The sequence below is a fragment of the Schistocerca piceifrons genome, chromosome 3, assembly GCF_021461385.2.
Source record: "Schistocerca piceifrons isolate TAMUIC-IGC-003096 chromosome 3, iqSchPice1.1, whole genome shotgun sequence".
Lineage (NCBI taxonomy): Eukaryota > Metazoa > Arthropoda > Insecta > Orthoptera > Acrididae > Schistocerca > Schistocerca piceifrons.
In genome coordinates, this window is record NC_060140.1 from 364,521,440 (window position 1) to 364,593,528 (window position 72,089).

Genomic DNA, 72,089 nt, shown 5'->3' on the forward strand with positions numbered 1-72,089 from the left:
GCGAGCTTGTGTCCGCTACGGCTATATCAACCCACGGGTAAGAATACAGTTTGGGACTGGGGTGATGTCACCCAGATCGAATAAGATGATCTAATAACAGCGTTGCTTAATGCACCCATATTATCGCATCCTGATCTATCTCTTGATTATTGCATTCCAATAGATAGTTCAAAATCTGGTGTCGGTGTATACTTGTTTCAAGAAATTGTAGAAAATAGAATTCTTATACGGAAATGTGTAGCTTTTGCCAGCCGAGTCTTAATCAAAGCCGAACAAAATTACCCACTTAACTCGAAACATTAGCCATACTTTCGGCATTTGTTGAATTTCGTTATTTTCTACCAAATAAACACACTAAGGTATATACCAACATCACCTCAGTTTCTTATGACAGATTAAGTAAATCACGACCGCTTAAGGCTTTGTTCCTTTAGGAATTCAGTTCCACTGTGATTTACGTTCCAGGTTCAGAAAACTTTGTTGCTGATGCACTTTCATATGCACCTGTTGGTTTAGTCCAGAGTAATGAGGAAGACTGCAAAGAAAATTATTTTAGTTTATGATATATGCAAAAAGTAGCCTTTTAAAACTGTATTTCACCTTAACTGTGCAATGTTGCTCACGAACAGGAGAAAGATCCACTCTGGAAAGACATAAAGGAGAAATCTGAAAAAAAAATCAAATACTACGATAAGACAGTTTTATCTTGTACGTAACAACATTTTCTTCAGACGTCCATGTCCTGACAGTCCTGTCTGGGTACTGTGCATCCCAGACAAACTCTTCAAAAAAAAGTCATTTGGTACACAAATCTCAGTTACGCACACTTTGGTGCTAAGAAATGTTTTCAGAAATTACGAGATACTGTTACTTCAACAATATGGAAAAGCGAATTCGTACTGTCTTCGTAAAATGCTAACTGTGCCAAAAGGCTAAACCAACTCCCGTTACGCACAGAACACCATTGTTTCCTATCATTCCTGTGAAACTAAGAGAATTACCCGTCGTAGACATTTTCAATCCAGTTACGAAGTTTTGTTTTTGTATCTTACCTCTGAGCTTTTGTCTCTCACGCCTTTACGGAAATATATTACAAAATCTATTTCTATAGTACTTGTAAAAAATTTTCCCAAAGGAGCATGGAAAATTAACAAAGTAATTCCTGATAATGGGCTACGGTTTCGTTCTAATACGTGACTGAAAACTTTGACACGTAGAAAAATTAAATCAATATTTATATCACGTTTTATGCCATCTTTTAAGCCATTCCCAGAGAGTTAGGTAAACTTTGCCGATTGTACTGTCATCGTCAACACAGAACCTGGGATTTACACCTATCGGAATTTCAGAATATCATTAACGAACTACCAAATGACTCTACAACTTCTCCAGCACTCCTTGTATTAAAAGAATAAACCACGACCAGAACGTATTAAACAGTTAGTAGCCTTCCCTTCATAACGACGTTTAAGACACAGTGAAATAATTTATTTAGCATTGGTAAATATTTGGAAAGCCGCAGAGAAAAGGAAGAAGCTCCAGAACCCGCGAGTCTACATCTTCATCTACATTTATACTTCGCAAGCCACCCAACGGTGTGTGGCGGAGGGCACTTTACGTGCCAGTCATTACCTCCTTTCCTGTTCCAGTCGCGTATGGTTCGCGGGAAGAACGACTGCGAAAAAGCCTCCGTGCGTCCTCGAATCTCTTTAATTTTACATTCGTGATCTCCTCGGGAGCTATAAGTAGGGGGAAGCAATATATTCGATACCTCATGCAGAAACGTACCCTCTCGAAACCTAGACGGCAAGCTACACCGCGATGCAGAGCGCCTCTCTTGCAGAGTCTGCCACTTGAGTGTGCTAAACATCTCCGTAACGCTATCACGGTTACCAAATAACCCTGTGACGAATCGCGCCGCTTTTCTTTGGATCTTCTTCATCTCCTCTGTCAACCTGACCTGGTACGGATCCGACACTGATGAGCAATACTCAAGTATAGGTCGTACGAGTGTTTTGTAAGCCACCTCCTTTGTTGATGGACTACATTTTCTAAGGACTCTCCCAATGAATCTCAACCTGGCACCCGCCTTACCAACAGTTAATTTGATATGATCATTCCACTTCAAACCGTTCCGTACACATAATCCCAGATATTTTACAGAAGTAACTGCTATCAGTGTTTGTTTTGCTATCATATAATCATACAGTAAAGGATCCTTCTTTCTACGTATTCGCAATACATTATATTTGTCTATGTTAAGGGTCAGTTGCCAGTCCCTGCACCAAGTGCCTATACGCTGCAGATCTTGAAAACTGGAACTACCTGTGCTCTTTTCCAATCATTTGGAACCTTCCGTTCATCTAGAGACTTGCGGTACACGGCTGTTAGAAGGGGGGCAAGTTCTTTCGCGTACTCTGTGTAGAATCGAACTGGTATCCCGTCAGGTCCAGTGGACTTGCCTCTGTTGAGTGATTCCAGTTGCTTTTCTATTCATTGGACACTTATTTCGATGTCAGCCATTTTTTCGTTCGTGCGAGAATTTAGGGAAGGAACTGCAGTGCGGTCTTCCTCTGTGAAACAGCTTTGGAAAAGGGTGTTTAGTATTTCAGTTTTACGCGTGTCATCCTCTGTTTCAATGCCATTATTATCTCAGAGTGTCTGGATATGATGTTTCATTCCACTTCATGATTTAACGTAAGACCAGAACTTCCTAGGATTTTCTGTCAAGTCGGTACATAGAATTTTGCTTTCGAATTCACTGAACGCTTCACGCATAGCCCCCCTTACACTAACTTTGACATCGTTTAGCTTCTGTTTGTCTGAGAGGTTTTGGCTGCGTTTAAACTTGCAGTGAAGCTCTCTTTGCTTTCGCAGTAGTTTCCTAACGTTGTTGTTGAACCACGGTGAGTTTTTCCCGTCCCTCACAGTTTTACTCGGCACGTACCTGTGTAAAACGCATTTTACGATTGCCTTGAACTTTTTCTATAGACACTCAACATTGTCAGTGTCGGAACAGAAATTTTCGTTTTGATCTGTTAGGTAGTCCGAAATCTGCCTCCTATTACTCTTCCTAAACAGATAAACATTCCTCCATTTTTTATATTCCTATTTACTTCCATATTATGGGATGCTGCAACGGCCTTATGATTACAGGTAGGTCAGAAAGTGTTGCTCAAATCGCATCGTTAATCTCATAAAAGAAAGTCTTTAAGCACCAATTTTTTGTTGGTGTATGAAGGGGGTTTACAGTTCTTTGGTAAATATATGTTGTGGCGATCAAAGGTGCCCAAGCTGTTGCAGTGCATTTTCTTACTTCAGCTTTGAGCACTGTTTCATACTCTTCATCTAATCTGTAGATCTGTAAATGTATCTCTTACTGTCAATCTACATAATAGGGAATTTTAATGAATAGTGATGATCTATGATTTGTGTTATGTGAAGAAAAGTACTTTGAATTTGCTAACCATAGTCTGACAAGTTGAGAATAGAGTGAAAACAGACAATTTTTTTGCATCTGTATTTGCACTATGACAGTATTAAATAGTAAGGCATCTGTGACGATTTGTATTCACCTGGTATTATTGTAAGTTTACTGGTGAAATATCTTATTGAAATGTAACACTTATCTTATCTCACGAGTTTGGAACTATTCTTTTGAGATCTTGGTATAGCAGAGTAGACTTGCTTTTCAGATTATAAGAAAATCATTTGTTTTCCTTTTAGGAAGATAATTTTAACATATTAAGAAGTTCCTTGTGTCTTATGGTAACTTGTGATGCGCATTTAGCCTTACCTTTATGAGTCAAATACTGTGTTATTTTTGAGAAAGTGCATGACATGACTTTTTCTGGAAGAACATATTGTGCACCTATAGAAAGCAGGTTATTAATTCTAGAGAGACACACAACTGCTGACTTTATTTTGAATAAGAGACTGTATATGAACGGTTCCATATTGAGAAAGACATTTCTAATGGGCACTAGTTTAGCTAGGGACATTCCTGACTGATGCTTGTTTGGCTATTTAGAACGTTTCCTGATGAGCGACAGTTTCAGAGTTGTATGCGTACACATGATGAATATAGGCGATACTGTGCTGTACAGAAATGGAATATGATGATGAATTTTGCTTTAAGCTTGCCATGCGAGGCTCATGATTGTATTAGGGAATAGCTATGGTACATAATGGTGTACTTACAGTATATTATGTGAAGTGGGTCATGATTCATAGGATATAATGCTGAAGGTTAATGAAATATATTGTTCTGAGGAGGACACCTGAGGCATTTTATACAACTTAAGGAGGAGGGATAAATTTTTTTCAGCTATTTATGGAACAAGGGAAGCTAAGGAATGTACACTCTTTAGGTATGGCAACCCACCGCAGTTAAAGATATATGAAGGTTCTGTTTGTGCACACATTGATCGAAGGTAGAGTCACAGCATTATTTCCAGAAGAGGTTTATTTTGTCATGAAAGAATTTCTCAGAGGGTAATATGGTTGAAGTTTTGTAACTACTGATGAGATTTATTATGACATATAAGAGCTATAGATGTTGGAAAGAACACGAATTACAGTTTGAGATACCAATCCTACATGCTATATACACTGAAAACTCCAGAAAATACGAAACTTTTACCTCTATGAAGCACCAGCGCTTGCTGATGACACATTTTATTTTCACCTATTTGGAGGTGAAAGTGTATATGTTAATATATCTGTCGAGTAATGAGCATGAATGGTTTTACAAAGAGTTTGTCTCTACTGCTGAGCTATGTGATATATATGTCAAATGAATTTTCTAGCTTTGTGGAGTTGTGAAATGAAACTCTTCCAGTGTATAATTTTGTTTCTCTACTTATTACTGTTTATACTTACTGTATTTTATTTTTTGCATGTGACATGATCGTAACTGAATTTGTCTCTATTGCAGAAGTAAGAAAAGGCACATAGAGCTGTGTGTATTTTTATGAACTAAATAGTACTTCCAGATTGGAGTGAAACGTAGGTAGCAAGTGAGTTACTTTCTAACAATGCGAATGTTGCAGTGGTCTATGTTCCAGAAGTACCCAGTCATGTTAAAGACATTGATCCATGACTTGTACATAAATAGGTTATGCATTTTGGTAACTTTTTCTTTTCAGCTTGTAGTACTTTGGCACCTTGTTGCAAGTTGATGTGTTACATTTATATACATGTTGTAAATAATTGCCAAAAATAAGTTACTTCAGTTCTTTACTGCCTTTCTATTTAAACAATTTTATTTCAAAATGTCTCTTATGGATCTGCTACAGCAATGTTGCAGTGCCTATTCTATCATGTTAAGTTAATGACTGTAAAATGATGATTCTTTTTTCCTGTCCTTAAGTAGTACTGAAGCTCAAGCGAAATTATGTGCTTTATTTTCGGTTACTAAACCATTTCTTTCAGCTACTACTGAACAGTTCGAGGATAAATATCTTTTTTGTTTCATCTCAGAGTAGGTGATGTCATTATTAGTTGCTTTATAGGATACGTTTTTTGAATGTTGTATTTACTTTGCTCTTTTGATTAACTGGGCATGGTCATACAATTCTGACTCCAAAAACAGACAAGTTGACATTTGAGGTAGGACAATTTTGACCATGTGATTCTACTTCCATTTTCCATTCGATGATCGTCATTTAGACATTACTATGACTCCAAAAATATGAAGTAATTATCTTGTAATAATAAGGAAGTACTTGAGATAATCACTGACCCAATACTTAATGACTGAATATGTTATAAATTATCAGAACCAAACTGACAATGCAATAATAAGAAATGACATTCTTTACAGATTTATGTTGACTGGAGATCAATTCAGTTATACTATATAAGAAAGAACTGCATGTATTCTCACATATATTTTTCTTAAATATCCAGCACAGTAATTGGATTATATGAACTTAATGTTATGATTGTTTACCTGTAATTTTACTGTGTAGATGAAAGCATCTGCGAGCAATGCTAATATTTGATTGTATGATAATTTATAACACATGTAACTACAATGTATACATCAGTCCTGAGATCTGCAAATAATTGTTACAGTTTTTAAATATGCCACCATTAACGTCTTTGGACAAATCTGTATGTCATTCAGTGATGTTACATGTCACACATTTTGCATATTCTGGATGAAAACATGTACTTTCTGGTACACCGTATACTACACCATCAGAAAATGAATTTGTCTAGAACATATTTGGTACGACTGGATTTAATACATACACTGCACTTCAAGAAACTTGCCACACCTATGTAATTGTCTGTGGCGATGCATACTCTGAGTTGATTACTGATCACTGAGCTTATGTGCCCATTCACATAAAGTACATCTTATTTTCAAGTGTGTATAACCTACTATTCTTCATTTATTCACTATAATTCGTTTCTGTTGTGGTGTCATGTATGAGACTTTTGATCTATATCAATTACAAGTACCTGTTTTCTCAAAGGCATGGAACTCTAACACTTTTATGATCTTCATGAATTCTGTGGTACTCAGCAAGGTATGCTTGTGCCTTACATGAGTGTGACAATAAAGTACTGAGACTGATTTTCTTTGCAAGATGTGGCAACCCTGCAGGCTTGTGTGGGCGCAGTAGCTTTGACCTTGGTCTATAAGCTGCTTCAAGTCCAAGCAGCACATCGATGCAACTGCACAGTCATGAGTTGTGTTATAATAAGTTAATATGTGTTTGTGTCTCTCGTCACGAAAATGGAACCGCATAATATTATGCAATGGTATGCCATTTCTTTTTGTGTTAAATTGGTTGAAAACGTGACGACAGTTGGTTTTTTCAGTATGATCCAGAGACAAAACGCCAAACTTCGCAATGGTGCTGAAAGGGATCACCCAGACCAAAACAAGCTCGCATGTCAAAGTGAAAAGTATAATGGATCCTTGTGTACTTCTTTGATTCCAAGGGAATTGTTCATAAAGAGTGGGTGCCTCCGGGACAAACAGTTAACCAATATTACTAAAAAGAAATTTGAAAAAGACTTTGTAAAAGAGTTCTTTATGACCGTGCCAATATTGCTGATGATTGGATTAGATGTCCAAAAAGCTGTGAATAGGGTCTTGGAGGATATTATAGAAGATGAGTTCCAGAAATGTTACCATCAATGGCAGAAGCGCTGGTTAAAGTGCGTGCAGTCAGAAGGAAACTACTTTGAAGGAGACAACACTAAAGTTGACTAAACTGGTAAGCAACATTTGTTTTCTCATAAGTCTCATGACTTTATTGTCGCAACTCTTACTATCAGTACTGATTCTCTACTATATCCTTATCTGAGTATGAAAAGGAGTGACACACTTAAACATTTTGTGTGATCATCAGCAGACATAATGAATGTAGCTAGGCACAGAGTCTGCTTAAATCTCAAACATGTACATCATCAGATGAATATATAAACATTTTGGTGTGGTTATCAGTGGACATAATGTATGTAATGAGTCCCTGAATCTGCTTTCATCTCAAACTTGCGTGTCTTCAAATGAATATATTAACATTTCGGTCTCATTGTCAGTGGACATGGTGTGAGTTGTCTCTGGTTCTGCTGAACCTAAAATATGTATTCTTTTACCTGGTTGTCTATTGCCAGATGAGTTTTACTCTCTTGAAGAATTGTAAATCATATTTTGATATATTTTCGATTGAACTACTGTCAGTGTCATCCGAATATGATTGTTAACCTGAACAATGATACTTGTATTTTCATTTCCTCACACTTTGCACTATTTTAAATTCTATGTAGCATTTTCATCTACACAACTGAAGGCTCCTTCTTTACACTCTTTGAGTTCTATAAATTACAATTTGTTATTCTCTCAAGTAAAGTACTATCAGTATCATGTGAATATGAATGATTACATGAAAAAACTGATGCCTGTATATTAATTTTCTGTGTACATTGTACAGCTTATTCATTTCCTGTTATGTACATAACTTAAGTAATATTATGTTTATGCTTATCTATTTTACTACTTTTGTAAGATATCTCATGCTACTCTTCTCAATTTTGTGACATAAGAATTTTGTGTTTTCTCCTTGCCAATATGTTAGGCAAGTATCACCCCTAAAATTCTTAAAAGTGAGGGTCGGGGTTATGAAAGTTGGATGTTATTATTTCTTAGGAAAGTTGCTCACTGATTGTGCTATGGTGTGCATTCACAAACTCTGAGTATGATACATTATTATTGCAAGTAGTAGTGCATAAACAGTTGTTGACAGGAGTTGAAAGTCATCAGATACAGCCAGCTGTGGAGAGACACCAGATAACATGAGAGGGTGCAGTCAATCGTGATCATGTTAGTAAAGCTGGAGGAGACTTTGGTATTAATTGATGATTTTTGGTGATTTGCCTTTTTGCTGAAGATAGTTATTGCTTGTTTGTGGGCTGGAGGGATTTGTCAGATTTGTGAATGCATATGTTGAGAGTAATATTCGTGTCTTTGTTGTGGTCAGAGATGTGATTATCGTTTATAGACATTGTGGAATAATTAAAGTTGTTGTTTCTCATACAGTCAAACAGAAAAATGTCTGTGTCAAGTTTGTCAGTGTTTAAATCATCAGTTTTGTTAATATAGCAAATTAAAGTCTTTAACAGTTTCATTTACTTTTACACCACTTAAAGCTTGTTACAAACTCCTTCTGATCAATTGATATACAAAAATATGGCGATAGGTGTGTAGACTGCAGTATTTCTGTTGAATTATTTTTCCATGTTGCTGGTCATGCAGTTGCAGTTGCAAAATGATATAATTTGTCTGTCACATACAGGAGCATTGCAGTATAGCTGTCAGGAGACTGGAATCATCAGATAGTAGAGAATTGAATTCTTATAATTTGTAGGAAGAGTAATTAATTTTTTGTTCTTTTTGTTCTAAATTAGAATACTGTTATTGTCAGAGATGAAATTTCATACATTCCCAACCTCTTTTTTTTAATTTACAAATTTCGTAGTGATTACACAATCACAGTGCATTATCAAACATCTTGCTGTTAACGATTATATATTGTGTTATTATAAGATAAAGTACTATGGATTTCTGCCTGTATTCTCCTGTACTTTCTTATTTGTTTATAGTTCAACTTAGGAGTGATTATACTTACTTAAACTTAACATATAGTATGTGTCTTTATTGGTGTGTTAACACTTTTATGCTACTTTGGTATAGACTCACTTAGCAAATATGAAATACATTTAAATCTTCCATTTTATATAAATAATTATTTATGTTGGTGTTTCTGCTAAGGGAAAATTAGTTTTTTGCTCCATATGGCAGAACTTGTCTTCCTATAGGCCTTGATGCATGGCATCAGTTAGTCTTCTACTGAGTCCATAAATCTCACTGCACCTGGAGTTACTTTAGAATAACATCATGGGACAAGCTTCATCTCAATGTCCACATATTTTAATTGTCTCAGTCTTACAGTGTGCATGACATTTTTATGTCGTTAAGGGCTGTAGTTTCAGCTTACATTTCTTAATTATGTATTAATGGTCTATTACTGTATGATTAAATGACGATGGCGTCATCTTGGGTAAAATATTCCCGAGGTAAAATAGTCCCCAATTCGGATCTCTGGATGGGGAGTACTCAAGAGGACGTCACTATCAGGAGAAAGAAAATTGGCGTTCTATGGATCGGATCGGAGTGTGGAATGTCAGATCCCTTAATCGGGCAGGTAGGTTAGAAAATTTAAAAAGGGAAATGGATAGGTTAAAGTTAGATATAGTGGGAATTAGTGAAGTTCGGTGGCAGAAGGAACAGGACTTTTGGTCAGGTGAATACAGGGCTATAAATACAAAATCAAATAGGGGTAATGCAGGAGTAGGTTTAATAATGAATAAAAAAATAGGAGTGCGGGTAAGCTACTACAAACAGCATAGTGAACGCGTTATTCTGGCCAAGATACACACGAAGCAAACGCCTACTACAGTAGTACAAGTTTATATGCCAACTAGCTCTGCAGATGATCAAGAAATTGATGTAATGTATGATGAGATAAAAGAAATTATTCAGATAGTGAATGGAGACGAAAATTTAATAGTCATGGGTGACTGGAATTCGACAGTCGGAAAAGGAAGAGAAGGAAACGTAGTAGGTGAATATGGATTGGGGCTAAGATATGAAAGAGGAAGCCGCCTGGTAGAATTTTACACAGAGCATAACTTAATCATAGCTAACACTTGGTTCAAGAATCATGAAAGAAGGTTGTATACATGGAAGAACCCTCGAGATTCTAAAAAGTTTCAGATAGATTATATAATGGTAAGGCAGAGATTTAGGAACCAGATTTTAAACTGTAAGACATTTCCAGGGGCAGATGTGGACTCTGACCACAATCTATTGCTTAATTACTGTAGATTAAAACTGAATCAACTGCAAAAAGGTGGGAATTTAATGAGATAGGACCTGGATAAACTGAAAAAAAACAGATGTTGTACAGAGTTTCAGGAAAAGCATAAGGGAACAATTACAGGAATGGGGGAATGAAATACAGCAGAAGATGAATGGGTAGCTTTGAGGAATGAAAGAGTGAAGGCAGCAGAGGATCAAGTAGGTAAAAAGACGAGGGCTAGTAGAAATCCTTGGGCAACAGAAGAGATACTGAATTTAATTGATGAAAGGAGAAAATACAAAAATACAGTAAGTGAAGCAGGCAAAAAGGAATACAAACGTCTCAAAAATGAGATCGACAGGAAGTGCAAAATGACTTCACAGGGATGGCTAGAGAACAAATGTAAGAATGTAGAGACTTATCTCACGAGGGGTAAGATGTATACTGCCTACAGGAAAATTAAAGAGACCTTTGGAGAAAAGAGAACCAACTTCATGAATATCAAGAGCTCAGATGGAAACCCAGTTCTAAGCAAAGAAGGGAAAGCAGAAAGGTGGAAGGAGTATGTAGAGGGTCTATACAGGGGCGATGTTCATAAGGACAGCGTTATGGAAATGGAAGAGGCGGTAGAGGAAGTTGAAATGGGAAATATGATACTGCGTGAAGAGTTTGACTGAGCGCTGAGAGACTTAAGTCGAAACAAGGCCCTGGGAGTAGACAACATTCCATTAGAACTACTGACAGCTTTGGGAGAGCCAGTCCTAACAGAACTCTACCATCTGGCGAGCAAGATGTGTGAGACAGGCGATTCCCTCAGACTTCAAGAAGAATATAGTAATTCCAATCCCAAAGAAAGCAGGTGCTGACAGATGTGAAAATTACCAAACTATCAGTTTAATAAGTCACAGCTGCAAAATACTAACGCGAATTCTTTACAGACGAATGGAAAACCTGGTAGAAGCTGACCACGGGGAAGATTAGCTTGGATTCCGTAGAAATGTTGGAACACGTGAGGCAATACTGACCCTACGACTTATCTTAGAAGAAAGATTAAGGAAAGGCAAACCTACGTTTCTAGCATCTGTAGACTTAGAGAAAGTTTTTGACAATGTTGACTGGAATACTATATTTTCAAATTCTGAAGGTGACAGGGGTAAAATACAGGGAGCGAAAGGCTATTTACAATTTGTACAGAAACCAGATGGCAGTTATAAGAGTCGAGGGGCATGAAAGGGAAGCAGTGGTTGGGAAGGGATTGAGACAAGGTTGTAGCCTCTCCCCGAACTTATTCAATCTGTATATTGAGCATGCAGAGAAGGAAACAAAAGTAAAATTCGGAGTACGTATTAAAATCCATGGAGAAGAATTAAAAACTTTGAGGTTCGCCGATGACATTGTAATTCTGTCAGAGACAAAAAAGGACTTGGAAGAGCAGTTGAACGGAATGGACAGTGTCATGAAAGGAGGGTATAAGATGAACATCAACAAAAGCATAACGAGGATAATGGAATATAGTCGAATTAAGTCGGGTGATGCTGAGGGAATTAGATTAGGAAATGAGACACTTAAAGTAGTAAAGGAGTTTTGCTATTTGGGGAGCAAAATAACTGATGATGGTCGAAGTAGAGAGGATATTAAATATAGACTGGCAATGGCAAGGAAAGCCTTTCTGAAGAAGAGAAATTTGTTAACATTGAGTATAGATTTATGTTTCAGGAAGTCATTTCTGAAAGTGTTAGTATGCAGCGTAGCCATGTATGGAAGTGAAATATGGACGATAACTGGTTTGGACAGGAAGAGAATAGAAGCTTTCGAAATGTGGTGCTACAGAATAATGCTGAAGAATAGACGGGTAGATCATATAAGTAATGAGGAGGTATTGAATGGGGTTGGGGAGAAGAGAAGTTTGTGACTAGAAGAAGGGATCGGTTGGTAGGACATGTTCTGAGGCATAAACGGATCACCATTTTGGTACTGGAGTGCAGCGTGGAGGGTAAAAATCGTAGAGGGAGACCAAGAGATGAATACACTAAGCAGATTCAGAAGGATGTAGGCTGCAGTAGGTACTAGGACATGAAGAAGCTTGCACAGGATAGAGTAGCATGGAGAGCTGCACCAAACCAGTCTCAGGACTGAAGACCACAACAACAACAAAACAACAATATTATTGTGACAATTTAAATATATTAATACAGTAATTTCAATCATTGTTCCATTGATTAACAAACAATCCTACTAACACAAGTTGTAATCATGTGTCCCATGATGTGGCAGTTGTGTACTAATAATTGCATTTTGTTGTGATGTGTATCGTTTTATAGAACTTTAGTATTAGTAATCTACACTGCTGTGACTATTAGATACAAATTTATGTGTTAGAGGTCTGAAGACAGCTTGAAGATAAGCTAAAACTAGTAATCAATAAAATTATATTTTTGATATCTTGACCACTGATGGTTTTCCTGAATTCAAAATCATATAAAAAAGAGACAAAATTCTTCTTGTAGTTTATGCAAGGAAGTTATTTTCCAGTTGTTGACCCTTTTTATATACTTGCAATTATTTATTTGTATCCAAATCTGTCATTACATACATCAGTACTGCTGTGTATCAAAAATGACTGTTTGAAATTTAATCATTTAGAATATTAGTGTGAGAAACGATGCTTTATTCAACCTATTGATCAGAAAACTTCAAAGTGTCTATAATTTAAGGAAAGAATACAGATCGTTTAACTATCCAGTTTGATTTAATATTCTTTTGTCAAAACATTCTGTTACAAAACTTACATATTATATCTTTTTAGATAAAATTTGTCTTTTGTTGCACCATTCTTTGTTGTTGTCATGGTACTCATCCGTTTATCTCCTTCCATCCTAGAAACAGAAAAAAGCATATTGAACTAATTATACTTTAAGGTGAAGTTACCACTTTCTTAACACAATTTTCAGACTGCATGATTACATTGGACAGAAACAACAGCAACTGAGTAGTGTAACATAAAGTGAGACAGCATTAGATTATCGACAATCATTAAAGCTTTTTGTATTAGTCACAGTCTTAAGTTTTCTACTGGGGAGTATTTATTGAACACCTTCCACAATGTTACACTACAGCGACATAATAAATTTAGCTATTGCAGAGAGAGAGATAATTTTCTTTTTGTATTGTCTGTTTGCATTCAGTGACTGCTCTTGGTATATTCAGACAACTTCTATATCCAAAGGGTTCAGTATCTACATATCATGGTTTATGTTAGGTTACAGCTGAACTAACTTTAAACATGATCTTTTAATGTGCTTAATTTTCTTTTTCATTTGTGCTTTGATTAGAAGATAAGTATTTCATAACATCTGTGTTTCTCCTAGGTTTTCTGCGCGGTAGGGATAAGCACTTGGTTTTACATCAGGTATACAAACATAAAATTCACTTTGTAATGGATTACATGAAGATAAAAAGACATACTTGACAGTTGCCCATAGTGGAACCTGTCAGTTGTCCCAGACATTTGCTCATACTGGATAACACTTCAAACAAAGTTTTCACTCTTTAATGACACTAAGGACAATATAATTTTTCCCTATGATGTATGGGAAGAGGATGCTGGGGAGTAAGCAGGAGTGATGTACTTTGAAGTTTATGCAGATTATAAATGTCAATTGGTGAAGGCAAACTACATTTTGTCTTTCATTTGATGGATTATTAAAGTATTGTTAATCATATAAGAACAGTTGTTTATTTACAAACATTTCAGGAAATAGCTTCATGCCATAGTCTTTTATATATGAGTAGCTTCAACAGGATGTTCATTTGTAAACTTCGTTCCTGTCTGTCACCACTGTTAACGCTAATACATGTGTTTCCTTCTGGTATAGACATGTTCCTCATGTGTAGAAAACTCTGAGAATTTGTCTAAATATCTCACTTATCACTCCCACATAAGCAACAGTGCAAATCTGTAGCAATGGAACTTATGAGAAAAAATATTGCATGCTTTCATATTTGAAGAGTGGTCAGTATGTTGCAGGACATCAGAATTAATGTCTTGCTGCTAGGGACTCTTTTCTATTCATCAGTAGATCCTCACTCCAGTTGCAAATCTTACATAAATGTATTTTAATTAATAGCTGTCAGTTATATGTGTAGTGCTGAAAGGTATTTTAAAAGAACATATAGAAACAAACACATTGCATCAATCTGCCTCACCCCTCTCTTAAACATACCTCCATCCTAAACTACACTCCTTCCCTTTCCCTGCCCCTCCCCCTTATTAAGCTACTCACCTTCCCATCACATCCCCTTTACTCATCAACACCTCTTTTCGATAAACAGGCCAGTCAGAGTTCTTCTAGCTAGCACACACATTTAGCCTTCCCAGTGTTAGCTCAGTATTTTACTGCCCAATCATTTTTCTCAAATCATTCCTTGGGCCCCACATATTTTCTTGGAAACAGGCAAATTGGAAAGCTTCTAAGCCAGCAGTGTTACACATATTGAGCTCTTCCAATAAAGCTTAGTATTTTTCTGCCATAAAACCAAAACCACGAATCCACTCCAAGTTTAAACGCAGCCAAAACCTCTCAGACAAACAGAAGCTAATTATGTCAAAGTTGGCGTAAGGAGGGCTATGCGTGAAGCGTTCATTGAATTCGAAAGTAAAATTCTATGTACCGACTTGACAGAAAATCCTAGGAAGTTCTGGTCTTACGTAAAATCAGTAAGTGGCTCGAAACAGCATATCCAGACACTACGGGATGATGATGGCATTGAAACAGAGGATGACGCACGTAAAGTTGAAATACTAAACACCTTTTTCCAAAGCTGTTTCACAGAGGAAGACCGCACTGCAGTTCTTTCTCTAAATCCTCGCACAAACGAAAAAATGGCTGACATCGAAATAAGTGGCCAAGGAATAGAAAAGCAACTGGAATCACTCAATAGAGGAAAGTCCACTGGACCTGACGGGATACCAATTCGATTCTACTCAGAGTACGCGAAAGAACTTGCCCCCCTTCTAACAGCCGTGTACCGCAAGTCTCTAGAGGAACGGAGGGTTCCAAATGATTGGAAAAGAGCACAGATAGTCCCAGTCTTCAAGAAGGGTCGTCGAGCAGATGCGCAAAACTATAGACCTATATCTCTTACGTCGATCTCTTGTAGAATTTTAGAACATGTTTTTTTGCTCGCGTATCATGTCATTTCTGGAAACCCAGAATCTACTATGTAGGAATCAACATGGATTCTGGAAACAGCGATCGTGTGAGACCCAACTCGCCTTATTTGTTCATGAGACCCAGAAAATATTAGATACAGGCTCCCAGGTAGATGCTATTTTTCTTGACTTCCGGAAGGCATTCGATACAGTTCCGCACTGTCGCCTGATAAACAAAGTAAGAGCCTACGGAATATCAGACCAGCTGTGTGGCTGGATTGAAGAGTTTTTAGCAAACAGAACACAGCATGTTGTTATCAATGGAGAGACGTCTACAGACGTTAAAGTAACCTCTGGCGTGCCACAGGGGAGTGTTATGGGACCATTGCTTTTCACAATATATATAAATGACTTAGTAGATAGGGTCGGAAGTTCCATGCGGCTTTTCGCGGATGATGCTGTAGTATACAGAGAAGTTGCAGCATTAGAAAATTGTAGCGAAATGCAGGAAGATCTGCAGCGGATAGGCACTTGGTGCAGGGAGTGGCAACTGACCCTTAACATAGACAAATGTAATGTATTGCGAATACATAGAAAGAAGGATCCTTTATTGTATGATTATATGATAGCGGAACAAACACTGGTAGCAGTTACTTCTGTAAAATATCTGGGGGTATGCGTGCGGAACGATTTGAAGTGGAATGATCATATAAAATTAATTGTTGGTAAGGCGGGTACCAGGTTGAGATTCATTGGGAGAGTGCTTAGAAAATGTAGTCCATCAACAAAGGAGGTGGCTTACAAAACACTCGTTCGACCTATACTTGAGTATTGCTCATCAGTGTGGGATCCGTACCAGATCGGTCTGACGGAGGAGATAGAGAAGATCCAAAGAAGAGCGGCGCGTTTCGTCACAGGGTTATTTGGTAACCATGATAGCGTTACGGAGATATTTAATAAACTCAAGTGGCAGACTCTGCAAGAGAGGCGCTCTGCATCGCGGTGTAGCTTGCTCGCCAGGTTTCGAGAGGGTGCGTTTCTGGATGAGGTATCGAATATATTGCTTCCCCCTACTTATACCTCCCGAGGAGATCACGAATGTAAAATTAGAGAGATTAGAGCGCGCACGGAGGCTTTCAGACAGTCGTTCTTCCCGCGAACCATACGCGACTGGAACAGGAAAGGGAGGTAATGACAGTGGCACGTAAAGTGCCCTCCGCCACACACCGTTGGGTGGCTTGCGGAGTATCAATGTAGATGTAGATGTAGAACTTCTCTTGCCTCTCCCCTCTCCTCGTCCTCTTACCAAACACATCCCTTGCCCTCCGCTCGCCTTTCCAAGCCATGCTCCTTCCATGGAAATGGAGCTATAAGAGAGCAGTCGATTCATCAACATCAGTTAAAACACAGTTTCAACAGTCATCACTCGCCTTTGCTGAAGAGTGTTTTACATCTTTCACACTATGCACTGCACCTTGTGATTCTGTTTACTGACTGTGGATTTATGATCTCAACCCTATGAATTCTGTAATAGCTTCCTCCATATCTCACTCTTGATTAAATCCAGTTTGTTTTGACTGACACATGGAATAATATGAATGCCATTAGCAAGCTAACATGAATTGTCAAATCACGTACAAATCACGTTTAGTGTCATACGTATTTGAGGTTAATGCATGATATATTAAGTCACTTGTTTCTGTGTAACACCTATCAATATTTTTCATCTCAAATTTCTTCAACATGTACTCAGAATGAAATGTACATGAAGCATCTTACAAATATCTGAAATAGACATTCTTACAACTATGGACTTTTCAAAAACAGTGTTATCTAGTATGAGTCAATAACCACTAAATTTTGCTTAATTGCAGCACTAGCAGAAATTCGCTATTGCAATTAGAGCAGCAGCTCCATATTTAGCTTCCCAACATTTTCCCATTACTCATTCATCGTATATTACGTATTCTGATGCAAAACCCTCTCTTATTCAGTCGTCGAAAATATCTTTTCAGAATCGTTTTTGCATCCATTCATTTCTCAGCATTTATTCGATATACAGTTTCTTCCATGGTCTGCGATCGAATCATAATCACATGAGTTTTGCTAACAATGCGGTAATGGTTCGGACACTGGTTTAAATTTCTGTAGCAAATGAAATAACTTTCTTAACATTTAATGCAGAAATCAGCTTCTTTAGAACCCCTGGCTTGGTGACACCTGGTAGTTTTACTGTTTCCTCTCTGTATAATAGAAGTTAGAGTGATGTTCATGTATATTTTCAGGATGATCAGGTCTACGTTTAGTATGTAACCTATGTCTGAATCAAAACTGTTCATAGGTAGCCATGCAGAACCGGAGAGGGATAGATACTGCATCACTACCCAGATGTAGGGACGAGAAATATAGTATAATGTATATTTTTGTTTCCACATTAGGTAGCCATGTACCTGTCAGTTGCAGCATCCTCGCTCTACAAATTGTGATTGCTCTCTGTCTATAGTAAGCCAAGTTTTATATCAGTGACTTTCAGAAACGCATCCCACACTAAACTAATGGGCTAGATCAGTTCTATATGTTTTGAGACAAGTGTGCAGAAATACATTGGCCTACAGTAAAGCAGATATGTTGTTTGAGTAATCACTTGATTTCTTTCACTGAAATACGCACCACACCTTGTAAACTCTTCCGTATCCTGATATTTTGATAGTTGTTTCACGAGTTCTCGAACTTTTGAATGCTTCAATTATTGGCCACTGTTCATCTATCAAAAATGAATCACCAGTTACCTACTCAAAAGGAAACACACTTCTCATATTAAACTGTTAACTGTTGGCGAAGTACATTCTTGTTATTTTCAGTTCTATATCAGGTTTTAAATGCGATACCCATTTTTATAGAGCACATGCCAGAAATCTGAAGGATGCAATGAATCGAATTTCTTCATCATTATATTATAGTCAATACCTCCCACTAGTTCTTCATAGACTCATTATTATAAAATGTACATCGTAATTTGTTATACTATGAAACACAGCACCATAAAATTAGGCCTATTACTTTAATTACAGATGGCATATATGTTGTTGTTGTTGTGGTCTTCAGTCCTGAGACTGGTTTGATGCAGCTCTCCATGCTACTCTATCCTGTGCAAGCTTCTTCATCTCCCAGTACTTACTGCAACCTACATCCTTCTGAATCTGCTTAGTGTATTCATCTCTTGGTCTCCCCCTATGATTTTTACCCTCCACGTTGCCCTCCAATACTAAATTGGTGATCCCTTGATGCCTCAGAACATGTCCTACCAACCGATCCCTTCTTCTGGTCAAGTTGTGCCACAAACTTCTCTTCTCCCCAATCCTATTCAATACTTCCTCATTAGTTATGTGATCTACCCATCTAACCTTCAGCATTCTTCTGTAGCACCACATTTCGAAAGCTTCTATTCTCTTCTTGTCCAAACTATTTACCGTCCATGTTTCACTTCCATACATGGCTACACTCCATACAAATACTTTCAGAAATAACTTCCTGACACTTAAATCTATACTCGATGTTAACAAATTTCTCTTCTTCAGAAACGCTTTCCTTGCCATTCCCAGTCTACATTTTATATCCTCTCTACTTCGTCCATCATCAGTTATTTTGCTCCCCAAATAGCAAAACTCCTTTACTACTTTAAGTGTCTCATTTCCTAATCTAATACCCTCAGCATCACCCGACTTAACTCGACTACATTCCATTATCCTCGTTTTGCTTTTGTTGATGTTCATCTTATATCCTCCCTTCAAGACACCATCCATTCCGTTCAACTGCTCTTCCAAGTCCTTTGCTGTCTCTGACAGAATTACAATGTCATCGGCGAACCTCAAAGTTTTTATTTCTTCTCCATGGATTTTAATACCTACTCCAAATTTTTCTTTTGTTTCCTTTACTGCTTGCTCAATATAGAGATTGAATAACATTGGGGAGAGGCTACAACCCTGTCTTACTCCATTCCCAACCACTGCTTCCCTTTCATGTCCCTCAACTCTTATAACTGCCATCTGGTTTCTGTACAAGTTGTAAATAGTCTTTCGCTCCCTGTATTTTACCCCTGCCACCTTTAGAATTTGAAAGAGAATATTCCAGTCAACATTGTCAAAAGCTTTCTCTAAGTGTAGAAATGCTAGAAACGTAGGTTTGCCTTTCCTTAATCCATTCTCCTAAGATAAGTCGTAAGGTCAGCATTGCCTCACGTGTTCCAGTATTTCTACGGAATCCAAACTGATCTTCCCCGAGGTCAGCTTCTACTAGTTTTTCCATTCGTTTGTAAAGAATTCGTGTTAGTACTTTGCAGCTGTGACTTATTTAACTGATTGTTCGGTAATTTTCACATCTGTCAACACCTGCTTTCTTTGGGATTGGAATTATTATATTCTTCTTGAAGTCTGATGGTATTTCGCCTGTTTCATACATCTTGCTTACCAGATGGTAGAGTTTTGTCAGGACTGGCTCTCCCAAGGCCGTCAGTAGTTCCAATGGAATGTTGTCTACTCCGGGGGCCTTGTTTCGACTCAGGTCCTTCAGTGCTCTGTCAAACTCTTCACGCAGTATCGTATCTCCCATTTCATCTTCATCTACATCCTCTTCCATTTCCATAATATTGCCCTCAAGTGCATCGCCCTTGTATAGACCCTCTGTATACTCCTTCCACCTTTCTGCTTTCCCTTCTTTGCTTAGAACTGGGTTTCCATCTGAGCTCTTGATGTTCATACATGTGGTTCTCTTATCTCCAAAGGTCTCTTTAATTTTCCTGTAGGCAGTATCTATCTTACCCCTAGTGAGATAAGCCTCTACATCCTTACATTTGTCCTCTAGCCATCCCTGCTTAGCCATTTTGCACTTCCTGTCGATATCATTTTTGAGACGTTTGTATTCCTTTTTGCCTGCTTCATTTACTGCATTTTTATATTTTCTCCTTTCATCAATTAAATTCAATATTTCTTCTGTTACCCAAGGATTTCTACTAACCCTCTTCTTTTTACCTACTTGATCGTCGGCTGCCTTCACTACTTCATCCCTCAGAGCTACCCATTCTTCTTCTACTGCATTTCTTTCCCCCATTCCTTTCAATTGTTCCCTTATGCTCTCCCTGAAACTCTGTACAACCTCTGGTTCTTTCAGTTTATCCAGGTCCCATCTCCTTAAATTCCCACCTTTTGCAGTTTCTTCAGTTTTAATCTACAGGTCATAACCAATAGATTGTGGTCAGAGTCCACATCTGCCCCTGGAAATGTCTTACAATTTAAAACCTGGTTCCTAAATCTCTGTCTTACCATTATATAATCTATCTGATACCTTTTAGTATCTCCAGGGTTCTTCCATGTATACAACCTTCTATCATGATTCTTAAACCAAGTGTTAGCTATGATTAAGTTGTGCTCTGTGCAAAATTCTATCAGGCGGCTTCCTCTTTCATTTCTTAGCCCCAATCAATATTCACCTACTACGTTTCCTTCTCTCCCTTTTCCTACACTCGAATTCCAGTCACCCATGACTATTAAATTTTCGTCTCCCTTCACAATCTGAATAATTTCTTTTATTTCATCATACATTTCTTCAATTTCTTCGTCATCTGCAGAGGTAGTTGGCATATAAACTTGTACTACTGTAGTAGGTGTGGGCTTCGTATCTATCTTGGCCACAATAATGCGTTCACTATGCTGTTTGTAGTAGCTTACCCGAATTCCTATTTTCCTATTCATTATTAAACCTACTCCTGCATTACCCCTATTTGACTTTGTGTTTATAACCCTATAGTCACCTGACCAGAAGTCTTGTTCCTCCTGCCACCGAACTTCACTAATTCCCACAATATCTAACTTTAACCTATCCATTTCCCTTTTTAAATTTTCTAACCTACCTGCCCGATTAAGGTATCTGACATTCCACGCTCCGATCCGTAGAACGCCAGTTTTCTTTCTCCTGATAACGACATCCTCTTGAGTAGTCCCCGCCCGGAGATCCGAATGGGGGACTATTTTACCTCCGGAATATTTTACCCAAGAGGACACCGTCATCATTTAATCATACAGTAAAGCTGCATGCCCTCGGGAAAATTTACAGCCGTAGTTTCCCCTTGCTTTCAGCCGTTCGCAGTACCAGCACAGCAAGGACGTTTTGGTTATTGTTACAAGGCCAGATCAGTCAATCATCCAGTCTGTTGCCCTTGCAACTACTGAAAAGGCTGCTGCCCCTCTTCAGGAACCACACGTTTGTCTGGCCTCTCAACAGATACCCCTCCGTTGTGGTTGTACCTACGGTACGGCTATCTGTATCGCTGAGGCACGCAAGCCTCCCCACCAACGGCAAGGTCCATGGTTCATGGGGGGGAGGGATGGCATATATAGATTCTCGAAATCTGTTTGCGAAATGATCTCTATGTTTTTCATAAGTTTGCTTTAATCTCTCATTATAGATATGGCAATTTCTACTGTTATAACCACATCTTCCTCTTTGTCCTTGTTCTGTAACAAGTAATTTCTTACGTGCTCATGAACGGAATACAGCTGTTTGCGAATCGAATCCATCCAGTCAGCTCCTCAGAACAGCTGAAACTGTAAATATTCATCACAGTAAGTACTGTGTATCGATTTCGTAATTGTTACACAGTTATAAAAATCTTTCGATAACTTTATATGTGACAAATATTAGATTTTGTTGCTTTCTGTTCTTCTTGAATTTTACGTGCTATATCTTTGTACTAGGTATGAGACTGATACCTGCTTTGAATTACAAACAAACAACTAATTGTGCAGCCAGTTTCACTTTAAATTGAAAATGCCACAAACAGTGCTGACATACCCCAATATCGTGATGACAGGGGTAATATGACTATTTGATAGATTCAAAAGGTTTGTTGTTGACCAAGAATGCTAAATTTACACGTTTTCCACTCGTATCATGTCCCTACTAATGTGTTATCACGATTATGATGTTTTGAAGCACACAGTGGAGCTATGTTAAACTGTTTTGTACTGTATTCTTTCTTCCCTTCTATACTCATCCTCTTGTTCTCAGAGTACTGAATACCACAACATTAACAGAAACACTCTTGTTGCTTTTCTCTAATATGTCGTCATTCTTCAGATTTCTGGGAAATTAAAATATTTTAAAAGTTTAAATCAACTGAATAACATCGATAATTAGATATTTAGCTCACATTGTCATTTTCTGGACACATATCAGATATATCTGAACAGTTTATACTACAAATACTGCTCTTTGATGTAATATTTATCACAGCATCCTAACATCTTTTCGGTATTTTGTGTGCTTTCTGGCACAAAGTTTCAAAATTTCTTTTCATGGTCAGTGGAACTGGCCATGAAGAGAAGCTTCCTATGTGGTTGTTAGGTACTGAATTCTCTAATGTCATTCGATAGCGAAAGAGAGAAATTCTTGCTGCTCATATGCATTTTCATAACCTCACCTGACTTGGGAGACAAGAATTTACAGACAAGCGAGACAATTTAACTGGATGATGCAACTCCTACACTCTGTGGATGAAATCTCGGAGACTTGCATCAAGAGAGTGCTTTGGATCCTTAACCATAGGGCGACTGGCTATTATGCTAGTGCATGCACTACTTTTAAAAGAAAAATCCGTGATAATTCATTCAGTAGCATCATCAGAGTCTTAAATGCGCTTTGAAGATGTTCCACCTGTTATTTATAATTGTATACCCCAAAGCTGTCTGTAGTAATTCTTCTAATTCTCTGATAACTTGAAGACGGAGATTTCACAGAATTCTAGAATTTTTGGCTGTGTTTGAAGCTCAAATACGTAGAAGATTCCTATAAGCTTTGTACACTACTCTAGCACAAAGATGGCACATATACATATGACAAATAACTGTGTCACCAACAGTATCAATGGCTTAGTACTACACTGACTCACGTTATTTTACAACCAACAGCATCAGTGGCTTACTACTATAGTGACTGACTTTATTTTAGAACCTATCTCCCTGCTTATTCAGCAAGCTGTTAGAAAGGTCGAACCTTGTTGACATCTGCACATACACATTCAAGGAATAGTTGATGTCATTTCCAAGCATGTCATATTTCACACTGTCGACTCAAATGCACATGCAGGAAATGTTCTCTCATTATCTGTGAGCCAAAGTTTCAGACATTCAAATCCAAAGTCCAATGATTTAGGTGTTTCGGTAGCTTCTGGATATTTTTCTATACTTTCCGATATTTTTCAGTACCATTTGATAATTTTCAATGCTCTACAAAATGTTCTATAGCAATAACAAGTGTCTTTATACAAATATCAACTGTATTTATTGCAAAAACTATTGATATTAGAAAATATCAGTAAGGGCTGTCTCAGAATAGCATCGTGGAGTTTGAATATGAATGTATGGAAGTTTTCGTAGATTCTTATGAGAGACCATAAATATTAGCATCATTCCCTGAGGCTACCTTGGCTTGGGGCTCTATATTAGACTGAGCCACTACAGCCTTCACAGATGTGAGTGCTGTCAGAAGCCGAGCTAGCAAGGCCATCAACAGATGCTCCCTCATTTAAGACGATTCAACTGAGGCGCGAAGACCTGCTCAAGAACGCTTCATCGAATCATCTTAGACATTATCCAGACATAGCAAGTTACACCTTTCACTGTGTAGAGAGATGAAGGGAGTGCATACACTTTGGTGTGACAAGCAATTTATAAAACCCTAGCACCTACTCTCAAATCTTCAACTACAGAAGGTGTGAATATATTTCACAGAAAGCATAGGCGTTATACCTCACATGCTTACATGCATTAAAATTCAAGATGTGTCTCGGTGAATATTTGTATTGGTTACATCCCATGAACTGCCTCCAGTACAAGATACCTTAGTCAACTAAGCTCCTCGGGATATAATTACATCAACATTTGGGAGCGTTTCGAGTGTCTTTGTCATCAGTTTTTATTCTGTTTACTGAAGATACTTACGTTGCAGGTTCTGAAACTTCAATTCATTTTTCTTAGTGAGTAGGGCCAATGGAAGCTGACAAATAAATAGCACTATCTAAGCATACATCTCCTTCTGAACGTCCATCTGTCTGCTTGGATAAAACTCCTGAGTTCCTCCACTGTAAGCAACATGGGGAAACGGAAAGGTTATGCATATTCACAACCTGCGAGCATTCACAGTTTCGTTGCCATTAGCATTAAGGTCACACTGTTAAATGAAAGATCTCGTAGTAGGGCTGTATTGTTTAACAGGAATATATCTCACTAAAGTTGGTGGATGTAAGGATATAATATCACCACCAGTAACTTGTGAGTCAAGTGTTGACTCTAGTACAACTCTTATGTCGAAGGTCAAATACCTTATTTCGCAATCTTTTTTAAATTTTCTTTTGCTCTAACTATTCTAAAGAAAGAGATTCAGACGTTTGATTTTGCAACAGAGCATTGAGCACTACTATGAGTATTTGTAAATAATGTATGTAATATTACACATGATAAGTGACATAAAGTAGTATCTGTTGTTGAAATTAATAAACTATGTTCACTGTATCATGTTACATTAAAATTAAATACTGGCTTGATTATTAACATACTTATAAGTTTCAATGAAAGTATTACTGATATTATTTATGTACTTGTTATGAACCCATCAGATTTTAGTATAGTATAATACACATTATGTGTTTGTGAAGTAAGAACAGAAACCCAGATTAATCAGAAGTTTGTGCTATCTTCAAATGCTGGTTGGTGAAGTAAAGCGTTAGTGAAGAATTTCTAAATATCTTCAGGTGAATAATATTCCATTTTTGTATCTACTGTTCCTGGATTATTATTTACAGTAAGAGATGCTCTCCTGCCCCCCAACCCAACAGCATACAACATAATCATAAAAGTTCAGAACATTTTGCATCGAATACAGAAAAACAGTAGTATATAGTAAGTTAACAAAATGCTCCCGAAAATGAACCATGGACCTTGCCATCGACAGGGTGGCTGTACCATAGGTGCAACCACAACAGGAGGATTCTGACAAAAGGCCCAACAAACCTCTGGATCCTGAAGATGGGCAGCAGCCTTTTAAGTAATTTTAGGGCAACAGACTGGATGTTTGACTGATCAGGTCTTGAAACATCAAACAAAACGGTCTTACTGGGCTGGTACTGTCAACGATTGAAAGCACAGGGAAACTACAGCCGTAACTTTCTCGAGGGCATGTAGCTCTAATGTATGGTTAAATGATGATGGCAGATTCTTGAGTGAAATATTCTGGAGGTAAAATAGTCCCCCTTTTGGCTCTCTGTTCAGGGACTACTCAGGAGGATGTCGTCATCAGGAGAAACAAAACTGGCATTCTGCGGATCAGAGGGTGGAATGTTAGATCCCTTAATTGGTCACGTACGTTAGAAAATTTAAAAAGTGGAATCAATTGGTTGAAGTTAGATATGGTGGGAATTAGTGCAGTCCAGTGGCTGGACGAACAGGGCTTCTGGTAAGGTGAACACAAGGTCATACATGCAAAGTCAAATAGGGGTAATACTGGAGTAGGTTTAGTAATTAATAAAATGATTGGAATGCGAGTGATCTGCTATGAGCACTTGGTAAACAAATTATCGTCGCCAAGGTAGACAAAAAGCCCACACCCACCACAGTAGTAGAAGTTCATATCCGACTAGCTCTGCAGATGATGAAGAGATTGAAGAAATCTATGATGAGATAAAGGGAATTGTTCAGATAGTTCAGGGAGACGACAATTTAATAGTGATAGGGGTCTGGAATTCGATAGTAGGAAAAGGAAGAAAAGGAAAAACAGTAGGTAAATGTGGACTTCGGGTAAGGAATGAAAGAGGAAACCACCTGGTAGAATTTTGCACTGGGCATAATTTAATCGTTGCTAACATATCGTTTAAGAATCATACAAGAAAGTTGTATACGTGGAAGAGACCTGGAGACACTGGAAGGTTTTGGATTGATTATATAATGGTAAGACAGAGCTTCCGAAACCAGACTTTTACTGGGAGAGACATGGGCTCTGACAACAATTAATATGTTATGAACTATAGATTAAAACTGAAGAAATTGGAAAACGGTTGGAATTTAATGAGATGAGACCTGGATAATTTGAAAGAACCAGACGTTGCTGAAAGTTTCAGATGGCGCATTAAGCAGCGGTTGACTAGAATAGAGTAATGGACTACAGCAGAAGATGAATGGATAGCTTTAAGAGATGAAATAGTGAAGGTAGCCGAGAATCAAAAAGGAAAAAAGACAAGGCCTAAGAGAAATCTTTGAATTACACAAGAGGTACTGAATTTAATTGACGAAAGGAGAAGGTATAAAAATGCAACAAGTGAAATAGGTGAAGGGGAATACAAACGTTTAAGAAATCAAACTGACAGGACGTGCAAGATGGCTAAGCAGGATTGCTTACAGGACAAATGTAAGGATTTATAAGGGTAATCGTATTTCACTACGGGGAAAGAAAGATACCGCGAACAGAAAAATTTGGGAGGTCTTTGAAAAAAAGAGAAGCAACTGTGTGAAAATCAAGAGCTCAGATGGGAAACCAGTTATAAGCAAAGAAGGTAAAGCTGTAAGGTGGTAAGAGTATAAAGACTGTTTATACAAGGGATATACACTTGAAAGCAAGATTATGCAACGAGAAATGGACCCAGATGAAGTTGGGTTGGAGATATGACACTGTTGAAGAATTTGACGGAGCTCTGAGGGATTAAAGTTACACATGGAACCGGAATGACGATATAACGTCAGAATAACTGATAGCCTTGGGATAGACAGCCATTACAAAACCATCTCATCTGGTGTGCAAGATTCATGAGACACGAGAAATGCCCTCAGTCGTCAATAAGAATGCAGTAATACCAATTCCAAAGCTAGCAGCTGCTGACATGTATGAAAATTACCGAGCTCTCTATTTAATAAGCCATGGTTGCAAATTACTTTACGAAATAATGTAAAAACTGGTAGAAGCCTACCTCCGGGAAGATCAGTTTGAATTCCGGAGAAATGTGGGATCACGAGAGGCAGTACTGAGACAACGACTTATCTTAGGAGGTAGGTTAAGGAAATTGATACCTACGTTTACAGAATTTGTAGACTTAGAGAAAGCTTTTGTCAATTTTGAGTGGAATCTCTCTCTAAAATTCTGAAGGTACCAGGAGTAAAATACAGGGAGCGACAGCTTATTTACAACTTGTACAGAAACCAGACAGCAGTTACAGGAGTTGAGGGGCGTGTAATGGAAGCAATGGTTGAGAAGGAACTGAGACAGGATTGTAGCTTTCCCCATATTATTCAATCTGTGCAATGAACAAGACACATAATGTGTATCCACAGGACATGTGGCCTGTAATTGAAGAAGTGTCATGATGATCTCTCCATTGGCAAAAGATTCCGGAAAAGTCCCCCATTCGGATCTCCGGGAGGGGACTGCCCCTTGGAGGTTATCATGAGAAAAAGATTGAATAATCAACGAAAGGATAACGTTCTACGAGTCGGGGCGTGGAATGTCAGAAGCTTGAACGTGATAGGGAAACTAGAAAATCTGAAAAGGGAAATGCAAAGGCTCAATCTAGATATAGTAGGGGTCAGTGAAGTGAAGTGGAGGGAAGACAAGGATTTCTGGTCAGATGAGTATCGGGTAATATCAACAGCAGCAGAAAATGGTATATCAGGTGTAGGATTCGTTATGAATAGGAAGGTAGGGCAGAGGGTGTGTTACTGTGAACAGTTCAGTGACCGAGTTGTTCTAATCAGAATCGACAGCAGACCAACACCGACAACGATAGTTCAGGTACACATGCTGACGTCGCAAGCTGAAGATGAACAGATAGAGAAAGTGTATGAGGATATTGGAAGGGTAATACAGTATGTAAAGGGGGACGAAAATCTAATAGTCATGGGCGACTGGAATGCAGTTGTAGGGGAGGAGTAGAAGAAAAGGTTACAGGTGAATATGGGCTTGGGACAAGGAATGAAAGAGGAGAAAGAATAATTGAGTTCTGTAACAAGTTTCAGCTAGTAATAGTAAATTCCCTGTTCAAGAATCACAGGAGGAGGAGGTATGCTTGGAAAAGGCCAGGAGATACGGGAAGATTTCAATTAGATTACATCATGGTCAGACAGAGATTCCGAAATCAGATACTGGATTTTAAGGCGTACCCAGGAGCTGATGTAGACTCAGATCACAATATAGCAGTGATGAAGAGTAAGGTGAAGTTCAAGACATTAGTCTGGAAGAATCAATACGCAAAGAAGTGGGATACGGAAGTACTAAGGAATGACGAGATACGTTTGAAGTTCTCTAACGCTATAGATACAGCAATAAGGAATAGCGCAGTAGGCAGTACAGTTGAAGAGGAATGGACATCTCTAAAAAGGGCCATCACAGAAGTTGGGAAGGAAAACATAGGTACAAAGAAGGTAGCTGCAAAGGAACTATGGTTAACAGAAGAAATACTTCAGTTGATTAATGAAAGGAGGAAGTACAAACATGTTCCGGGAAAATCAGGAATACAGAAATACAAGTCGCTGAGGAATGAAATAAATAGGAAGTGCAGGGAAGCTAAGACGAAATGGCTGCAGGTAAAATGTGAAGACATCGAAAAAGATATGATTGTCGGAAGGACAGACTCAGCATACAGGAAAGTCAAAACAACCTTTGGTGACATTAAAAGCAATGATGGTAACATTAAGAGTGCAAAGGGGATTCCACTGTTAAAAGCAGAGGAGAGAGCAGATAAGTGGAAAGAATACATTGAAAGCCTCTATGAGGGTGAAGATTTGTCTGATGTGATAGAAGAAGAAACAGGAGTCGATTTAGAAGAGATAGGGGATCCAGTATTAGAATCGGAATTTAAAAGAGCTCTGGAGGACTTACGGTCAAATAAGGCAGAAGGGATAGATAACATTCCATCAGAATTTCTAAAATCATTGGGGGAAGTGGCAACAAAACGACTATTCACGTTGGTGTGTAGAATATATGAGTCTGGCGACATACCATCCGACTTTCGGAAAGCATCATCCACACAATTCCGAAGACGGCAAGAGCTGACAAGTGGGAGAATTATCGCACAATCAGCTTAACAGCTCATGCATCGAAGCTGCTTACAAGAATAATATACAGAAGAATGGAAAAGAAAATTGAGAATGCGCTAGGTGACGATCAGTTTGGCTTTAGGAAAAGTAAAGGGACGAGAGAGGCAATTCTGACGTTACGGCTAATAATGGAAGCAAGGCTAGAGAAAAATTAAGACACTTTTATAGGATTTGTCGACCTGGAAAAAGCGTGCGACAATATAAAATGGTGCAAGCTGTTCGAGATTCTGAAAAAAGCAGGCGTAAGCCATAGGGAGAGACGGGTCATATACAATATGTACAACAACCAAGAGGGAATAATAAGAGTGGACGATCAAGAACGAAATGCTCGTATTGAGAAGGGTGTAAGACAAAATGGTTCAAATGGCTCTGAGCACTATGGCACTCAACTGCTGAGGTCATCAGTCCCCTAGAACTTAGAACTAGTTAAACCTAACTAACCTAAGGACATCACACACATACATGCCCGAGTCAGGATTCGAACCTGCGACCGTAGCGGTCTCGCGGTTCCAGACTGCAGCGCCAAAACCGCACGGCCACTTCGGCCGGCGGTGTAAGACAAGGCTGTAGCCTTTCGCCCCTACTCCTCAATCTGTACATCGAGGAAGCAATGAATGAAATAAAAGTAATGTTCAGGAGTGGAATTAAAATACAAGGTGAATGGATATCAATGATACGATTCGCTGATGACATTGCTATCCTGAGTGAAAGTGAAGAAGAATTAAATGATCTGCTGAACGGAATGAACAGTCTAATGAGTACACAGTATGGTTTGAGAGTAAATCGGAGAAAGACGAAGGTAATGAGAAGTAGTAGAAATGAGAACAGCGAGAAACTTAACATCAGGATTGATGGTCACGAAGTCAATGAAGTTAAGGAATTCTGCTACCTAGGCCGTAAAATAACCAATGACGGACGGAGCAAGGAGGACATCAAAAGCAGACTCGCTATGGCAAAAAAGGCATTTCTGGCGAAGAGAAGTCTGCTAATATCAAATACCGGTCTTAACTTGAGGAAGAAATTTCTGAGAATGTACGTCTGGAGTACAGCATTGTATGGTAGTGAAACATGGACTGTGGGAAAACAGGAACAGAAGAGAATCGAAGCATTTGAGATGTGGTGCTATAGATGAATGTTGAAAATTAGGTGGACTGATAAGGTAAGGAATGAGGAGGTTCTACGCAGGATCGGAGAGTAAAGGAATATGTGGAAAACACTGATAAGAAGAAGGGATAGGATGATAGGACATCTGCTAAGACATGAGGGAGTGACTTCCATGGTACTAGAGGGAGCTGTAGAGGGCAAAAACTGTAGAGGAAGAAAGAGATTGGAATACGTCAAGCAAATAATTGAGGACGTAGGTTGCTAGTGCTACTCTGAGATGATGAAGAGGTTAGCACAGGAATGGAATTCGTGGCGGGCCGCATCAAACATCAAACCAGTCAGTAGACTGATGACAAAAAAAAAAAAAAAAAAAAAAAAAAAAATGTACAAGCAATAAACGAAACGAAAGAAAAATTCAAGTAGAAATTAAAGTTCAAGGAAACGAAACAAAAACTTTGAGGTTTACCGATAACATTGTAATTCTTTCAGAGACAGCAAAGGACTTGGAAGAACAACTGAACAGTGTGGATCTTTTCTTGAAAGAAGGGATATAGGATGAACATCAACCAAAGAAGAACAAGGATAATAGAAAGTAGTCGAATTAAATCAGGCAATGCTAAGGGAATTAGATTAGAAAACGCGGCACTTAAGGAACTAGAAGAGTTTTGCTGTTTGGGCAGAAAAATAACTGACGATGGCCGAAGTAGAGAGGATTTAAAATGAAGACAAGGATTGGCAAGAAAAGCATTTCTGAAGTAGAGAAATTTATTACCATACAGATTTCTTCCTCCCAAAGTATTTGTCTGGAGTGTAAGGATGTATGGAAGTGAAACATGGACGATGAACAGTTTAGACAAGAAGAAAATAGAAGTTTTAGAAATGTGATGCTGCAGAAGAATGTTGAACACTAGTATCTAATGAAAAGATGACGAACAGTACTGAGAGGAAAGAAATTCTTGCCACAAATTGACGGAAAGGTGAGATCAGTTGACAGGACACATTCTGTGACATCAGGGGATCATCAGTTTAGTATTGGAAGAAATGTAGGTGGTAAAAATCACAGAGGGAGACCAAGAGATGAATACAGTAAGCAAATTCAGAATGATGTTGGTCGCAGTAGTTATCTGGAGCTGAAGAGGCTCACACAGGATAGAGTAGCATGGAGAGCTGCAACAAACCAGTCTTCGGAGTGAAGACCATAACTTCAACAACGAAACATTTAACATTTTGCTCATAAAAACTTTCAAATACAGCGAAATTAAAACATGTTATAGAGTTACCTGTGGAAATGGTTGCAACTTCATATTTTTTCTCGTAATTCTTTAAAATACGATGTGAATCCAACTAGAGAATTATACTGCCATCGGTGCGAGATGCCTACAAGCTCAACACACATATCTTTAGGCACATATTGGCTTCTGAAATATCCACAAGTAACTACTGTTGTTGTAAAAAAAGATGGCAGGAACTAAATCTGCATTGGAAAAAGCATTTAAACCTGTTTCTTCACTAATGAAAACATTGGTTTATAACAAAAGTGTGGATGATTGGTGATATACTGGTAGCTGTCGATGGAGGTACTTAAATGAGTCATATCATAAGATACACAGGAACTAGAAGATTGTACAATACATTGTTTAAAATTAAACCCAATATAAAAAACTTCACAGCACGAGAACTTCTAAATTATTTTAAAATCTTCAGGGATACCAATAATAATAGAGAAATGGTGGTAAGTCCCTATGGGACCAAACTGCTGAAGTCATCGGTCCCTAGGATTACACACTACTTGCTCTAACTTAAACTAACTTACGCTAAAGGCAACGCACACACCCATGCCCGAGGGAGGACTCGAACCTCCGACGGGGTGAGCTGCGCGGACCCTGGCAAAGCCCATGAGACCACGTGGCTACCCCGTGCGGCCGAATAGAGAGAACTATCTTTCCTGCAGACCAGCAAATTCCAACGGAGGCTTCAAGAATACCAACATCATTAAGCCTGCAATAGGGAAAGTGCTGCATCATCGGCTATGTCCACTGTAATAACCCAAATAAATTTGTACGAGGATTATAGTGCCTGTTAGCATCGAAAATGAAGGACATCAGTGTACCTGACAGTGAAGTAAAAATGAAGTAAAAACTATTGAAGGGTATCTTTGAAACCTGAGATTAATGCTTGAAGTTGAAGTTGCTGAGAACAGTAATTTTCTTCGTCTTTTCTCTTGCCCAACACTTCGCATTGACACGTCTGGGCTAATAAGCCCTCTTATCTGTGTTTTGGTAGCTGTACGATCTGCCACTGATGCCCTCCCAACACGACGATCCTGGCGGGATTCTGTGCTGTGTGGATGGCCAAAACCTCGTCTACAGGTGTGATAATGTTTACGTGACAACCGAAACAGCATCATTGCACAACTTACACATCATGTCAAACTTATGTGGCAACTTATGTGGAAAAGATCATCTCACCACTCGGAAGGCCATCGTTTGACGCCTTTACAAACTCTCTCAGTTAGCTGTAGGAATGACAGTGACTGCCGTGACATGGTTCCCTGCTATCACCACATGCTTGCACCACACTGAACCTTCTGGCTGTGAGCATTCCTATTAACTTTTAGACACAGATGGTGCTCTTGTAGCTATACTGTAACTCCCTTTGTTGGCGGACGACGTTGAAACCATTATCATTACATCTACTATCCCCATTTTTCATATGCCATCATCGCATCAGAATCGACAGCGGCTTTCCGAGAGTACAATTTTTTTTCCCGCCAGTAATGTATATTACGAACGAAATATCTCAGTGTTTGCTGTGGGTCCATGACTATAAAAGAAAAAGAAAAAAAAGTTCAAATGTGTGAAATCCTATGGGACTTAACTGCTAAGGCCATCAGGCCCTAAGCGTACACACTACTTAACCTAAATTATTCTAAGGACAAACACACACACCCACGCCCGAGTGAGGACTCGAAACTCCGCCACACAGTCCATGACTGCAGCAGCCCAGACCGCTCGGCTAATCCCGCGCGGCAATGACTATCAATCCGGTTTGAAGCTGCATGGAAGACAGACAAACAAAGTACCTGACAGGTACAACCAGCAAGGAGGACAATTAAGAAAATATCATCACCACCGGACGAGAATGATGTCATGCCCCATCGACAGTTCTTGCCACAGGAAAATCTCTGATTGTTCTATTTCCTAAAAGGATTGTGGGTAATAAGGAATTGAATAATATAAATGTGCAGGAAATCAATGATCTGCGATCTGGAGGTCTAAATATGTGTAAGATAATTGATTTAGAAGCTATCTGATTTGCCTAGGTTCAAGAAAAGAAGGCAGCTTAGGATGGAGCTGAGAAATGTGATTGGACAGTAAAGTACTGGGCCATTATTGAAAGAGCTAAATGTGTGTGCTTGGAATCTCCCTGGTCGGCCCAGTTCCAAAGGGTGCTTGGCTTGAGAAGCAGTTGAGAAATATCACTGGGCAGCAAAGTACTGAGCTGTTATTGAAAGAGCACAATTCCTTGGCATAGAAGCTCTTTGTTTGGGCTTCTTCCAAGAAAGTGGTGTTGTTTAATGAAAAGTTGACAAATTAGGTCGGACCGTAAAATACTTTTTTGTCATGTTGTTGTTGTTGTGGTCTTCAGTCCTGAGACTGGTTTGATGCAGCTCTCCATGCTACTCTATCCTGTGCAAGCTTTTTCATCTCCCAGTACCTACTGCAACCTACATCCTTCTGAATCTGCTTAGTGTATTCATCTCTTGGTCTCCCTCTACGATTTTTACCCTCCACGCTGCCCTCCAATACTAAATTGGTGATCCCTTGATGCCTCAGAACATGTCCTACCAACCGATCCCTTCTTCTGCTCAAGTTGTGCCACAAACTTCTCTTCTCCCCAATCCTATTCAAGACTTCCTCATTAGTTACGTGATCTACCCATCTAATCTTCAGCATTCTTCTGTAGCACCACATTTCGAAAGCTTCTATTCTCTTCTTGTCCAAACTATTTATCGTCCATGTTTCACTTCCATACATGGCTACACTCCATACGAATACTTTCAGAAATGACTTCCTGACACTTAAATCAATACTGGATGTTAACAAATTTCTCTTCTTCAGAAACGCTTTCCTTGCCATTGCCAGCCTACATTTTATATCCTCTCTACTTCGACCATCATCAGTTATTTTGCTCCCCAAATAGCAAAACTCCTTTACTACTTTAAGCGCCTCATTTCCTAATCTAATTCCCTCAGCATCACCCAACTTAATTAGACTACATTCCATTATCCTCGTTTTGCTTTTGTTGATGTTCATCTTATATCCTCCTTTCAAGACACTGTCCATTCCATTCAACTGCTCTTCCAAGTCCTTTGCTGTCTCTGACAGAATTACAATGTCATCGGCGAACCTCAAAGTTTTTATTTCTTCTCCATGAATTTTAATACCTACTCCGAATTTTTCTTTTGTTTCCTTTACTGCTTGCTCAATATACAGATTGAATAACATCGGGGAGAGGCTACAACCCTGTCTCACTCCTTTCCCAGCCACTGCTTCCCTTTCATGCCACTCGACTCTTATAACTGCCATCTGGTTTCTGTACAAATTGTAAATAGCCTTTCGCTCCCTGTATTTTACCCCTGCCACCTTCAGAACTTGAAAGAGAGTATTCTAGTCAACATTGTCAAAAGCTTTCTCTAAGTCTACAAATGCTAGAAACGTAGGTTTGCCTTTCCTTAATCTTTCTTCTAAGATAAGTCGTAAGGTCAGTATTGCCTCACGTGTTCCAGTGTTTCTACGGAATCCAAACTGATCTTCCCCGAGGTTGGCTTCTACTAGTTTTTCCATTCGTCTGTAAAGAATTCGTGTTAGTATTTTGCAGCTGTGACTTATTAAGCTGATAGTTCGGTAATTTTCACATCTGTCAACACCTGCTTTCTTTGGGATTGGAATTATTATATTCTTCTTGAAGTCTGAGGGTATTACGCCTGTTTCATACATCTTGCTCACCAGATGGTAGAGTTTTGTCAGGACTGGCTCTCCCACGGCCGTCAGTAGTTCCAATGGAATATTGTCTACTCCTGGGGCCTTGTTTCGACTCAGGTCTTTCAGTGCTCTGTCAAACTCTTCACGCAGTATCGTATCTCCCATTTCATCTTCATCTACATCCTCTTCCATTTCCATAATATTGTCCTCAAGTACATCGCCCTTGTATAGACCCTCTATATACTCCTTCCACCTTTCTGCTTTCCCTTCTTTGCTTAGAACTGGGTTTCCATCTGAGCTCTTGATATTCATACAAGTCGTTCTCTTCTCTCCAAAGGTCTCTTTAATTGTCCTGTAGGCGGTATCTATCTTACCGCTAGTGAGATAGGCCTCTACATCCTTACATTTGTCCTCTAGCCATCTCTGCTTAGCCATTTTGCACTTCCTGTCGATCTCATTTTTGAGACGTTTGTATTCCTTTTTGCCTGTTTTTTGTCATAGGCAGACCTAAATATGTGATTGGGCTTAAATACTCTCTGACTAGCCTATTTTTGAGAAAGGGATGTGGTTTAGGTAGGCGGAGGGAGTAGAGTGGACGGAATGGAACGTGAATTAGGAGTTATGGGGAAGGAGAGAAAGGGTAGGGTATGGGAATGCGGACTGGAAGGGAAATGTTTGAGGGGATGACAGTTCTACATTACATTTTATTCAGGGAGTACTTTGATCTCTTGCTGTCTTCCCTTGAAAGATTTGCGAGAGATTGTCACTGGAGTAACTGCTCAGTGTAAAAATATTCTCTTCCGATAAATTTCCGGTAGAAATTAGAGTCCTATAATATGTATCACCATTTATGTATCTTATCTCTTCCTATGCCGTGGAATTTAAAATTGATGACGTCAAATGGTATAAATTCCGACTCTACGATTAAGTGATTCGCCGTCTGAATGGTGACCAGTCAGGTTTCGCTTTTGTTACTTTCTAAGCATTTTCGTGAGAGATTCTGTGTAGTTCTTTTCGCTTATGTGATAAAATTAAACAGTGGTACGTAGAACTATACACTTCGGGGTGTCCTTTCCTTAATATTGCGCATTACACAATTATGCCACGAGATTTCCTCTAATATGTGTTTCAACATGTGCATTGCTTTCATATTTACTCAGTTGTTTTTTTTTCGTGTATGCAACAAAAGACAATATGTCAAAACTGTTGGCTCTCTGTCATTTTCTCATCCTCACCTTCTCTCTTTATTTTTATGTTTATCTTTCCCGATCTCTACACGTCTCCAACAATTTATTTATCGATATCTTAAACTTGGAAATTATAATTTAGAAAGTAAGCTGCAGGTAGATAAATACGATATCTGTGGTATGATACTGCGGGTTCTCACAGAGCAATGAGACAATTAAGTCGAAACAAGGCCGCAAGGATACATGACATTTCCTCAGAATTATTCAGCTTCTGGGAGAACAACCACGGCAAAATTAATGCACATTGTGTGTGTGATACATGAGACTGGTGAACTACCCTCAGACTTCGAAAGGAATATAATAATTCCTATTCCAAAGAAGGCAGTACTGACTCCACTGATTGTAGAAGACAGGTTGACGATAGGGAAACCTCCGTTAATAGAATTTATAGATACAGAGAAAGTTTTTGATAATGTTGACCAAATTATGCTCTTCGAAATTCTGATGGTCACAGTGATAAAATACAGACAGTAAAATGTTATCTAAGGCATATACAGAAACTAAACAACCGTTATAAGAGTCGAATGCATCAAATGGAAGCAGTAATTGAAAATGGAGCAAAGAGGATTGTAACCTACATCCAACGTTATTCAAACTGAATACTGAGCCAGCAGTAAATGGAATCAAGCAAGAAGCAGACAAAGAAGTGAGAACGAATTATAGCCCATCGTCGATGTCATTAAATCCATATTTTGAGCAATCTGTAAAGACACCTATGGAGATTTTTGAAACGGGAATTAATGATCAAGGAGCAGCGGTTACAACTCTGAACAGGATTGTAACCTACATCCAACGTTATTCAGACTGAATACTGAGCCAGCAGTAAATGGAATCAACCGACAAACAGAGAAAGAAGTGAGAACGAATTATAGCCCATCGTCGATGTCATTAAATCCAAAATTTGAGCAGTCTGTAAAGACACCTATGGAGATTTTTGAAACGGGAATTAAAGATCAAGGAGCAGCGTTTACAACTCTGAATTTGATTGACGACACTGAAATCCAGTTAGTGGAAGCAAAGAAGATTTACTACATAACATGGACATTGCCTTGATAATATGATATAAGATGAACATAAAAAAAATGAATTAGAGGCAATGGAATACAGTCGAATTAAAACAGGCGATTCTGAGAGAACTGCATTATGAAATGGCAGCAGAATATCCAATAATCGAAAAAGTAGAGGACGTATAAAGAGCAAACTGAAAATAACTAGAGAAGCATATCTGAAAAACGAAAATTTGTCAACATCGGATATGAATGTGGTATGAAGTTTTTCGCTGAAGGTATTTTTCTGGATTGTATGTGGGAGTAAAACATAAAAGACAAATATTTAGGATGAAATGTGAGCACAAGCTTTTGAAATGTGGATCTACAGAAGAACACTTAAGATTTGATGGGTAGATCAAGTACCTAATATGGAGGTACTGAATCAAACTGGAGTGAAAAAATTTATGGCACAGTATGACTGAGAGAGTGGTTCGGTTGGTTGTATGAGGTGGTTGCAATTAAAGTGCAGCTGCCCTAAAGTTCCAGTGTGGGCTGTAATTATCGTATTGCAGCAAAACGTTTTAGAAATTATAGTCCATAAATTAGTTCCGCATTATCACATTAGCGTACCTGCCAAGTTTGACTGCCATGAATGAATTACAGCACACATTGGACCTCCGTGACTAGCTGCACTTTAACTATAACCAACCGCTATCTATGCTGAAGCCTGAAGGACACTTCAGTTTTGCAATGCTGAAAAATGAAGCGCTTAAACAGTGTTGAGGGAGACCAACATCTCAATACAATAAGCAGCTTGGTTGCCATATTAATGCTGCGATGAAAATATGTGCGCAGGATGGACTACAGTGGAGAGCTGCATCAAACCAGTCTTCGGCCAGAAGACCACAGTACAGCTGCTTAACAGTTTAAAAAAGAAGAAATTCGGAAAAAGTAAGTATCGAAGATAGTATGACCTTACCTTCGTTAACTCGATTTTCTTCAAGCATTTTCCATTGACATCGGTATACCCGTCTGGACATCTAATGGGTGTGTCGACACTATGTTCAGGATAACCATGTTGGCTTATGGAATATTCCATGCTCTCCCCACCAGAAGATGGATCGATAAAAAGAGTAGTAGCACAGAGCAGAGCTAGCCACATCCTCATGCCGCGGTCTGCTGAACTGTAATGACGCAGCAGCTTGTCGTCGTGACAGCCCATGAGCTCAAGGACAACAGCTTTCTGCGAAGCGTGAGCTACAACCGGCCCTCCGTTTTTATAAGTACTTGTTTCAAAAACATCTCCACTATATGAGCTCATAGCTGTGGCCACATTCCACTATCACACGCTTACCCTGCCACGTTGTGGTTACGTAACACAGTAAATTATCATCTTAACGGCTAATACGTTCTCCTGAAGAGAATGACACAACACAATCTCATAGGCTGGACAGAGATTCGATGAGATCGCAAATTTTTGGCGTGGCTGCTCCTTAGGATGTGTTTGGAATATTCTTACAGACACACACAATTATCTTCCTACGATTTCATATTTAATTTACTTTTCCCTAAGCAGACGAAATGTAATTATGAAGGTTGTTCTTTAATTACTTTGTCGCTCTTGAACATGCAATTTGTGTATATGAGAAAAGTATCCCACATTTATCTTGACTGATTGAACAAGAGAAGTTCGTAAAAAAAAACATGAGGTACCCATACTAATTTCCCATTTGAGTTAATACAAAAAGGTACTCGCAGTTTCCAAGGTTAATCATCACTGTGCTACGAACGAAGGAGTTGTGTTACAAAGACGCATCCAGACAAACAAACAAAGCCAAATTTTCTGCATTTTTCTGTGAAATTGTCCCATATCACGGGATTAGTTAGAAAGTGAAAATATATTGCCTGTTTTCTCGAGGGAGACTGCAGGAACAAAAAAATGGTACAAATGGCTCTGAGCACTATGCGATTAAACTTCTGAGATCATCAGTCGCGTAGAACTGAGAACTACTTAAACCTAACTAACCTAAGGACATCACACACATCCATGCCCGAGGCAGGATTCGAATCTGCGACCGCAGCGGTCGCACGCTTACAGACTGTAGCGCCTAGAACCGCTCGGCCACTCTGGCCGGCCACATATCTAGTTAAAATCCCAGTTGGTAAAATGCACACAGCTGATAAAAGCCTCATACCATCCATGCATATTGGGGCAAACATGACTCTCCCACGCTTGCCGCACAGCACTACGCTGCCGGCAGCTACATTAAAAGAGGGTGAATGATACGTTGTTAAAGCAAATTATAGAGTCCAGAAGGGTAATAAGTGGAGAAGGGCGACTGACTACATAGGTTCGTAGTGATAGTAGGATTAGTGTTGTAGGATGCCCCATGAATCCCCACACTCTAATTTTTAGGCGATGGTTACGCACTGCTATCAAAGTGGAAAATCCTAAGATCGGGGCTGAACGAGAGTTGTCCTCACCGAGGCAGCTTCATGTTTCTTGACTGCTGCAGGTAGCAGAGAGTAAACCACGAAAAGGGACTCACGAGCGTGTAGTGCCAGTGCCATATTAGATCTCTGGTACACGCTAGATTAGTGCTAGTTTCCTTGCCATATTTGTGTGTATCTATTACAGCTGTAGATATATTACAAATGATCTCCTATAGAGGTAGTGAGTCTAAGGCTAATTAGGTGTGTCTACACTGAACTGTAAGGAGTTAACAACTTTCAGGTTCCACTCAGGGGGAATTCAGTGGGTTGAATTCTTCAAAGAGTAGAAGAGTGTAAAAGACACAGGTCTGGGTGTCATGCTACAAAGCAGGCTACTGCCGGCAATTCAACAAGTTTTAGCTGAACTTATCTCTGGTTTTAGCCAGCTTTCAGTGCCCGTAACGATTTGGGCATCAGTGCTTTCTGTTACCACTTGGAACTGAGGCACTTTCCCAACACAGCTACGACAATTTACAACTGTTGTACCAATGGTTCCTAGATGTACATTCTTCCTGTGTTCGACCTGCGCACTTTGAACCTGAAGCCCTTTTTGTGTTTGCTCCAGACCTGTCCAGTGTACGCCACAGAGCCCCCATTACCCACGTGGCAATATCCTACATGTAATGGACTCCTGACCTATTTGGCAGAACCCGAAACCCCACTGCACTATGGTGCAAATCGAGGAATCTGCAGCCTACACGGTCGCAGAACCGTCTGAGCCTCCAGAGGTATGCAGTCGGTCCGGTCGACAATGCTGCAAATAGTGAGCTTTGTTTTCATGTCGCAAGCAAGACTGGCAGCCTTTACAACTTATAATAGCCACTCAAAGGTTGAGAGTATCTCTTCCGATCCAAAGTAATACACATCACTGGCACCAACCTGGGCCACCACCTGCAGTTGGCATATCTAAGGCATCTGACTGTGTGAATCACAGTATTCTACTATATAAAATAGAGATACAAGGGACTGTTGCTGCAGTCAGGCAATGGATAATTTCATATCTAACCAAAAGAGTTCAGGAAGTTGTACTTACTAATTGCATTGCTGTGTATTTATTAAGTCTATTGCTGTACACTTACTAATTCTTTTATTCCCCATATATGTAAACGATCTTCCATGTAATACACAACAAGCAGAATTAATTTACTTTGCAGATGACACTAGTATTGTAATGAGTCCAAGCATACATACGCAAACAGAACAAATGATAAACGATGTTTTTAAAAGTATCACTGATTGGCTTTCTGCGATTACCCCACACTCAAATTGTAAAAACCACAACATATTCAGTTATGCACATCTATGCGTATTACACGAATGACAAGTGTAACTTTGTAACTACTAAAACAACTCAATCCAGCCAGTTAGAATTTCTGGAAATGTTTGGGAGAGGCAAGTCAGTAAGGTGGCATATTGAACATATTTTCACTGAATAATTTCATTTCGTGTAATGTTCTGGGGTAGTTCATCTTTAAGAAATAAAGTTTCTATTGCTCGAAAATGTGTTGTAAGAAAATATGTCATGCTCACATATGACCTTCTTATAGAAATCTGTTTAAGAAGTTGGGCATTCCGACTACTGTTTCATAGCATATTTCTCCCTCGTGAAGTTTGCTGAAGGTAATTCGCCGCAGTTCAAAAGGAACAAAACCAGAAGGAAAAACGACACTCATTACCCTACACCAAGGATGTCTTTAACACAAAAGAGAGAGCACAATGCTGCAAATAAATTTTTTTACCACTAACCCAGACAGCAGCCGCCGGCTGACAAACAGCAACAACAGGGAAGCAACCGATTTTGTGACATTTTAGATGTTCCTAACTAGTATCGATTTAAACAATTTCATCACTGTACTCTGGCAGAACAGTTTTAGAATTTATGCGTATCAATTCTATATTTAAAAGACAAAGTTCTCGCGTTTTCGTTTGTGTCGGAAAGTAGCGCGACTTTGTTACATATTGCAAGTTCCTAACCAGGAGCGAATTATTTAGTCTCACCTGTTGTTTTTGTAGTTTAGTTTTTGAATCTCTGCATGTTAATCTCCTTTAATAGACACACTGCTTGCGGTTTCGTCAGTGTCTACAGTAAAGTTTCGTAGCGTGTGTCGACAGTCGTTTGTTCGTTTGTTTTATAAGTTGGAGATCACTCGATGGCATTAGTCAGGCAGGCAGTCAGTGAGGCAGCAGCCATCGGCCAAGAGAAAGCACCAACAAGGAAGTAATCGAGTTGTGACATTTTACGAGTCCCTATCCACGAGGGAATTATATAGTTTCATCTAAGTTTAATATTTTATAGACACAGTTCTTCCTTGTCGTTTGTGTCTAAAAGTAAATAGATTTTGTGACATATTATGATTTCTTAATCAGGAGCGAATTATTTAGTCTCACCCGTTGTTTTGGCACTTCAGTTCTTGAATCTCTGCGTTTTAATCTAATGTATTACACATAATGCTTTCGTTTTGGTCAGTGTCTAGAGTAGAGTTTCGTAGTGCTTGTCGATATCGGTTGTCTGTGTAGTGTACTTTCCACAGACATTAGTATGGATAGAGACTGTGACTGCTGTGTGTTGATTTGAGCCTGGTTGGTGACACCACGCTCTCAGCTCCAGACTGTGTTGGCTTCATTTAAACAGCTTGAGGCTGCAGCGGATGGACATTACTGCTGTGGGCAGCTGTGAAGATCCAATGGACGTCCAGCACGACCCACGAGTCCGCCGATAGGTCCCCACTGGCGGCCAGCCCAGTTGCTGATCGCTTTGACGTTCACCCCTCACAGGTTGTCGAGTGTTAAGTCACCTTAGGAAGTGGCAGACTGCCTAAAACGTCCTGGGGGCCCAGCGTAAAGTGGCCCCAGTTAGTCTGTAAAACACTTTTCAGGCATGTTTGTGGCTGACACTGTCCCTCAGTAACATGCAGTCGCTTTTCCTGATTCAGTGGAAACCTCTCAGCCTCCAAGATCCGGATATTCACAGTGGGTCGGATTACTGGTATTTGGGAGCTCCAATGTTAGGCACGTTATGAGGCCCCTTAGATACATTGCTGCCAAGGAAGGTAGAAACCCATTGTGCATTCCATTTGCACACCGGCTGGAGTAATTACAGAGTTGAATTTGGGTCCTCCAGATGCCATGACAGAATTATAACTTTCTTAATTTCATAAAGAGAAGTTGGTGATGCATTGGCTAGGAGCTCTTATACCTTTCTATAAAGCTTGTACATGGTTGGAGCAAGAACTGTAGATTGAAACCTTCTTTTAGAAATACTAAACAGTCAATGACTTTTACATCGGAAAGTTTATTGAAACCACAGGAAGTTTTTCAGTTTGCAGCTGGTTGGTCGTTTACTTTTTCTACAAGAACAACCTTTCTAAAACACGGTTAGAAAAGAACGGGGCTACCACCAGGACACAGTGATCAGTGATGAGAGTTTCCTACTGATCAATTAAAAGAAAAGCACTTCTAGAGAGCAAGTCGATTATATCACAGAATCTAAAACACGGGAAAACATATAAAATATCTTCTGCCCTGTTATGTCATACTTCATAAGACTGAACCCTGTTCATAGCACGTCATCTCGTCTGTGTGGATGGATCTTACAGTTCGTCATGTTAAATGAGTCATCATCTCATTCAAGTACCACTGCGTACATGACAATGGACGGTGCCAATAAGTTTCAAAAAATAATGGAAATGTCGTGTGACGAGGGCCTCCCGTCGGGTAGACCCTTCGCCGGGTGCAAGTCTTCCGATTTAACGCCACTGCGGCGACTTGCGCATCGATGGGAATGAAATGATGATGTTTGTCCTAATCAGTCCGTGAGGGGAGAAAATCTCCGACTCAACCGGGAATCGAATCCGGGCCCTTAGGACTGACATTCTGTCGCGTTGACCACTCAGCTACCGGGGGCGTATCGTTCCAAAGAGCCGTGCGTGAAAAGGTGTCTTTTTTTTTTTTTTAGGGGGCTGTTTGTCGCGTTCTACAGAGTAGAGCGAGAAAGAGTCGTGTGTTTGGGATAGCCCATGGCCTAGCGACCATTTGTACACCTATCGGAAGAACGGGCATACTGTACTAAAGTAGAGGGTAAAAGGCGGCAAGTCTGCTTACGTGCATTTTCTTTTTCCATTTATATTTCTAAATAGAATATTAGAGGAAATCTGAAGCAAACTGTCTCACGTTGTCAACGTTCACAGTTACAAGGACTGGACGTCGTATTTTACAAAGCATGATTCGTTTTTCTCTCTGAACTGATGACGGCTAGCTTATTTTCGTAAGTCTTTGGAGTGTGTTGGAAAAATCAGAGCATGGTGGGATCGTGAAGGGGAGTGGTCAGCCAGTGGACTGTAGCTACGTAAGTGACAGTTCCGAGATCTCTGTCCGACCAGCGAATGGCTCTAGGTGACGTAAGTCTGTCACCGAATTGATGAGGAGTCACGCAGGGTGCTGATACTATGCCCTGCTCATATTTATAACGGCTGCTGAGAGCTGCATTCAGATAATTTTTTGTAGCGTCTTTGCAGATATCCGTAGCTGCACGGAGCGGAATAGCCCCATGGTTTGAGGCATCCTATCACGGACGGCGTGGCCCCTCCCACCGGAAGTTCGAGTCCTCCCTCGGGCATGGGTGTGTGTGTGTGTGTTTGTTCTTAGCATAGGTTAGTTTAAGTTAGTTTAAATGGTGTGTAAGTCTAGAGACCGACGACCTAAGCAGTTTGGTTCCTCAGTAATTCACATACATTTGAACATTTGAGCAAATATCCGTCAGCCGCTTCCGCAGAGAACAAGGTGGGCTAAAACAGTGACCCTGGCAGCATAACTCTGTTGGTATTAATTCTCATCACTTCTGCAACGAGGCCAGGGGAAAAAAATCAAGAAGACCGGTTTGTTAGAGGAATCAAGGAGGTCAAGGCAACGGTACTGAAAAATCCTGTTTTTTTAGAAGTGGGGGTGGACTCCGTATATCCATCGAAGAACTCGTCGTCCTGGTAGGGTCTTCGGTGACAGGGAGCTCAAAAAGAATTTGAGCGGCGATCTCCGCACTTTTTACAATTGGAGGACTAATGTGTATTGGCAGGAATCTGTAAGAGCCCTCGAATGTGGACGGTGAAGTGAGGATTCGGCGCCGGGCTTCGTGCAGTGAGGTCGAGCTTGGCCCTATGGAGTTAAGTTAGACTTCTCGGAGGTCCAGAGTCGGCTCCTTCACAAAAGTCCAGTGTTCGAGTTGCAACGGTGGCATCGTCTACTGACGCAGAGCCAGCAGAATGTTAGCAGCGCCGTTTCAGCAGATGGTGACTGTCATTCGCAGCACCAGCGCGTGGAGTCATCCATTAGGTGTTATGTCAAAGAAGAGTTTGTACCTCAAATCCACAGTAGCTCTGTTGAAGCATGTGGTTTTTCGATAACACAGACCAACGAATATTTTTTTTTTAAAAAAAAAACCTTTTTACTTTGATAGCTGATAGATTCTTATGAGCTGAGTCCAAATCTAGCCTTAGTTTTTTTATATCAGCCATAGTTTTTGAGCAGTATATTATATAGTATAAAAATCCTATGCTATACGGTAAACGGGGAAATTAATGAAACGCTTTGTTACAACATAAGCATAGTTTGTACTTAAGCTACTTAAAACAATGACATGTGTAAATAGAGGTTTCACTTGTCAGCTGGAATTGGTTTGTATTTTCTTCCTGATTTTTCTTTGAAGCTTCCTGTGTAGCTTTTTCTACGATCAGTCGCTTGCTGAACCCTCGCAGAAGTGACGAACAGTAGTCTCCCACTAAGTTGGTTTTCCAGCCTTGGTAGTGTTGGTTGGCCCTGGTAGTGTTTTTCCATCACTTTAATGTCCTGGTGAAAACGCTCTCCTTGCTCCGGGAGGTAATCAAGGTGACTGTTAAAAATATGGACTTTTGGGCTCATTAAACATCCTAAAGTTTTAAACTTCTATAACATTGTAGCTATAACAGAAACATATTCTGGGTCTTTTTCATGCCCTAAGAACTTTGTAACGACTACTTGAATGATACCCCTGCTTCTTTCTCGTTTAAGGTCATTATGGATTAAAAGTTAACATCAAACATCAATTTTCTAATGTCAGGTCCGACAAAGACGCCTTCTTTTAGTTTATGTTCTGAAAGGTGTGGAAACTTTTGACAGAGATACTTAAAACATGGTCCATCTTTAGGCAAAGCCTTTACAAACTGTTTCATTATGCCTAGCTTTATATGTAGAGATCGTAGGACTACGTTTTTTTGGATCTAAAAAGTTTTTGCGTAGAATGTACTTCTGACAATGTTTTAAAGGCCAGTTCTTCCTGCAACTTTTTTGCCAGCAAATGTTTTTCATCAGAGCTACCAATGTCATCTACATTCATTACACGTCCTTTTTAAATTATTTTAACTGTACAAAAGCTGTCAAATTCTTTAAAAAAATCATTTAAATTAATTAATTTAATTGTAAAATGCGAAGAAATGATGGGTGATACAGTTTTTTAAGCATCATATTTGGATTTCTCACCCCAAAAAACATGGGAATAAAGTATTTTCAGCGAAAAAGTTTTTCCATCGTTGGTCTGTGTAATTCGTCAGACGTGCAGTCACTGTATTTTGTTGTTATACTTCTTGCAGCTGAACTGAAGTGAACAGGGTTCGGAGTTATTGTGTTGCAAGGGCCTTGTTATTCGGCAGCGGTATAACCCGGTAAGCCAGTGGACACGCAGTCACTTTTCATTTGAACGTTATTTGCTCATCATAGATTTGATTTTTTGTTGTTGTTGTTGTTGTGGTCTTCAGTCCTGAGACTGGTTTGATGCAGCTCTCCATGCTACTCTATCCTGTGCAAGCTTTTTCATCTCCCAGTACCTACTGCAACCTACATCCTTCTGAATCTGCTTAGTGTATTCATCTCTTGGTCTCCCTCTACGATTTTTACCCTCCACGCTGCCCTCCAATACTAAATTGGTGATCCCTTGATGCCTCAGAACATGTCCTACCAACCGATCCCTTCTTCTGGTCAAGTTGTGCCACAAACTTCTCTTCTCCCCGATCCTATTCAATACTTCCTCATTAGTTATGTGATCTACCCATCTAATCTTCAGCATTCTTCTGTAGCACCACATTTCGAAAGCTTCTATTCTCTTCTTGTCCAAACTAGTTATCGTCCATGTTTCACTTCCATACATGGCTACACTCCATACGAATACTTTCAGAAATGACTTCCTGACACTTAAATCAATACTGGATGTTAACAAATTTCTCTTCTTCAGAAACGCTTTCCTTGCCATTGCCAGCCTACATTTTATATCCTCTCTACTTCGACCATCATCAGTTATTTTGCTCCCCAAATAGCAAAACTCCTTTACTACTTTAAGTGCCTCATTTCCTAATCTAATTCCCTCAGCATCACCCGACTTAATTAGACTACATTCCATTATCCTTGTTTTGCTTTTGTTGATGTTCATCTTATATCCTCCTTTCAAGACACTGTCCATTCCATTCAACTGCTCTTCCAAGTCCTTTGCTGTCTCTGACAGAATTACAATGTCATCGGCGAACCTCAAAGTTTTTATTTCTTCTCCATGAATTTTAATACCTACTCCAAATATTTCTTTTGTTTCCTTTACTGCTTGCTCAATATACAGATTGAACAACATCGGGGAGAGGCTACAACCCTGTCTTACTCCCTTCCCAACCACTGCTTCCCTTTCATGTCCCTCGACTCTTATAACTGCCATCTGGTTTCTGTACAAATTGTAAATAGCTTTTCGCTCCCTGTATTTTACCCCTGCCACCTTTAGAATTTGAAAGAGAGTATTCCAGTCAACATTGTCAAAAGCTTTCTCTAAGTCTACAAATGCTAGAAACGTAGGTTTGCCTTTCCTTAATCTTTCTTCTAAGATAAGTCTTAAGGTCAGTATTGCCTCACGTGTTCCAGTGTTTCTACGGAATCCAAACTGATCTTCCCCGAGGTTGGCTTCTACTAGTTTTTCCATTCGTCTGTAAAGAATTCGTGTTAGTATTTTGCAGCTGTGACTTATTAAGCTGATAGTTCGGTAATTTTCACATCTGTCAACACCTGCTTTCTTTGGGATTGGAATTATTATATTCTTCTTGAAGTCTGAGGGTATTTCGCCTGTTTCATACATCTTGCTCACCAGATGGTAGAGTTTTGTCAGGACTGGCTCTCCCACGGCCGTCAGTAGTTCCAATGGAATATTGTCTACTCCGGGGGCCTTGTTTCGACTCAGGTCTTTCAGTGCTCTGTCAAACTCTTCACGCAGTATCATATCTCCCATTTCATCTTCATCTACATCCTCTTCCATTTCCATAATATTGTCCTCCAGTACATCGCCCTTGTATAGACCCTCTATATACTCCTTCCACCTTTCTGCTTTCCCTTCTTTGCTTAGAACTGGGTTTCCATCTGAGCTCTTGATATTCATACAAGTCGTTCTCTTATCTCCAAAGGTCTCTTTAATTTTCCTGTAGGCGGTATCTATCTTACCCCTAGTGAGATAGGCCTCTACATCCTTACATTTGTCCTCTAGCCATCCCTGCTTAGCCATTTTGCACTTCCTGACGATCTCATTTTTGAGACGTTTGTCTTCCTTTTTGCCTGTTTCACTTACTGCATTTTTATATTTTCTCCTTTCATCAATTAAATTCAATATTTCTTCTGTTACCCAAGGATTTCTACTAGCCCTCGTCTTTTTACCTACTTGATCCTCTGCTGCCTTCACTACTTCATCCCTCAAAGCTACCCATTCTTCTTCTACTGTATTTATTTCCCCCATTCCTGTCAATTGCTCCCTTATGCTCTCCCTGAATCTCTGTACAACCTCTGGTTCTTTTAGTTTATCCAGGTCCCATCTCCTTAAATTCCCACGTTTTTGCAGTTTCTTCAGTTTTAATCTACAGGTCATAACCAATAGATTGTGGTCAGAGTCCACATCTGCCCCTGGAAATGTCTTACAATTTAAAACCTGGTTCCTAAATCTCTGTCTTACCATTATATAATCTATCTGATACCTTTTAGTATCTCCAGGGTTCTTCCATGTATACAACCTTCTTTCATGATTCTTAAACCAAGTGTTAGTTATGATTATGTTGTGCTCTGTGCAAAATTCGACCAGGCGGCTTCCTCTTTCATTTCTGTCCCCCAATCCATATTCACCTACTATGTTTCCTTCTCTCCCTTTTCCTACACTCGAATTCCAGTCACCCATGACTATTAAATTTTCGTCTCCCTTCACAATCTGAATAATTTCTTTTATTTCATCATACATTTCTTCAATTTCTTCGTCATCTGCAGACCTAGTTGGCATATAAACTTGTACTACTGTAGTAGGCGTGGGCTTCGTATCTATCTTGGCCACAATAATGCGTTCACTATGCTGTTTGTAGTAGCTTACCCGCATTCCTATTTTCCTATTCATTATTAAACCTACTCCTGCATTACCCCTATTTGATTTTGTGTTTATAACCCTGTAGTCACCTGACCAGAAGTCTTGTTCCTCCTGCCACCGAACTTCACTAATTCCCACTATATCTAACTTCAACCTATCCATTTCCCTTTTTAAATTTTCTAACCTACCTGCCCGATTAAGGGATCTGACATTCCACGCTCCGATCCGTAGAACGCCAGTTTTCTTTCTCCTGATAACGACATCCTCTTGAGTAGTCCCCGCCCGGAGATCCGAATGGGGGACTATTTTACCTCCGGAATATTTTACCCAAGAGGACGCCATCATCATGTAATCATACAGTAAAGCTGCATGAACTCGGGAAAAATTACGGCTGTAGTTTCCCCTTGCTTTCAGCCGTTCGCAGTACCAGCACAGCAAGGCCGTTTTGGTTATTGTTACAAGGCCAGATCAGTCAATCATCCAGACTGTTGCCCTTGCAACTACTGAAAAGGCTGCTGCCCCTCTTCAGGAACCACACGTTTGTCTGGCCTCTCAACAGATACCCCTCCGTTGTGGTTGCACCTACGGTACGGCTATCTGTATCGCTGAGGCACACAAGCCTCCCCACCAACGGCAAGGTCCATGGTTCATGGATTGTATGTATGTATTGTATGAATATCGACTTTGCGTATGAATAAATTAATGTGTAACAACTCTATGTTTGTATTTAGCACCTATCGCTGACATTACACTAGATTTTATGACATATTGCTTGTGAGACTGATAGCTTTGAGGGTCTTCAGGTAGCGTTAGTAATTTGAATTGGGTACATGAATTAGTGGAATCTGATTCAAAAATTGTGGGAGGCTACAAGGTAAATTTCTAAATCAGATAGTCACCCTCACACATACACAGTAATTGCCAACGGTAAAAATTTAAACACTAGACACTTCACGCAACCCAGGCAAATTGAATAAATTGGTTGATTCTTTCTCATTAAGTTTTGTGTATGGTTGACGTTAGGCGGCTTATAGGAATACCATTCGTTCGTGGGCAGCTACTGAGAAAACCCAAAAAATTGTGGTGATTGGGCACCAAAAGTGCCAGTTGCGAGTATGGCCAATTCTATAACTTACAGGTGCAGTCATGGATAATCGTCCAAATCTTTACCATATATTCTTACGATAATGCTCTGTGGGAACCCGGAAACTGTGTTTCACATCTGTTAACAGTATACAGATGTTGAAATTGCAGTAATTATCCACTTAAAATATGCCGGTAATATCCGGTATGAGGCGTTGATGCAGTTTTAACTGACACAGTGAACACATACCTAGGGATCTACGGTCATCACAAGGGTGCTGAGGTCATCAAACTATATTTAAGTCTACATCTGCATGAACATCATACTCCAAAAGCAACCTAACGGTGTTTAGCTGAGGGTACCTTTTGTACTATTAACTGAGCCCTCCAATGCTGTTCCATTCGCGAATAGCGCGTGGGGTGAACGATTCTCGGTAAGCCTATGTTCCGGCTCTAATTTCTCGAATTTCCTCCTCATGATCATTGCCCGAGACGTTTGTGGGCGAAAGTGATGTGTTGTCTGACTCTTCCACCAATAAAATGTTTGACGCGCCGTCTCTGTATAACAGAAACTTCACGGCTACGCAAGTGGTACTGCCCAAAGTGATACTGCAGGGACAAGAGAAAGGGGGCTAAAAATGCCCTTAACATGCCTGAAAAGAACTTAACATGACTGTTCAAAAATTAAGTAAAACTGGAAAGACTGAAAATTCAATTAAATATTTCTCATAACATTTTTCCTCTTTTAAGACGCACATCATAAGCCTCACGTTTTCGATAAATTCCAATCGACGAGCAAACCATCCAGAAAAAATGCTGAGCAAACGATTTTGTGTTAACCTTATATTGTGCACTCTTATGTGTCGTTCATAGGTGTCAATGTATATAAATGTGTCGAACGATGTAAATAAACTGTCAAAAGCTTGCTGACCTACAAAAATCGTGTGACGTAAGCAGAACACCCTTCTGCACCAGGGAAAAGAAGGGAACCAGCTGAAAGAGGCTCCTATCGGTGCACAAAAGTGTGAATGTATTCCCCTTTAAAAGACTGTCATAATACTGGGGTACCAGCTATCTCATACGCGATTATGTGTTCCTCATGAAAAAATTATCGTGGGAATATAATGGCCCTTTTTTGTTGCTTAAAAAGAGTAACAGAAAGACAGTGATGGTGGAAGAGAGAGTAAACAGTGCCAGCCGGAGAGAAAGAGAGAGCAGATAGAGATGGTGAAGGAGAGACAGTGTCAGGGAAAGAGAAGGGGAGAGGGATGATTGCAGTACCAATGGGAGACAAACAGAGAAGAGAGACTGATGGTCAATAAGAGACAGTAGCAGTAAAAGAGTAAGAGAACTAGATGGAGGGAGATGTCTAGGAAACAAAAGAGAAGAAACAGTGGAAACGAAAAATGCAGATGAGTGGAGGCCATACGTAAGCTAAAGGGGTGTCGGAACGGTATAAATTGACGAACTTTAACACGTAGGTATAGCGGAGGGCGCATTTTGGACCGAAATTTTAACACATCAACAGAGGGAGAAAACGTAAGTTGCATCCTCCAGAATTTTTGTGCCGTCGAGGTATGGTGGGAGACACACATATATACAGGGCGTTTCAAAATGACTGTACGAATTCTAAGGCTTTGTAGCATTTATTGCATTCAGCTTACGATTATAAATAATACATCAAGTGAAAGAGCAGCTCAAACAGGTTTTCTTACAAGTGTTCACTTAGGTGAAATGTCAAGTTATCACCGAAGACGACACGATCCAGAATATCTTCATCGTCATGCAGCAACGTTTCGTTTGAAAAGTTCACACATAAACCGTAAGCTGTAAGCTTTTTACAGCTTGTAACAACTGCAGACGATAAGGATGTAGTTGTAAGTGTCTCCTTAAAGGTGTCCACACAGACATAACTGGAAATGCTAAATCACAACTAGCCATTCGAACTGATTTCTGAATGAAAGGCTCTCACTCGTTCAGCAGGTTCTTCAGTTACTCTTGGCCGTTCCATTCTCTTCCCTTTGCGTATAGATAAAGAAACAAAACTGTTTGAGTTGCTACATGATTTGATGTATTATTTGTATCTGTAAAGTGAACGTAATAAATGCTACAAAGCCTTAAAACTCGTATATTCATTTTGAAACACCCTGTAGATAGCAATAATGCCAGGAAGATTCTGAATATGAGCCTTAAGTATAAACAGATATTGGAGAAAACGATTTAGAATGTTTCGTGTTAAAAAAAGCCCGAATACGTTCGCATACCAACAGTTTTTGTCTGGAGAGTGGAAATAGGATTACTTCCCCATTTTTCTATCACAGTCATATGTAGAGCCACATGTTCCACTTCTTTGTGCTTCGATGGGGCACTTTTTTCGCTAGTTGCTCTATAAGAAGTTGATAGCATGTAGAGGGACGACACACTGAACCAAGCGAATGTCAGAACGAGTCGTCCTGGACGCAGCTTCCGATAATTCGTGCCTTCATTTTCCTTGTGTCTTAGGACCCAGCAGAATGATCTTTGGCTCCCCAAACTTCGTAGGGAAAGTAGTTCGTCCTGAATATTGCAGATTAGTTCAGTTATTTCGTAGAATTGCTAATTATATTGAAAGGCACTTATATGGTCGACACAGATTGATTTCTCAGCAGAAACAACTCTCATTTGCCGCAGTTCTTTGAGGATGTTGAATAATTCTGTATCAAACATCATAAGATGGTAATGCACTTGTCTCCATAGAACATTAGTGTACTTATCCATAATGAAGAACATACTTATTCATTGCCTTAGACGCAAAACAGCCAGTAAAAGAGGTATGGTACCAAAGTATGCAACCTCTGACTTCATACGATATTGGTTAAAGCGAACAGCACAAACTTTAACATTTTATCAACCCATCAATAATCAGAGAACTTACGGAAGTCGAACGATCAACATCCAATCTTTACTTATTCCCAACCATTACATGACTTCGACAATCATTTTCACACTCTTCCCAACCACAATTATCTATGTTACTGTGTGCTAGGCCACTCATGTGTTCTCAGCAAGTTTTATGCCATAATGCTGTCAGTCTATGGGGCTGAAGGTAGGCATGTAGATATAGAGCTGCTTAAACCTTACTGTACTGCCATGTGAAATACACTCCTGGAAATGGAAAAAAGAACACATTGACACCGGTGTGTCAGACCAACCATACTTGCTCCGGACACTGCGAGAGGGCTGTACAAGCAATGATCACACGCACGGCACAGCGGACACACCAGGAACCGTGGTGCTGGCCGTCGAATGGCGCTAGATGCGCAGCATTTGTGCACCGCCGCCGTCAGTGTCAGCCAGTTTGCCGTGGCATACGGAGCTCCATCGCAGTCTTTAACACTGGTAGCATGCCGTGACAGCGTGGACGTGAACCGTATGTGCAGTTGACGGACTTTGAGCGAGGGCGTATAGTGGGCATGCGGGAGGCCGGGTGGACGTACCGCCGAATTGCTCAACACGTGGGGCGTGAGGTCTCCACAGTACATCGATGTTGTCGCCAGTGGTCGGCGGAAGGTGCACGTGCCCGTCGACCTGGGACCGGACCGCAGCGACGAACGGATGCACGCCAAGACCGTAGGATCCTACGCAGTGCCGTAGGGGACCGCACCGCCACTTCCCAGCAAATTAGGGGCACTGTTGCTCCTGGGGTATCGGCGAGGACCATTCGCAACCGTCTCCATGAAGCTGGGCTATGGTCCCGCACACCGTTAGGCCGTCTTCCGCTCACGCCCCAACATCGTGCAGCCCGCCTCCAGTGGTGTCGCGACAGGCGTGAATGGAGGGACGAATGGAGACGTGTCGTCTTCAGCGATGAGAGTCGCTTCTGCCTTGGTGCCAATGATGGTCGTATGCGTGTTTGGCGCCGTGCAGGTGAGCGCCACAATCAGGACTGCATACGACCGGGGCACACAGGGCCAACACTCGGCATCATGGTGTGGGGAGCGATCTCCTACACTGGCCGTACGCCACTGGTGATCGTCGAGGGGACACTGAATAGTGCACGGTACATCCAAACCGTCATCGAACCCATCGTTCTACCATTCCTAGACCGGCAAGGGAACTTGCTGTTCCAACAGGACAATGCACGTCCGCATGTATCCTGCCACCCAACGTACTCTAGAAGGTGTAAGTCAACTACCCTGGCCAGCAAAATCTCCGGATCTGTCCCCCATTGAGCATGTTTGGGACTGGATGAAGCGTCGTCTCACGCGGTCTGCACGTCCAGCACGAACGCTGGTCCAACTGAGGCGCCAGGTGGAAATGGCATGGCAAGCCGTTCCACAGGACTACATCCAGCATCTCTACGATCGTCTCCATGGGAGAATAGCAGCCTGCATTGCTGCGAAAGGTGGATATACACTGTACTAGTGCCGACATTGTGCATGCTCTGTTGCCTGTGTCTATGTGCCTGTGGTTCTGTCAGTGTGATCATGTGATTTATCTGACCCCAGGAATGTGTCAATAAAGTTTCCCCTTCCTGGGACAATGAATTCACGGTGTTCTTATTTCAATTTCCAGGAGTGTATAATTCCTTAAATTTGACTATAACTGTGTCAACATTTTTAGCCCAGACTGTAAACATAAAAATTGATATTGAGTTTACGAGCAATGTTAAATGACTTTGACTGCGTAATAAAAATGTGTGATTGAATAATTATTAGTTAAAGAAGCTAATAGCATAATAATGAATGATTATAGTAGTTATAACGACTGTAATATTTAGAAGTCATTTGGAAATTTGGTAAGAAGGGTGGTCATGCACTACGGGTTTTCAATCCGTTTTGCGTGGATGACCTTGTTGGTGAATGGAGTCGAAAGAAAGAGAAAATGGTGTTGGCAGGCAGGGTAGCCATGTCTGCACACATTGCTATGTCGTCTCTGACGATGTACATATTTTATATTTTTGTCAGTGCTAATTCAAGAGAAGGTTTGTTTGGTAGTGGGATTAGTCTTGCAAAGGCGTCTCCACAAATTGTGGGTTTTAGGAAGCCGAAGTGGCCGTGCGGTTAAAGGCGCTGCAGTCTGGAACCGCAAGGCCGCTACGGTCGCAGGTTCAAATCTTGCCTCGGGCGTGGATGTTTGTGATGTCCTTAGGTTAGTTAGGTTTAACTAGTTCGAAGTTCTAGGGGACTAATGACCTCAGCAGTTGAGTCCCATAGTGCTCAGAGCCATTTGAACCATAATATTCCGAGGATCTGCATCAAGAGCAATGGCCGTCGCAATAGCTTCATGCTCCTTAGATTACAAACATTATCGGTCAGCGCAGAACAATAAACGGCGCCATCTATAATGCCTTCCTGCGCACACTGTGTGACGTTAACTGGCGACGCGCCTATTTGAAAGTGCAGCAAACAAGATAGTGGCCTATACCGCACCAAAATGTGACAAAAAAGCCGCAAACGAAACTTAAATTTCTGATGGAGTCATGTGACGGGTTCTGCTAATAACACAGATAAGGTGTAAATTTCTTTGTACAGCCCTTGGCCTTACGACCATTTGTATACCTAGTAGGAGAATGGGCATGCTGTATCTGCCCTGCAGTACAGGGTCAAAATTTAAACATTACACACTTCCTCCAACATAGGAAAATTGAGGAAATCGGTTGGTTCTTTGGGATTAGGTATGTTACAGGGTGCGCTTATAAAAGCACCATTTATTAATGAGTAGTTCCCCAGAAAACCCAGAAAAACCGTGATATTTGGCTAGCAAAAATGTCAGTTGTGGGAAGAGCACTTCTGAAACTCTATTCGTGATAAATCATCGAAATTTTGATATATGTTCTTAAGATTGTGTTCTCAGGGAACCCTGAAACTTCTCTTAACGTCATTATCCCTTACCAAGATTAGGAGTTTCTAAGTTATCGTACTTATGCAATAAAATTTGCAGGTAATTTCCGGTCAGATGCGTAAATGTAATTTTAACTGATATAGTGACCAGATGACGAGGATTCCGGTATCATTGAAAGGATTCTGAGGCCATCAAAATATGTTTTACTTTCCATTTTTTCGCCAATAAGCTTCGTGACTCGCTTCCTCTTGTATAACAGACACTTCACGCCAATACAGACTCACTTGACCTGTAAATCGTTCGATGATGCCACCTATGGGTGTAAGAACCATACAAAATATTATTTAGTCGTACGAAATTCTTTGCACTTGCAAATCAAACAGCGCTTTTTTGGTATACTGTACGTTTAGCTTAAAAGTGTCGTGCACTTTTATGTAAAGTATTTTAGTTTAAAATGAACTCAAGTTAGTAGGATACGGTTTTGCATTAATCTCATATTATGTGTAACTACACGTTGTTTACACTGTCAAAGCATGCAAAGATGCTCAAGCATATCAAGAAAGTGTACTTTACTAACCTGCTGCGGCAGGGAAACAGGGAACTAGCTGGAAGGTCCTCCGGCCAGAGCAAAACAAATGGGATACTGCCGTTTAAAAGACTCTGGCAAAATGATGGAGAACCATATGCCTCAATCCTCATACGCCTTCCTCACCTAAAACATTAGTAGGTGAACATAATTGCACTTCTTTTGCTCAAAGAGAATACCAGAGAGACTGTGACTATGAAAGACAGAGGCGACATTATCAGTGAGAGAGAAAGAGAGAGAAGACAGCGATGGTGGGAGAGACATAGTGGCAATGAAAGAGAAAGAAACATGGATAAAGATGAGAGTAGTGGGAGCGAAAAAGAATGTACATATGCGGAGAGTGACTGCCAATAAAAGAAATTGAGTGATAGATGGAGGAAGTGGAAGTATGTGCAAAAGAGCGAGAAGGCAGTGGAAATGAAAAATGCAGATGAGCAGAGATCATACATCGGCCCAGGGGAGTGTGGAATCCACCAAATCGGCGACCTGTAATTTAACCACTGTCCCCCGTCCCGCATACCTAAGTTTTCCTGCTCTAAGTGTCCATACTCCAAGCAAACCATCCCCAGACACGTGTCGGGAGAGGAGACAATGATGGTTGAAGAGAGCCATGGGAACCTACAAACGAGATAGAAAAACCCGGTAGGAATGGGAGAAAAAGAATGAGGCAAAGACAACGGCAGCGTGACAGAGAGGAAGTGATAATGCAGAGGAGGAGACAGTGATAAGGAAGAGCGAGAGAAGAGGATGAAGACAGTGACAGTGTGAGAATTAGACAGGAGAAACTGACAGTGTGAAGAAAGAAGACAGAGGAGAAAGACATATACAGACAGTGACAGTGAGCGAGAGATGCTGAATATGAAGGCTTCACTACAACAAGAGACCAGTGGAAAAGACTCAGAATCTTGTATGTGGAAAGAGCGGGAATATGCGAAAATATTTGGTGAGGAAGGCAGAATGAAGATTGAGACAGCTGTTGTCCCACTTTTCTGTCCGAGTCTTTTAAGCCTTTTTGTGCTCTGGCAGTGCCATTTTCTGCTAGACCTATTTTCTTTACACTGTCTTGCAACAATTTTGCGTACAGATAAACTGTCAGAAGATCATATTAGTTTTCAAATATGATGACAATGGAAGACTGTTGTAATTTCAACTAGTGTTAATTTTACTGGGGAAGATGGCTTAAAATATATTTACATTTCTGTGAAATGTACTAGTCGCATGGCCAATTAAGTTGCCGGTGTTGGTTCTGAGATTAATTTCCAATTTTTCCAGTTCTTTATATTTTCATTAACTCATTGTCATTGAGTTATGCAGTAATCCCACACCTTGAGTCCATATTGATACCATGTAGAACATCCAAGATAATTACAACAAATAAACTGCAATTTAGTAACAGTAAAACTGATTCTGAAGTATTTAATATAAATTGCCTCTCCACTGCTGACGACCGAAAATCTATGTATAATGCTACCTTTTACAGAGGGAATGCCATAGAGTAATATTATACCAGTCTATAATCTATTCACTACTATGGTGAGGATAAAACTGCCAGGGAGGCAGTTAAGTGATCACTCAGTGAAATATCCTCTGTTGTGTGCCAAAATTATTGCAAGTCGAGCCCTGATATCCCCATCGCGCTTTGGAGAGAGATCCATGAAAAAATTAACTGCCTAATAATAACAATATACTCCGACAGGTCACATGTAGACAACTAGTTAATTAAACGTCTTTAGAGGGACCGAAGTGCAGTTTAAATGTCAATCTCTATTAACCGACAAATTGTGTCAATTTCTCGGAAAGGAGGTCCAATGTCATAATAGGCTACGCAACGCAGCTGCGGGGTCGCGCGCTAATTTTCTGTGTAAACGGACGGTACAGCGGGCTGTTTCTACGTAGGACGCAGCCGTCCAAACTTCGGCTCTCCAGTAAATAAAAATCGTACTCTGTAGCAAATTTAATATCTTTGAAAGAAATTACTGCTAGTACATGAGCTAATAAGTGCTATTTTTGTAGTTAAAACAAGTTCTTTCCCTATTAGGAAAACGTTAAAAAATCGAATAAACTCGATTTTTTACAGATGCTCAAAGGTATTCGAACGATCCGATTGCGTTCTGCATGATTTATGTGCAGCTCTCTTAACCTAAGTTCCTTGTAGTTCCTCTAATCTCTCTTCCGTGTAATCGTTCGACATCACAAAGCGGTAACCGTAAGGGATCAGTAGTGCACACAGCTCTGTATAGCATTCAGTCCTCATGGAAATTAATACCACGATACCGCGAATATCACGAAACATGTTATTAAAGATGACGCTGTCTTTAATGTTTGTGACCTCAACTTTATTACAATAAGTGACATTTCAAAAGCCGAGTCTCAACTTCAATTTTCACTACAACAATTTTCTTACTTGAGTTTTACCCGGGAGTACTATCCTGCAATTATTGTCCCTGTTAAGAAACCACGAAATGTATTACGTCTGGTGCCATTCAAGATAAGGAATTGTAGACTTGTGAGACCTGTGTTTCACCCGGGGTATACCATTTTCAAATAGTTTACAGGAATGCAGCCGACTGACACCTGCCAACCGCCGATATTTCGGCAGGTGCACATCCTATCATTTTCAGGGCAAAAGTGCAGCAAGTAAACGTTGTGCGAGGGAATTTTATACCTCTGTTTGCAAAGCAATTCCGGAAATATAGCACACACACACGCACACACACACACACACACACACACACACACACACACACACACACACACACACATCACACTGTGAACTGTGAACAAGTTAAACTTGAAATAACATGGCACAAAGTTTAATGTCAAATGGAAATTCGAACCCAGTAACTAATCCACTGGTTAACAAAACACAATCAAATCTTAGATATCGGTTTTTTCACCTACAGCCAAGATGAATTTTACTGCAATAACGAGGTGAAAAAATTTGCCGTATCTCTTTTCAAACACGGAACCCATCGTAGTTGTTTTCTAGCCACGAAACTACGCCAAAAATGAGTTAATTTCACCATTAGTGACATGTGCGCGTGTTTGAACAAGAAATAACGCGACGGATAGTTCAAACGTTTCAAATGGCTGTAAACACTATGGGACTTAACATCTGAGGTCATCAGTCTCCTAGACTTAGAACTAATTAAACCTAACTAATCTAAGGACATCACACACATCCATGCCCAAGGCAGGATTTGAACCTGCGACCGTAGCAGTTAGGCGGTTCAAGACTGAAGCGCCTAGAACCGCTCGGCTACCACGGCCGGCGATCCTCCTGCGTGAATAATTTCTTAAATGCGAAATTTTAAACTTCACCTTTCCTTTTGCTATCTTCTATTGCCAGGCCAGATTGATCGACTGGGTAAAAGTCTGCTACCCTCTCAGCGATTTTACGTAGGAAGAGAATTTTCTCGGGTTCTAGCTGTGTCTTTAGCTACGATTTGATGGTGGAATTTGTTGTTTGCGTTGCTCACCGACCTTCTTACAGACGCACGAATTTCTACCGCTTTATGCCTATCGAAATGTTTTCGTTCTATTTTGAGCCGACAGTGCAACGATCTCTACTTCGTCAGCATTTTCCGAATTTTTTTATTAAACCGTGGTGCGTCTTTTGCGTTCTTAATCCACTTCCTCGTCACATATTTCTCCAGAGCTTGATTTAAACTTTGCCAAAAATTCCTCTACGTCCATCATACTGCAACTAAATGGTGTCCATTCATTGCCTAAGTGGGATGCTACCAACTGCATGTCTGATCTTTCTATTATAAATACTCTTCTGCGCTTTTTGATGAACATATCAACTTTAGTAACCATCTTCGTTATGATGACACCTTGATCATTGATCCCTGTCTCTATAGTGAATCTATATATTAGGTCCAGCCTGTTTCTAGCTGCAACATTGTAAGGTGGTACTTCACAATGATTCAATTTCCATCCCTTGCTGCATGATTAATCTGAAAGTAGGAAACATTTGACAGGTTCTCTACCGTTATGAGACCATATGAATGTGACTAACGTCGTAAGGTGCAGTTCTCCGTTAATTGTTAATATTCATTGAATGAGGGATTGGTTTCATTAGCAAAGTCTGTGAGCTCAGTGGAAAAAGAGATAGAAATGGGACATAGGTCTCACGGTGTGTGTGAGGGCGGCCTTCGCCAACCCTGAAGTGACAAGTACTGTGGGGATGTGGCGACACAGTTTTCAAAGGCGGTTTCTCAGTCCGGCTTACTGCAGGAGGTCCCACAGGGACGAGCAGGCTGGCTGGGGGTTCTTTCATGTTAGAGCGTTCGGTTACCTCACAGGCTGGATCAGGAGAGCGCAAACGCGATTTACACCCGAGCTCAGTCGCTTCTGGAAATTTTGTTGAATAATACAGAGGAAGTCTGGAATGTCCTCAGGCACACAGCGGAGCCTGCAGCCATTAGCGTGGCTGTCACATTCGCCGGGCTGCTTCTCCTGAATTTTCCACCATTTGGTCTTCGGTTGGTGAAATTTTGTTCAGATGGCACATTAGGGATAAATTCTGGAACTTTAGGTGCCAAAAGCCAAACTAAAGTCGGCTGCTGCGCGACTGTCAGGAAACTGAGCAGAGAGGGTGATGTATAGGGAATTCAGTGATTATGATTCGCTGCCCGCACTTAGGGCAGAGGACATCAGAGGTTTGCTGGAGAACCAGCAGTGTTCAGGTTAGGACAGTTAATAATTTCAAAAATATCAGGAATCCGATATATCGATATTTAAAAACAGCTTTCGGCCCTTACCGTTAAAAGTATCTATATATCGACGGAAAAAATATCGCCGTACCGGCCTATAAAAATATCGGCTGCACATTGTACATGTACTGCCGGTTTTTGGAGCTACACATTTAAGTATCCATTTATTATTAGATATTCCGTACATTAACAAGCAAGCAGCCTGATTACCCCCCTTAGAGCAAGAATTAAAAGGAAAACCATGAATGTTCACGCTTGGCAATGACCACTTTGCTAACAGTGGTTACTGCGTGTAAGTGGCAGCATAAAAGGTGGCCGATGGGTCAATCGCTTGGTTTCGTCACGTATCGAATTTGGCCGGACAATTCATGTCGACTCTCCTGTTTTTTCATTTCTGCAAAAGCGTCAGCGAACTGGCAAATGCAGCGTCAAAATTGCATGATGAAGTTAAAAATTGCAGCTCCAAAAAAATGGTTCAAATGGCTCTGAGCACCATGGGACTTAACATCTATGGTCATCAGTCCCATAGAACTTAGAACTACTTAAACCTAACTAACCTAAAGACATCACACAACACCCAGCCATCACGAGGCAGAGAAAATCCCTGACCCCGCCGGGAATCGAACCCGGGAACCCGGGCGTGGGAAGCGAGAAATTGCAGCTTCTTTTGGTAGAAAAGAGTACTGAATACGTCAGTATTTCCTCTCACATACCTCCGTCAGCGGCAAAGGTCAATCTTGTCATTTGGATTTCTATTCATCATTTTCAGTACCTGTATTTCATAAACTCAGATTTGAAGAAATAGAACACGACTTGCGTTAAAAATTGTTTTTTAACATAACTGTTGTGCTGTTTCTTTACATCGGAAATCTTGTTATTCCATTCACACCACAACCCACCTGTGCAATCGGACTTCTTTCCGCCATCTATACTTGCTTCACACCTCAATGAGAAAGACAAGACGTGATGAAAGCTCAAAAAAGAGTAACAGACCTTCACACAGTGAAAGTAAAATTATGTTCCCTCTCAATTTCAAAGGAACAATTCCAAATATTAACCGAAAAAAAATTTCTAAATTTGTGGTAAGATCTTATGGAACCAAACTGCTGAGGTCATCGGTCCCTAAGCTCACACACTACTTAAGCTACCTTAATCTAACTTACGCTGAGATCAACACACACACCCAAGCCCGAGGACACGAACCTTCGGCTGGGAAGTCGTGCGGACCGTAACAAGGCGCCCTAGACTGCGCGGCTACCCCACGCGGCTATTTACCGAAAATTGCGAAAAAACTATAAAATAAAAATATCGGCACTTGATATTGTCATTTCTATATCGATATATCGGTGGAAAAGGTATCGCCCATATATGACCGGGCAAGGTAGCGCAGTGGTGAGCACAGTGGAGTCGCATTTGGAAGGAAGACGGTTGAATCCCGCGTCCGGCCATTCTGATTCAGGTTTTCCGTGATTTCCCTAAATCGCTCGCGGCAAATTCCGTGATGGATCCTTTAAAAGGGCACGGCCGACTTCTTTCCCCGTCCTTCCCTAATCCGATAAGACCGATGACCTCGCTGTTTGGTCTCTTCCCCCTAACAACCCAACCCAACCTCATCAACTAAGGTGCGACCAAGGTCCATATATGTCGACATTTCCTGGAAAAAATATGATATATCGATGTATCGATATGCTGTTAACAGCACTAGTTCAGAGAGGGTCTTCCATCCAGACGCCCATGAGGAACCGATGTTTTGCACTTTTCAGCCCTTCTTGATAACGGATGGACTTGCTCTCTTTTGCTCTTAAGCGGCTGTGGTTTAGCGAGTAATTAGTCCATTGTACTTGTAAACTACGACGATTTCGAAGAGATCTACTTTATTAGCCAACATATGTCGACATATAGAGCACTTCTCTTGTTATACTCTCAACTTGAGACTTCCCTGAATTTCAACGTTCTGACTAGGAGTTCACGTCTCTCACCGGTTGCGTCGAGAGAAGCTGCAAAACAGTATTCAGATTCAGTAGCTTGTGGACCGCAGTCTGCTGCCCGTGCTCTTCATTTCTTCGTGAATCGTCACTTCGTTTCACCGCCACGTTGTCTTCTTGATGATATCGCTACTCGCTCTGCCATTGTGGTGCTGTAAAAGCAAATTGTGTTCATCTCCACAATCAAATCAATTGTTTAGGAGTAGCTTCTTCTACAGTTCGGTACTGAGGTGATGTCGGTCATTTCACATTTATCTCACAGATAGCACATCGAAAACTAGAGCAGAACTAGGCAGATGATTACTAGTATTAGTTTAGTGTGACTTATGCTTTACACGTCCGTTGGACGATTGCGCCACTGTTTCATCTTGATTTAAATGGGTAATGACTCAAAATAAATTTATATAGTGTAGAATTACATTTATTCTTTTGGAAGAGATAATTTTTCTTTGACTTTTATTGTTTTGTGTTGTTTTTTATTAATAATGTTCAGAGTAGTTAGTGTGGAAGAGCTTAGGGACAAAAATATATTCTCTGCCTCGTGATGACTGGGTGTTGAGTGATGTCCTTAGATTAGTTAGGTTTAAGTAGCTCTAAGTTCTAGGGGACTGATGACCATAGATGTTAAAACCCATAGTGCTCAGAGCCATTTGAACCATTTGAACAAAAATATAGTGTGAATATCCTAGAAAATCACTGAACAAACCTTGGTACATGCTTTGTTTGTGTGATATTCACTGTGACGTAACTGTTTTTTGTTGTTGGTTAGGTATTGTTTCTAAACACTACATCCCAATGGTATTTATAAGTGACAGAGTCACTCTTCATATCTTGTTAATTAAATCCGTTTTGCAACTTTACACGCTTATAGATACGCTTGGTTTGTCTGATTCCGTACTCCGAGAGTTAGGAAGGTCTAAAATATTTTTATTGGGTATGGGTTATCTAAAAAGCTGTTCCACACAGTTTTGGGAAAGCACGTTCAAAAATATTCCACAGAACCGTTTCTGTGACACTTGCAGTGAATACATAGATGTCCAAATCTGTATTAATGTCGCCACCAGCTAACACTCGATGGTCTGGGTACTTCTGTGCTACTGACCGTACACTTCCTTTGAATGATTCTACAATCGTTACAACGGGATTGCGTGGCCACGAAAGACATCCGATGGTTAATTTTAATTCTCGTAGGCGTGCTATTCGCGTCCTGGTAACTTCACAGTGAGACTGAATGTCGACCTCGACTGACACAATCTTTATGCTGACAGCAATGAACACACCCATCCTATGGCGTCCAGTCTGTCCTTTCATTAAACGTTCCATACCTCACTAAATATTTCAGATTCTTCTACTTAGTTTTTCAGCCAGCTCTCGATTCCGACATACACTCCTGGAAATTGAAATAAGAACACCGTGAATTCATTGTCCCAGGAAGGGGAAACTTTATTGACACATTCCTGGGGTCAGATACATCACATGATCACACTGACAGAACCACAGGCACATAGACACAGGCAACAGAGCATGCACAATGTCGGCACTAGTACAGTGTATATCCACCTTTCGCAGCAATGCAGGCTGCTATTCTCCCATGGAGACGATCGTAGAGATGCTGGATGTAGTCCTGTGGAACGGCTTGCCATGCCATTTCCACCTGGCGCCTCAGTTGGACCAGCGTTCGTGCTGGACGTGCATACCGCGTGAGACGACGCTTCATCCAGTCCCAAACATGCTCAATGGGGGACAGATCCGGAGATCTTGCTGGCCAGGGTAGTTGACTTACACCTTCTAGAGCATGTTGGGTGGCACGGGATACATGCGGACGTGCATTGTCCTGTTGGAACAGCAAGTTCCCTTGCCGGTCTAGGAATGGTAGAACGATGGGTTCGATGACGGTTTGGATGTACCGTGCACTATTCAGTGTCCCCTCGACGATCACCAGTGGTGTACGGCCAGTGTAGGAGATCGCTCCCCACACCATGATGCCGGGTGTTGGCCCTGTATGCCTCGGTCGTATGCAGTCCTGATTGTGGCGCTCACCTGCACGGCGCCAAACACGCATACGACCATCATTGGCACCAAGGCAGAAGCGACTATCATCGCTGAAGACGACACGTCTCCATTCGTCCCTCCATCCACGCCTGTCGCGACACCACTGGAGGCGGGCTGCACGATGTTGGGGCGTGAGCGGAAGACGGCCTAAAGGTGTGCGGGACCGTAGCCCAGCTTCATGGAGACGGTTGCGAATGGTCCTCGCCGATACCCCAGGAGCAACAGTGTCCCTAATTTGCTGGGAAGTGGCGGTGCGGTCCCCTACGGCACTGCGTAGGGATCCTACGGTCTTGGCGTGCATCCGTGCGTCGCTGCGGTCCGGTCCCAGGTCGACGGGCACGTGCACCTTCCGCCGACCACTGGCGACAACATCGATGTACTGTGGAGAGCTCACGCCCCACGTGTTGAGCAATTCGGCGGTACGTCCACCCGGCCTCCCGCATGCCCACTATACGCCCTCGCTCAAAGTCCGTCAACTGCACATACGGTTCACGTCCACGCTGTCGCGGCATGCTCCAGTGTTAAAGACTGCGGTGGAGCTCCGTATGCCACGGCAAACTGGCTGACACTGACGGCGGCGGTGCACAAATGCTGCGCAGCTAGCGCCATTCGACGGCCAACACCGCGGTTCCTGGTGTGTCCGCTGTGCCGTGCGTGTGATCATTGCTTGTACAGCCCTCTCGTAGTGTCCGGAGCAAGTATGGTGGGTCTGACACACCGGTGTCAATGTGTTCTTTTTTCCATTTCCAGGAGTGTATCTTCGCTGGAGGGTAGTAAACTCAGGAATGTTGTTACAAATATTTTGACTATTTACTGTTACAGTTTTGACAGTCGAAGTGTCTTTACTTTGTATCTGGTCCTATTTCGCTCTGCGCATCGACTGGCGAGCGTTCATCAGAGACGTCAAAATACCGCCTACCCTAAAAAACCTACTTATACACTCCACAAGTACTCTACTACCAGCTACCTGAGCTACTATCTTTTATTTTGATTATGTAATTGCTGAAATAAAATCAGGCAACGTCCACCTTTAAAATCAGGCAACACTGTAGGATATGGAGATTTCTACAGGAAGACTTGCTTTAAAGTTGAGGTGAAACAGTACTGCATGCATTGGTGATCCAGTGGTAAACGTGTTAACGTGAAGTTCATACATCGAGCGCGTTCCCTCTCTGTTTTTTTTAAAACCACATCTTGTCTCCTATAATTGTGTAGGCTACAGCATGATGGCCATAACTTATGCGGATTATGAGGAGGAGAACATTAAAATATTTTATGTGCTAATGAATGCAAAATTTACCTTGCAAAGAGGTCTATGTGTGCAGAAGTTCATGGAGGTTATTGTAACGTATTGCCATATATGTTGCTACAGCCAAATTTTCTAAATGTCAATCTGTATTTATCCTAAAATTACACTTGCAGAGAATTACTGAATGTTTCATATTTTTAAAGGACAGCATTGAGTGTGGAATGGAAAAAAGGATTCTAAAATTTTTGATATTTTGTTCTCTATGGATTTAATAGATGAACGCTAGAAGTGGAGACAGCTGGAAACACTTGCACGAGTTTGGGGTAAATGCATGCGAAGAAGTCACGTCAGTAACTAGTTTTCATGTTTCAACCTGAGTGTTGGGCACATTCAAGAAGGTCAGTGCGCTTTTATGACGGACGTTTTCACAGTTTACCACTATAGTCTTTGCCACTGTATCCGACTTCAACTTTTGTATGACCCTCACATTCAATGGGCAACTTTGAGGAAGAAAAGGATGTGCAGGTTTAAATGTCCTGTTGGTTATGAGTATTTTATCTGGGCCATTCCAGTTTGTCATCAGCGAGAGCTCTAACGTCCGAAGAGCTAACCTAATCGAAATCAAACACAAGTCAAAAGGTCAATGGGACAAGTACTGTATAGAGAGAAATTTGAAAAACAGAATACCTCTAAACACGCAAACGTTTACTTGGAATATGGAAAACCATCTGCTGTATTTCGGAATGACGACATTCAAAATTTTGTGCCGAACTGGGACACCAACCCGCATTTCCGACTTATCGTGAGCGGTCACCTGACCGTTGGGCTACCCATGCATGACTCACGCACAGAACCAAACTTCCCAATGTCATCAACAATCTGTTTACAACCTGCAGTCGTACATCCATTATGTATATTCCTGTACAGAGGAGACATTTTAATGTCTGTTGCCTGGTGTTGGTGGATAAGTATGACGTTGCAATGCCTGTCATGTTCAGAAGTACGATGAAATGTTCCTTCAGACACCCATGCACATCAGAATGACCAGGCACTGCGGCGACATTATGAAATACTTGAAATGTATTCTCAACTGCTGATGTGAACACTCATCAGCTGTATAATGAAATGACCACAATGAAAATTTGTGCTGTACTTCATGTCCTGTTTTCCTCCTTATCACGAGCAGTTGCCTTACCATAGGTAATCTGAGGACACTTCACGTCAGACCCAGTCTTCAATATGTAGTAAAACATATGTCTTCAACGTGCACTCTTACATCTATTATTTACTCTTATATTCCTGTAGGGAGGAGACATTTTAGTTGGAAGTCGCTTGCACATGTTGTTGTTGTGCTCTTCAGTCCTGAGACTGGTTTGATGCAGCTCTCCATGCTACTCTATCCTGTGCAAGCTTCTTCATCTCCCAGTACCTACTGCAACCTACATCCTTCTGAATCTGCTTAGTGTATTCATCTCTTGGTCTCCCTCTACGATTTTTACCCTCCATGCTGCCTTCCAATGCTAAATTTGTGAGACCTTAATGCCTCAAAACATGTCCTACCAACCGATCCCTTCTTCTAGTCAAACTGTGCCACAAACTTCTCTTCTCCCCAATCCTATTCAATACCTCCTCATTAGTTACGTGATCTACCCACCTTATCTTCAGCATTCTTCTGTAGCACCACATTTCGAAAGCTTCTATTCTCTTCTTGTCCAAACTATTTACCGTCCATGTTTCACTTCCATACATGGCTACACTCCATACAAATACTTTCAGAAACGACTTCCTGACACTTAAATCTATATTCGATGTTAACAAATTTCTCTTCTTCAGAAACGATTTCCTTGCCATTGCCAGTCTACATTTTATATCCTCTCTACTTCGACCATCATCAGTTATTTTACTCCACAAATAGCAAAACTCCTTTACTACTTTAAGTGTCTCATTTCCTAATCTAATTCCCTCAGCATCACCCGATTTAATTTGACTACATTCCATTATCCTCGTTTTGCTTTTGTTGATGTTCATCTTATATCCTCCTTTCAAGACACTGTCCATTCCGTTCAACTGCTCTTCCAAGTCCTTTGCTGTCTCTGACAGAATTACAATGTCATCGGCGAACCTCAAAGTTTTTATTTCTTCTCCATGGATTTTAATACCTACTCCAAATTTTTCTTTTGTTTCCTTTACTGCTTGCTCAATATACAGATTGAATAACATCGGGGAGAGGCTACAACCCTGTCTCACTCCTTTCCCAACCACTGCTTTCCTTTCATGCCCCTCGACTCTTATAACTGCCATCTGATTTCTGTACAAATTGTAAATAGCCTTTCGCTCCCTGTATTTTATACCTGCCACCTTCAGAATTTGAAAGAGAGTATTCCAGTTAACATTGTCAAAAGCTTTCTCTAAGTCTACAAATGCTAGAAACGTAGGTTTGCCTTTTCTTAATCTTTCTTCTAAGATAAGTCGCAAGGTTAGTATTGCCTCACGTGTTCCAACATTTCTACGGAATCCAAACTGATCTTCCCCGAGGTCCGCTTGCACATATCGATGAATAATTATGATAATGCTGTGCTCATGTTGTTCGGAAGTAGGAAGCAATGTTCCTTCAGACATGTACGCATGTCCATGCTCGCAACTGTATATACAGTTCATGTATTTCATGAAGGCTGTCAGTACCACACTGCCTGTTTCTTCAAACATGGATACATGCCTGAAGGAATATTGTCTTGTACTTCATAACAACACAGGATCTGCAACATCGTATTTATCCATCGACGCCAGCCAATGACTTTCAATTAAAATGGATGCCTTCCACAGGAATATACACAATAGATGTATGAGTGCTGGTTGTTGATACATGGTTGGCGACATACGGAAGTTTGTGTCTGGCCATGAACGATGTTCAGATAGCCTAATGGTAGGGCGATAAGCGGAAAATTCGGGTTCGAATCCCAGTCTGGCACAAACTTTCATCCTCGTCATTCCATTACACAGCTGATGGTCGCTCATATTCGTAACTGAGAATACATTCGATGGATTTCATAATTGATGTTGTCTCCACAAGCCTGTTCCTTTGGACATACATGCTTGTCTGAAGGAACTTTGCATCACATTTCTGCCCAACACCGACACGGTAATATCGTCCATACAACTGACAGGAGTGGCAGCCGCCTTACCTTGTTGCTTCAGAAACAATGGACTCCCTCCAGTACATAAGGTGTGGACCACCCTGTCGGTGCCCACCATGACCAGTCCGATGGCTGCCAGCATTGTTGTTTCTGCGTTCTTCATTGTTACGGCGTTACTGACAGGTGCGGGTACCAAATCCCTCACCCGCCCCTTTAATAGGCACACAAGGTGAAAGTGCCTAGTGCTACATCTAAAAGAGAGAGGTACCAGAAACCCGTCCAGCACATCCATCTTGACGTCAGTATCTTCAGGAGTGTCTGCCAGTCACTGGCAGCTAAAGTACGACACCCTCACTGGCGGCTAAAAGTACGACACCCTTCTTCGCCGTCCTCAATGGACTGCTAAGGTGCCACAGAGGGAACGGCTCCGCCTCCATTCATTGCTATCCCCACCTTGTGGAAGTTGAACGCTACCGTGGCCTTAAGTGCAGGGGTGGTGAGCCCTGGTGCCTAATATGCAGTGGGTTAAGGGGAATACTGACGTCATTTGCACTAGCTGATGACCCTGGATTGGCTCCTGAGGTGAGGGTTGTCTGTGTTTATGCTGAGTACATAACTGGTTCTTGTGAAAGTGTTGTCTCTGACCACGACCTCAAACAGTTACCGAAACCTGTGCTGGAGTTTCAGCCTTCCAGAAACATGGTGAAAAACGTGACAGCCAGGCGTGGGGGTAGGACGCAAGAGATCCTAGATATCAGCATTATTTTTAGGCATAATTTACTTATCAAGATGTCTTAACTTCCTATCAATTTTCACGTTTCCTATGTCTATTACAGAGACTTCTACAATGACCCAACTACTAAACGTTTCGTGTTTGGTGTGTATCTGCTGAGACCAACCTCCATACGTTTCCTGATCATATATCCAGCGTTTTTACACTCTTAAGCTAGAAAGTCCGGTCCAAGTTGGAAAACCGTTTGACTGTACATTCCAGAACAGTTTTCAAAGTTTCACAAGTGTGTATTTTGAGCAATGTTGGTAAAGGACGAAAAACTTGTCTGAAGCTCCACTATGCAGGAATATGATTTTAAAACCATATATGTGGCTTAATTTTGTTAATATTTTATTTATGTGAACTTATCATGGCATTAATCCATCACAAGAATTTAATACTCTCTGTATGCCTTAATTTCACTCATATTGTATTTATATGTGGTCATCACAGCATTAGCACATTATGGATATATGTACCATGGATATATGTACCACGAGTCTCCATTACTCTCTACAATTTAGATGATGCCATATAATCCTGTTCTTATTGTAGGGGAATGAATTACAGACGTAACTTTTTTATATCCAGTGATTAGTTGCTTAAGAATAAAGAACATGTCTACGCATGGTATTCTAGCCCTAAGACAATTTTGTCCTTTCATTATTTTCAGCTGAGAATCAATACTTGCCCTCAATACATTTCCTTAAAATTTATGTGACGGAGCAGTTACACTCAGTACCCAACAATTACAAAGTTTTTGTGTCCGTTATTTAGAGCAAAATGTAGGTCTGCATCACTATTGAAAGAGTTGG

At 40.6% G+C, this 72,089-nt stretch overlaps 1 long non-coding RNA gene across 1 annotated transcript; it reads right to left on the reverse strand.

Moving 5' to 3' along the window:
• Window positions 1-13,109: 13,109 nt before the first annotated feature.
• On the reverse strand, window positions 13,110-39,198 carry LOC124788362. The gene is made up of 2 exons (XR_007016089.1): window positions 38,965-39,198; window positions 13,110-13,255 (listed from the first exon to the last, which is right to left on the reverse strand). It is a non-coding gene; the product is annotated as an uncharacterized LOC124788362 (long non-coding RNA).
• Between the last annotated feature and the right edge of the window lie 32,891 nt (window positions 39,199-72,089).